The sequence below is a fragment of the Seriola lalandi genome, unplaced genomic scaffold (assembly GCF_002814215.2).
Source record: "Seriola lalandi dorsalis isolate HSWRI2012SDOR001 ecotype SW California unplaced genomic scaffold, Sedor1 jcf7180002054872, whole genome shotgun sequence".
NCBI lineage: Eukaryota > Metazoa > Chordata > Actinopteri > Carangiformes > Carangidae > Seriola > Seriola lalandi.
This window is the reverse complement of record NW_019525425.1, coordinates 1-72,089: the sequence shown is the minus strand read 5'-3', so window position 1 is coordinate 72,089 and position 72,089 is coordinate 1. Positions and strand designations below refer to the sequence as shown.

The 72,089-nt window shown below is 38.9% G+C and overlaps 3 protein-coding genes across 4 annotated transcripts in view; 1 reads left to right on the top strand and 2 right to left on the bottom strand.

Annotated features, from left to right (window-relative positions):
* The window catches only part of ppm1kb (protein phosphatase, Mg2+/Mn2+ dependent 1Kb), an 8,717-nt gene extending 1,358 nt beyond the window's left edge, over nt 1–7,359 (bottom strand). The window contains exons 1-7 of the mRNA XM_023428228.2: nt 7,230–7,359; nt 5,780–6,305; nt 5,522–5,622; nt 2,849–3,014; nt 2,514–2,658; nt 1,776–1,910; nt 1–917 (exon numbers count right to left, since the gene is read on the bottom strand). The exon at nt 1–917 is cut by the window's left edge and continues 1,358 nt beyond it. Coding sequence (XP_023283996.1) covers nt 786–917; nt 1,776–1,910; nt 2,514–2,658; nt 2,849–3,014; nt 5,522–5,622; nt 5,780–6,249 — 1,149 coding nt within the window. The 5' untranslated portion in view covers nt 6,250–6,305; nt 7,230–7,359 and the 3' untranslated portion in view covers nt 1–785. The remainder of the gene's footprint in view (nt 918–1,775; nt 1,911–2,513; nt 2,659–2,848; nt 3,015–5,521; nt 5,623–5,779; nt 6,306–7,229) is intronic.
* Nucleotides 7,360–8,818: 1,459 nt separating this feature from the next.
* herc3 (HECT and RLD domain containing E3 ubiquitin protein ligase 3) lies at nt 8,819–35,909 on the top strand. Of its 2 annotated transcripts, none has more exons than XM_023428224.2 (25): nt 8,819–8,898; nt 10,464–10,815; nt 12,337–12,496; nt 13,294–13,370; nt 14,009–14,230; nt 14,606–14,697; nt 15,105–15,235; nt 15,959–16,110; nt 16,838–16,911; nt 17,626–17,750; nt 17,950–18,009; nt 20,369–20,480; nt 21,561–21,750; nt 22,699–22,862; nt 23,048–23,161; nt 23,463–23,486; nt 23,605–23,703; nt 24,340–24,510; nt 24,605–24,748; nt 26,698–26,864; nt 28,395–28,461; nt 29,380–29,462; nt 30,953–31,136; nt 32,472–32,574; nt 33,249–35,909. In XM_023428224.2, exons 2-25 carry the CDS (start codon nt 10,593–10,595, stop codon nt 33,455–33,457), a joined length of 3,147 nt encoding a protein of 1,048 aa, XP_023283992.1. In that variant the 5' UTR covers nt 8,819–8,898; nt 10,464–10,592; the 3' UTR covers nt 33,458–35,909. The 2 variants fall into 2 exon arrangements, with proteins under 2 accessions (XP_023283992.1, XP_087035946.1); XM_087179820.1 differs by lacking the exon at nt 8,819–8,898 and adding an exon at nt 9,223–9,243.
* A 2,668-nt stretch (nt 35,910–38,577) lies between these two features.
* fam13a (family with sequence similarity 13 member A) lies at nt 38,578–71,985 on the bottom strand. The gene is made up of 19 exons (XM_023428204.1): nt 71,742–71,985; nt 65,505–65,546; nt 59,544–59,585; nt 59,172–59,366; nt 57,394–57,637; nt 54,516–54,574; nt 54,133–54,175; nt 49,488–49,647; nt 46,971–47,033; nt 44,912–45,128; nt 44,688–44,829; nt 44,291–44,372; nt 43,995–44,200; nt 43,632–43,715; nt 43,070–43,165; nt 41,843–41,926; nt 40,395–40,591; nt 40,033–40,134; nt 38,578–39,907 (listed from the first exon to the last, which is right to left on the bottom strand). The coding sequence occupies exons 1-19, from the start codon at nt 71,963–71,965 to the stop codon at nt 39,784–39,786; spliced, it is 2,406 nt and encodes an 801-aa protein (XP_023283972.1). The 5' UTR covers nt 71,966–71,985; the 3' UTR covers nt 38,578–39,783.
* Between the last annotated feature and the right edge of the window lie 104 nt (nt 71,986–72,089).

Genomic DNA, 72,089 nt, shown 5'->3' with positions numbered 1-72,089 from the left:
AGTTTAATGTAGATGCTTTGACCCAAGAGACAGAAAGGAAGCTCCAAAATTGATAGTCATTAAGTCCTATTCAGACTTATTATATTCCAGTTGCTTCAGAAGTTGTGAGCTTTTACATGTATGTACATTTAAGTACATTTTGTATTCTCATACAAGGGTTCAATGAATTCCAATTGACTTAAAAAAAAATGAATGCAGTTCAATTAGTGTATTTCCCGACTCTGTTCTGCACATGTAGTCCCACTGTTAACACTGAGAAATGATCCAGAAGTAAAGACTGAAGACTTAAAACAATTGTTAAAATCCAAATGCAATGTTGTCAAAATGCAACTAAAGTTAACCTTGAAAATAATGTGCAAACTTGGGCATTATGAACAGCTAAATAGATAAAAATGTATCTGAATGGCAGACAGTCAGGAATATTAGTCTTAAAATCTTAGCTAATGTAGAGCAGCTAACATATCTGCTAAGTGACGACTTGTGATCATGAATTCCTGTCTGCCATTCAAACATTTCTCAACATTTAGCACCTATAGGGTCATTGGCTTGCTAGTAGATAAAACCTTGTATAAAGAGGATGTTTTCAATTTAGTGCACTTCATGAATTCCCCACCTCTTACTTCTCAGAGGACAGTATAGTGCTGCTATAAATAACATGTTGTAAGCCTTAGGTATTATTGTTTGGGCAAATCACACTCTTTATAAAGTTTCCTCAAGGGCACCGATTGTATTGCACACATTAAATAGGTCCACAGACCACACAGTTTCATCTGACATCCTGCTGACTACGCCCAGCGACCACTGGACACAAAACTTCTGCTGAAGGAGAAACTTGTGTCCGAACTCTTGTGCTTTCCCCAAGCACCAAAGGGCACCACAATAATTGTGCTGTTGTCTTCTGAGCCATACTGAAGAGCCTAAGAGAGAAGAAAACCATAACAACATAACATAACCATCTTTCTTAGACTTATGATGACCTAATGCTTCAGGGCCATAATGCATAGATGTCCACGTAGATGTTTTTCTACATTTATGATGGCTTACATCCAAGTGATGATACACTGGAACCACCCAGGTTTTGGCAGGTGTAGCGAATAGTTTTACGCCTTGCAATACATACAGTATTCACATGTTCACACAACATCCTATCCATCCATCAAAGGTAAAATTAAAAAAAAAATCTTTGCCAACAAATCCCCATGAAAGGACAAAAATCAGAAATGCTCCGTCAGCAGTTTGTCTTCCCTACCGAGTCTCTGACACTCGGCCACAAGTTCATTGCTTCCTACCGAAAAAGTGAATCTTTAAAAACAGGTCACAAATAAACTAAGACTAAATGATTCCCAAATCTTGGTCATGTAGAGTTTAGTAAAACACCACTCAAACATTAGTAAATGGTATATTTGCTGAGGATTATTTTGAGCCCCAGATTTGGTGTTTATGTCGCAGGACTATGTCTGCGGGACTGTACTGGACACAGGAAAAAAGAATAACCTGGTAATTCAGAACAGGAGAAGAACTCTGACCAGCCAAGACAAAATAAGGAGCTTGCATCAAAAAGAAAGGCTACTTCTGTTGAATGGTTATGGTTTAGGTATTTTTCATACCTAAACCATAACATGGACCAGAATACTGCACTTTGAAAATTATGAATAAAAAAAAATCCCCTCTATAAACAATAAACAACAATAAATCCACAGCCACTAAAATTACAATCCTCTCCTACTTTGTGTATAGTGGAGACTTACACTATAGACGAATTAAAAGCCAAGTACCTGGTCAGATATTCTCTGAGCTGCCTCTTTGGGGTCGTGGCACTGGTTGATGACATTGCAGATTTCCTGGCTATTCATAATGAAGTTAATGCCATCTGTGGTCAGCGCCAGGAACGCGTCATGGACATGGTGCAACTGAAGGGAGAAAGGGAGGTAATATTTACCTACATTTGAAAACAGTTTTTCCCAAAGTACCATTACAGTAGTTTAAAAGAGAACATTTTAAGAAAGTAGACAACAGTTTAAAAGTAAAATTGGGTCGATACAAATGGTTGTAAGAAAAAAAACAAAAACAAACATAATTATACAATGTCTTTGTGGACATATTTACAGATTGAGGTAGGTGTGAAAATGTGCATTGCTGCTTATTCAGACTAATATATTGACAGACAGGAGAACATTTATACAAAAAAATGTATCCAGGTGTGCAATGTTCATTTAAAACTATTCACTTGATCACATTAAAATGGATTAAAATGGATGTCAAACATGCACAGAAATGGCAACAGATACAGGTGAGCATTGTAAGCATCACAATTAAAAAGGTAAAAAAAATATGTACTGGCTCATATCCGAAAACTAGAGGACGAAGGCCAGAGTGTTTGCTAAATACATTACAAGTCTGTGTTGTCATTGTGCTTTTGTACATCCAGTATTAACATTTAAACACCCAGTAGACAATTGTGAAATATTTGGCTGAAGCTGGGACAAACTCCAAATTTCTTTTTGTAAACCTACCGATATTCTCTTGGTCTCAGGCTCAGCAATGACCCCCATGTTCTTCAGGTCAAAGTCTCCAATGCTGCGTGTCATCGCCAACCTGCCGTTGACATTTGGCTGTCCCAAACTGTTCCAGGTAATAAAACCCCCACTCTTCTTAATCCTTGATGCCAGTGGAGAGGGAGAGAGGAACACAAGCACTGACTACGATAATAAAAAATACAGTTAACAGAAGTAACAATATCGTCTTAGAGTAATTATTGCCAATAAACCACCATCAGCGCTTGTAACAACTTTTAAATGTGTTTTGAAGCTGTAAGTCTCCTTTGTCTTAACCGACAACATCTATGTACCTCTCTTTCTCGTCTTTCCTCTCAGGAGTGTGGTCGACAGTGAGTTTAAGGGCCTTGCCCTTGCGGCACAGCATGGCTCGGCTGTCTCCCACACTGCCCACCACCAACTCAAAGCTGTCCCTCAGCAGGGCCACAGTGGCGGTGGTTCCTGCATTCATCCCGGGTACTACAGAGACATAAAAGGAAACATCAGAGGTGGAAGGAGCCATAAAGGTCCACACAGAAAGTCACTGTTCACATTGTTCACAGCAATCACATGGTGTATCTCACACTCTCACATCCACACACTAACACATGAAGACATGGGTGGGAAGTCATATAGTAGACTTACAGCAAACTAAAGATTACACAGTAAACAATAGAGGAGGCAGTCACACATGCAGGTCGAACTGTTTCAGCACAGAGTTGAGGTCCAGAGCAAATGTTACAGCAGAGTTAGTTTAAGCCTAAAGATCTAAAATAGTAAATGTAAACAACTGACACAACACTTCTCAGTGTCCAGTATTGGGATTGATTTTCAAAAAGCAAGACAAGAACTCATCTAAAAAAGTACACTACTATCCTGATATCTATTGAAAAGCATATTTTGTTTTTCTTCTATGTTTTGCATGTATTTATCTAGAGTTACAAAATTTGAAAAATTCATCACTAATCTGCCATAAGGGAAAGCGATATCAAATGTGATTTTTTTGATGCTTGGTAATGGTAATTTGTAACAATTCTTATTAATGCAGGCAAACAGTAAGACGTTATTACAACATTGAACTCAGCAATATGCTACCTGCCACTTTTATGACTGGCAAAGACTGTTTGAGCGGTGGACATACACTCAATGACCACTTCATTAAGTACACTTGTACAATCTATTGCAATTGAAACAAAACAGCTCTGCCACAAATTCTATCATTTTGAGTTTTCATTGACATTGTTGGACATGTATGAATAATTGATATGTTTATTACTGAGGTCATGGTTAAATGTGGTGTTGTACTGGATTACATTACACTGAGAGGCGTTTCTATTTTTCATCCTCCCTATGTACATATACTATAATGCCATCCAGTACAACATATTACTAACTGAAGTCAATGGAAAAATCATATACAGCTATTGAGTCAACACCTCTCTGACAGTGTCAACAAGAACTCAACATTATAGTCATCATAGAAGTAAACTAGATGACAGAGCAGTTGTATTGGATTGCATCAGTGGCCACTAAGTGCAAGTCTATACATAAACACTAAATTTTAGTTCCTTAAGAGGTGATAAATTTGATAGAACAGAATCAAATGTAATTAAGTGGATTTATCTGCTGACATCTGAATTACACCTCTCTCTCTCTCCAAAGAAATAAGTGAGATAACTTACTGGAGACTTAAAGATACGCATTTTTTTTTTGTTGCCTAATTTGCATATTAAACATGCTGCATCTCATGGACTAAATCTGTCACTGACAACATACATATCATACAACTTGTCAAACTGAAGCACTGTCTCACACGAAGCTTTGCATACACTTGGTGAGAGAAGAAAAGGAAGAGAGGAAGAGAGAGAGAGAGTGAGTGAGAGAGAGAGAGAGAGAGAGAGAGGAGTGAGAGAAAGATAGGGAACCTTCCAGTAGTCCAGGATTTAGGACCCGCTGGACTCTCCTTCAATATCTAGCCTCTCGTCATCCACATTGGTGCCAAGGGCCTCCAGCTCTTAGCTGGGTCAGCAGCTGCCGTAGATAACATGCACACACACACACAGGCATATTGGGACATTTCACACAGCGTGGCCGATGTATGGCCACATTACAGGTATACTAGCTTTTATATCAACAGATTACCTTAATCAGACATAATTCTGTTTGAGAAAAGTTGATATGACTAGGGAAAAATGTAGACCACATGATTTACTAAGATATTGTTTTGCATTCATTTGTTCCAGCGATACTCATATTACCCCAATATAATTTTCAATGCCCATTCTAAACAATATAATTTGCAGATTGATAAAATATCAACAGATGGGTGACAATTAAAGGAAAAAACAACATTAATCGTCTTTGTAAGATGTTTGGTCACCACTAGCCTTGTTGGTATAGACTCCACATGTCTCTCAACCTCGACTGAAAGATGTAGACACCATTCTATCAAAGGCCATTCCTTAATTTAGGGTTTCTGATGGTGGTGGAGAGTGTTGTTTAACACACCAAAATCCCCACAGATGATTAACTGGGTTGAGATCTGGTGACTATAAAGACCATAGAACGTGATTAAGATAATTTTCTTACTCATTAAAACCCTATCAGTGACCCCTCGTGCCCTCTATGTTAAAATCCTCATCTGTTGTGTTTATTCACACATGTATTCAGGTATTTCCTTTAATTTGTCGCCTTTCTGTATGTAAAGATGCAGTACTGGAAGCAGTCAAGCAGTAGTGTTTGCTCTACTTGTAGCTGGTTTATTGTTCATCAGTTACTAAGTAACTTTGGGTTAAATGACAGACCTCTAACCAAAAGTGCTCAGGTTATGTCAGTTGGGAAATCCAAGGCTTCAAAGCCTAAGTAGGATAAGTGAATAAGGTTTTGAAGAGAGAAGAAAAAAGTGTCATTACATATGTGTTCAAGTGTGTATATACAGTATATACATACACAGTATGTCTATGTACATGTAACATGAAAGAACCTACCATTTGGTAAGAAGTGCAAGTGCTTTGCAAGAGCTTTGTCTACTTCAAGGAAGGCCTTCATTAAAACTAATTCCAGATTTGACTCCTCTGCCACAAGGTTCCTGAAACAACAACCAAATGACGATACTGATCAGTGTATCAACTACAATATAGACTTCTTTGTCGTAACAGATCAGATTCAAATTGTTAATCAGTCAACTGATTTCCTGTAATACTGGTAAAGATATGTGATCATAGCATATTCAATGACTTCCTTACTTGATGAATTTCTCCATATTTTTTTCACAGAAGTCAGCTGCTTCTAGTCCGCCATGTCCATCAAAAACAGCAAAATAGAGGATGTTGTCAGTCATTTGGGAGACCTGGAAGCGATCTTCGTTCTCCTTGCGTTGACCAATGAGTGAGGCACAGCCCACCTTCGATAAGCTGACTTTGGGAATGGGCTTGCCGTAGCGAATGCTGGGGGGCAGCAGGATGGGCTCATCAATACGATTGTCCCAAATGCCAAATGAATCCCAAGTGGTGGGCTGGCCACTGCTGTCTGCATCAAAGCGTGTGTTGCTGTGTCGCTGTTCTGAAGGGCTGTAAATTTGTCTCCGAAAGACTGTGAACTGGAGGTGGCTGTCCTGCTGCAATGGGAGTGGGGCTAGGGCCATCTGAAAAAGACCACTGCGACCCACATAAGGACCACTGCACCTTGCCAGGCGCGTGAAACAGGCTGCTGACATCACCCTGACAGCACAAACACTGAAGAAGGCCTGGATGCACAGGAAGCGGGGTGTCCCTACACAGAAGAAAAACTGTTAAGTTACATTTTAATGAACAAAACTTTTTTTTTTTCCCCAGGATGGACCTACAGTACCATAATGTCTAAAATGTTGCAGCTGCTGCCATCGACTTTGTGTTATTTGGCTAAAGGTGTCTTCAAACTAATCATTACACAAATGCGTTGGATTCTTGTCTTCTCAAAGCAGACGAACACGGGTTAATATGATGTAATGCCTTTACTTTATTACAAAAGGTGTATAGAGCAGTGATTAAGTCATGAAGGTATTGGAGAGGTCAAGAAATTAATACACAGTACTTTATGATAAGTCTGTAGTACAGTAGAAACTGTTATGTACATACACACACACATATATATATATATATATATATATATGTGTATATAAAATGAGTCAGTAAAGGTTTTGATAATCAATTAAATATTCCTTATCAAGCAAAAAATGCCATGTATTCACTGGTTCCAACCTCTCTAAAATTAGGATTTGACGTTCATCTTAGTCACTACATATATTCATTACATATAGCAGTAAGTTTACATCAAGATGCACTTTTCATGTCAAGATCAAAATTTAGGTTCCCCGAATGATGCAACTCTCGACGGTCACTAAGATAGCTGCTTACGCTAACAACGACACAGTTTCTCGGTAACATACATATGCTTCGTACCCGCGTTTCAATTGAAGTACTTCAGATATCCTAAATAACATATAGTTATTTCAGTTATGAAAAAACAACGTTAAGCTAGCGTTAATGGCTTTTCGTTCCGGCTGCGTTAGCATTAACTAGCTAGCTACGTAACGATAACAGTCGTTAGCTAAATAGCGAGCTAGGTGGCTACCACTGGCTAGAAATTCACGATTTCTCCAATATCCCCGAGATCGTTCCTTTTACCTTACAATGACGTGTAACTTAAAAACCATACCTTAGATCTTTTATGTGTATTAGTACGCTTTAATCCTCTGCTGGTTTCTTGAAAATCAATCGCTAATAGCTGAATGAAAACAGCAGCCTTAGTAGCGTCTCAGTGTGTTGATTCCTCAGTGTTATCAAACAAGGCCTGTGATGTGACCGCACCAATCGGCGTGCTTGAAACGTATACGCCTCCTTGACGCCCCATGTACCATGCAGATGATTGGTCGACGAAGCGATCAATGACAGTTGGTAGCACTAATCATAAATCGGCTACTTTGGCTCCCGCAGCCAATCATAGAAGCATTGGATGTTGACGTAGCCTGTAGCCAGGAGTGATGAAAATACTCAGATGATGGAAGTAGCAAGTTGGCAGATATTTTCATTAGTCCTTTACAGTAACTGGAACAGCTAACAAGATGAGACTCCGCCATGAAAAATAGTTGTGTTTTTTTTTTTTCTATCTTATTTATTCACTAATTTGCTGTAACTAATTTTTGTTTTGGTTAGTAGCGTAAAGGGAATGATAACCAGTACGTCTCCATATACAACGTTATAGTAAATATCCAGTCAGAGATAGCATAAATAAATAAAGATAAATATTAGCATAGATAATCAATAATAACATTGTTAATGTTTAGACGTTACACTCAGTGTCATATTTCAGAAAAGATGTTTACTCATTAAGAATAAATGAAAATCATCTTGCAAACATGCACTATACAAAAAGACATCACCGTAAATGTACATTTAATGACATTTTACAATTTTCCTGTCAAAACGAGTTATTATGCATGACTACAAGTGTAATATACATTAAACTTCATCCTAGAGAAACTCCCAGGTGGGAAGCACCTGTTAAGAGATGTCTGTTTGACAGATCAATAAGTTAGACATACAGTGCATTTAGAAACTTTTTTTTTTTTTTTACATTTTATTGTTTTGCAGTCTTATGTTGAAATCGTTTAATTCATTCATCAATGTACAATGCCAGCAAGCTAGCTGCTAACTAATGCTAATGCTAATGCAGAAATTGCCCTCAGGGGGTCATGTGCCCAGCCAGCAAGCTAGGCCTGTTTATGCCTAATTCATTCCCCACCTATGACATGTAAATTCAAAATAGTAATAGTAATAGTAATCAAATAAAATCTAATCATTTTTGCTTCTATTTATGTGGCAGTAGTGAAAATTAGTCATTGTCACAATTTGTCATGTTGTGTTTCAGAATGATGGAGACAAAGATCAATTAGATTCAAAATATGATGAAGGCTCTGGATGATTTCTTTCCTGGGCAACTATCATGTTTTCCCCAAATTATGTACAAATGGCTTGATACAGTAAATAGTGCTCTGCCCCTGCCAGGAGGGGTGGTAAGATATCCCAAACAGTATCCCTGGGGCCATATTGTACTTCTAATGAAATCAATTTTTTGATATCTCAAATTATGTAGATCCAAAGGATATGAAGTGAATCTGGAGCTTTTGGGCCCCCTAGGGTGCTGGGGTCCCTATGTGTAAGACCCTCACATGGACCTGTCAACAAGGACAGACTGGAACAAAAACGGACCAATCACACCCCTCCTGCCTGTAACGTTCAGTGACGTAGGCAGTGGTGGCACTTCCGCGTTTGTTTTCTGAGCTGAACCGAAACCAGACGCCCAATTTCAGGATGTACCTATCCAGGTAAACACCCCCTGTTTGCTGTGTTTTTTTTTAAATTGTGAACATACCAGATATATTACAATACCGTTTTACTTACAATCTAGACATCGGTTAAGAAGCGGATTTCTATTTTTTAGTTTTAAGAGTGACAGTCAGCGTTGCTATAGCTTGCTAAGCTTAGTTAGCTAACTATTAACTGTTATGGCTTATGAGGGTCGTCCAGCCGTATGTTGTGGTTCCGTTGCTAAACCGTTTAACCAGATAATGTCAGTGGAAATGTTTAGTTTTGGCAGGGTTTATCCGGTCTAACCATATAACGGAGACTCAGGCCACTCCTCTTCACTTTGTCCCGAACAGCAGGTTAAGGTAATGTTAAATACATGTCGCTACAGATGATGAATCAGGACCATTTACACTTGACACATAAGCTCATCTACTCATCTACTAATTATGATTGCAATGTTGCTACCACTTTCTTATAAGACACTGTTTGCTGTAATAAATTATTTTCTAATGCTTAATATATCAGATAAAAAAATAATAATAACAACTTTTGGGTTACCAGATTGTGTAAAATCCCGTCTTTCAAAGTAGCTCTTATATCCATTTGGGAAACCCACCCAATCACTGGACCAAACAAAGTGGGCAACTGCCTAGAGGCCCCATTAATCCCAAATTTGTCAAAAATTTGCACCACTTGAAGTACAATATCAACAAACTCCTCCATCCTCTTTTTTATAGAGGGACTCTGTATCAAAATCTGGTTTTAAGACCTTTACTATTTTTGTTTATTTTTTTTGCTTATTTGTGTTTTTATCAAATTACTAACATGTCTTCTGTGTGCCAAGTAATTAACACATTTAATTGTCTAATTGTTTGGTCCATAAAATATAAGAAATGGTGAAAATGTGCATCACAATTTCCCAGGGCCAAAGGATATGTATTCAGATGATTGTGTTATCTGACTTACAGTCTAAAACCCAAAGATAATCAGTTTGTTATTATAATTGACAAAGATAAACATCAAATCCTAATATCAGAGAATTTGGAACCAGTGAATATGTGGCATTTTTCGCTTGATAAATGATTGCAACATTTAATTGATCATCAAAATATTCACTGGTTTTCTGTCAATTGACCAATGGAATAATCAACTACATGTTTCATCTCATTATAACCTTCACGAAGGTAGGATTTATTGCAGGATTGTTGTATCAGACTGCATTAGTTTTAGTTCAGTGTACCTAGTAAACTGTCAGTTGAGTGCAGGTAATGTTATACTCAGTGGAGTCTCTGTTTATTACCCATGGTTAACTCTGTTTATAACATGCATGTATTGGATTGACATTAAAGCGGGACTACTCGAAGCTGCTTAAACTGGGATTACACTGACAGGGTTATTTAAACACACTGCCTGTTCTTCTGTCATAGCACTTACATCATTCTCACACTCAGCCACACCTACCTCTAAATCCATCTTTACTTCATTCTTAAAAACATCATCAGGGTTCATACATGGAGCACAGTGATCTGCACGTGTTCCCAATAAAGAAAAATGACATCACTTTGTTTTTTATTATTTCCAGGGTTGGAATTTACATGAAGAGGAGAAAGAGGGGCTGCTCTCAAGCCTGAACATCATTGTCTTCCTCCATCTGGCCATCACTCTCTCTGCCTCCCCCAGATTGGTGCTCATCCCCTCTCCCCTCACCAACATGCTGTGTTGGGGGAATGCAAAGGATGGACAGTTGGGTATTGGTATGGATAGGAACCCCATGTTTGAGCCAAGGAACTGTCTTGTGTTCAGTGGCAGGGGACTGAAAGAAGTCGCCTGTGGAGGGCAACACTCAATGTTCTTGCTGCAGGATGGTAGCGTGTACACATGTGGCGCTAACTGTTGTGGACAGCTGGGCCATGACAAACCAGGGACTTCCCCAGGTAAGCTTTCAGCAGATTAACTGACTCTTCGTTAATTATGACAGATTAAGTTGCACCAACCTGCGGCATTGCTTTCAGTAGGTGTGGGTGGAAAGTTACCAAAGATGTGTGAGAATGTGGGTGAATGTGACATGATTCGTTTTTAAAGGGTGTTTGTATAATTATGGCTTCATTTCTTAACCTTTTTTATTCAAAATATCAATCTTTCTAAGTGATTGAAAAGAGATAATAAACTAAAATAGCTATTATGTAGCAGTTGCACTTCGACTTGCTTATAGTTACACCTTCATGATGACGTGGTTCCAACATACTTGCTGAAACTCTAGATTACCCCGTGTTTGTGTAAGATGCTTCACAAATGTGCAGTGAAATGTCCTTTACAGGCCTGAGTAAGTCCGGTTGCTGTTGGGAGACAGCTGCTGGATATCACATGACCTGGATAACTGAACAACTACAGAATGTAGGCAAAGATACTAAGTAGAAATTTGGCAATATCAAGCTTTACTCCACAACATATGCATTTTATTTAGCCTTCATTTGCAACAGGTAATGAATTTGACAGAAAACTGACAGAAAATGTATTTCCATATTGTAAATGTAAATTGGTGGAAAAAATGTTTTTGTCCAAAGTAGTCTGCAAGTTTTGTTTTGCGAACATCAGATTGCACAACTAACAATATAGCCATTTCTAGGAGATTTGAAACACTTGCATAGCTTGTGAAATGTTTGCAGACAGTGGTAGGTCTGTGTTGGTATCATGTGGGTGGAAGTTTGTGTTGTGTTACTTTGTATACTACTTTGGTCAGTAGGCCTCTATTTTATTTTTATACTGTAATTGTAGCATGTTCAACCCAGTTAATCATCGTTGTTATACCTGCTCCATAGCAGGAAACCACATAAAAAACTAGTACACATGGATGACTGACAGTTTTATTTACACACACACACACACACACACACACACACACACACACACACACACACACACACACACACACACAGGGATACATATAGTATTAGTATAGTAGTTACTAGCATCTGAATCTAGTTATTTTGTTGCTTTTGTTACCTGTTTTATCTTGAGGTAATTTCAAGTATCTAAGTCTGGTTCTGTCTAAAAAATTGTTGGTGAGATAGAGTATCAGTGTTAAATGTCTTGTAGGGGTTGGGTCCATGAGGGCATAAGGAATGCATTATGCTTCAGCTGAGCCTGGAACATAATGAAATACCATTTAGAGGAGAGGCAGCTAACTGGAACAATAAAGTGATAATCAAAATCAAAAGATGGTTGAGTTTGGATGAATGAAGATTAGTTAGAATGATAATTTATGGTCAGAGAGTATTGCTTGCTAAATGAAAACATAGCTTGAAAATGAAAAATCAGTCAAGCAAACTGGTCAAGTCGCTCCTAGTGAAAGGCGAATACCTGCCCTCCCAAATTGAAGTTGTACATATTTCGATCTATTTTTTTCCTTGAATTGCTTCTGCTAAAGTCTGCTAATATTTCCCCCCTTTCCACAGAGCTAGTAGGAGCTCTGGACACTCAGAAGATAACGGTGGTGTCAAGTGGTCGGGCCCATTCTATGGCAGTGAATGAGCAGGGTCAGGTTTTTGCCTGGGGAGCTGGTGAAGGGGGTCAGCTCGGCCTGGGGACTGCAGAGGTGGCTGTTCGAATCCCAAGGTGACTGTGAAGTGCCCCATAGGAGAACTGAAGCTTTTATCTTTATACAGGAGAAAATCATTGCAACAAAAAGGACTTTTGAAAAGGTGGGGGCAGGAGCATTGTACATAAACAGGAGTAGCAAACAAAACTGAAAAAAAGTTAAATGTGTAAGGGTCCATGCATCCCAAACAACAATGAATAAATATGTTTCCATGGAAATTACAACTGAAATTATAAGGATAATATTAATGACTTTTAAGATGCAAAACATTTTGACATTTCACAGGAAAAGCTCAGGTGTAAATAATAAAAGTAATGACGACTGAATTCCATTTAGCTGCTTCAGTTTCAGGGTCCTGGTCTTGCACATGCTGTCACTGTCACACTGTCAGGAACAAAGCCATGATTAATGTTATTATTAATATCTGTGCTTTTCCTACTGTGCCAAGTCAAATGTCTGTCGAGTCTAGATTTTGGCCTGTTTCAAGTTTTCTCTGACACTAGTCTAATATAAAGTTAGACAAAAACTATCACCAACCGATTATAATTAAAAAGAAATTAAGCACCAAACTCATGCACAATATCTGAATTTGAGCTTTGTCTCCATGATAAAATTTAATGATCCTCCTTGACAACCGATAAAACGAGGAAAACATGGGTTGTGTTTGTGATTACTAACAATTCTGTAGAGTGAGCAATGAGTAGCCAAGTCAGGTGTTTTTTTTTTTTTACTTCAGAAAAAGTGTAATTTTATCATGTTTTTTATAACATGCATTTTTGTCTGGATAAACAATTGCTTTTCCTCTTTTGCGTAGGTTGGTCAAAAGATTGTGTGACCATCGCATCTCCCAAGTAATGTGTGGAAATCAGCACTGCATCGCACTTTCTAGAGGTGTGAAAGACACAATCTCTTCATAATGTACTAACACTGTTCAGATCTAGAATCTTGTATCCAGACACCTAGGGTTCATTTTCTCAGCTATTTTTTCATTTAGTTTTACTCTTAGTCCTGTGTCAAACATCCTTGTTAGTTTTTATCATATTTAGTTTTTTTTTTAAGTCAAAATTTAGTTGACCAAAAGTCTGGGCCTTTAGTTTTATCTTAGTGTAGTCTAGTCTATTTTAGTTTAGTTGAGTTTTAGTCAATGAAAACATTTTAGGTTTGTTTTGTCATCAGATTATATTGAACATTTCAGTCAATTCTAGACTAATAATATGTAATTTTAGTCATTTTATCGTATTATCTGATGAAAAGAACAGCTTGAGTGAATAAAGTTTATTTTTTTTGGTATAACCCTTGAGCTAGTTAAAGTTTGGGGAAAAAGTTGGTAATGTTTATGTTTAGGTTAGAGATTAGATTAGAGGGCTGTGTGTCTGTTTTTGTCTATAACTAAGGGAAAAGTGGAGGTTCACAAATCCAGACGGCATCACATTACCAAACAAATGTTGTATATTTGCTTGTACTTTGTGGCAATTATTGGGGTTATGTATAGTAATAACAATAACAACTCTATGTCCTTTGCCTCTCAGATGGCCAGTTGTTCACGTGGGGCCAGAACACCAGCGGTCAGCTGGGCCTGGGAAAAGGAGAGCCCAGCAAGCTGTTCCCTCATCCCCTGAAGTCTCTGGCAGGAATTCCTTTGGCACAGATAACCGCTGGGGGAGACCACAGCTTTGCTCTCTCCTTGTCCGGAGCTGTATTTGGCTGGGGCAAAAACAGAGCGGGACAACTGGGTCTCAATGATAAACAAGGTAAGAATGAGCTGGACAGAAAGAAGCTGCACAAGTTAATAAGGTTTCTAAATTACAGGACTGAATGTTTAACCTGCTTTAATAGAAACAGGAAGTGGGTTATAATATTTTAAAGTGGTTACAAATAGTTATAAGTGGCCATTTTTGAGAAGAAAATAGTATAGAATCACTTCATGCAAACTCTCTTTGGTTTTCGTTTTTATTTTATGACTTGCACAATTTAAAAAATTACCCATTGAAGAGTAAAGATACTGTTTGATTGCCACTATGATGCAAGATTCAAATGCAGAATTTCCCAATGTCTTAAAATATGTCAAACTAGTAGAAATGTAGAACAGTTTGACCTTGCTTGCTTGTTTGTGTTCTCATCCTCAGATCGTGCTGTCCCATGCCACATCAAATTTTTGAGATCTCAAAAAGTTGTTTACATCAGCTGTGGAGATGAACATACAGCAGCACTCACAAAGGTACGAATATTGATAAACCCTTACCAGTGCATTTCACTTAAGAGCTCCACATATTCTGAACACATATTAATATGTTTATTAAATAGTTGCTGTTAATTACCGTAGTTGCTGTTTGATCAGCGACCAGTCATTAGAGGATTCTTTCTGTATAGTGACTCAGTACTTGATGTTTGTAAATTAATCAACCATGATGACCTTTACTACACAGATAAAATCTAAATCTTATTGCAGCCAGACTGTCTAACCCGAACTAATCTTAATCCACCACCTGACACGGTGGCTTTAAATGTGGTCTTTGAGAAAAAAAAACAATATCGTAGATTTACAAACTGTAACTGTATGCTAAGAATTTCTATCTTAGTCAGTAACTAAAAAAATTAATACTGTATTGTCTGTCTGTCTGGTAGGATGGTGGTTTGTTTACGTTTGGAGATGGCTCATGGGGTCAGCTGGGTCACGGCTCCACCAATAATGAACTTTTACCCAGACGAGTGCTGGAGCTCATGGGCACTGAGGTGTCCCAGATCACCTGTGGCAGGTACTGTCTCTTCTAAACCTACACAGTTTAATTATTTATTTATTTTGGTTCATTTGGTACACCTCTACAATCTGATGCAACTTCATACAGTAACTCAGCAGTAACTTCTAACTGTTTCAGAGAGTAACCTATGGTAACCTCTGAAACTCTAGTAAGTGATGATGTTGCATTGTGCTGGTGTTGTACTGGACTGCATTGATACAAATCCATTTTACTACCTGAGGGGGAACAAATATTAGAAACACACCTCAGCAAAATTCAGTAAATTACAACGTCCCTTTGGCACAAAGGGTTAAGATGCAAAACATAAACTGCAATGAGCCCAGTTTGAATCCACCCAAGGACCTTTCCCTCATTTCCTGTCATCTACCACAATCTAATACATGCATAACATGCCTCCCAAAAATATGAATTAAAAAATGAAATATAGTAAAATAATGAAACACATCCACAAACTAAAGCATCAGTTGTAGAGTTCTCAACAATGTCCTGATACAGTATCAACAAAAGCGCAACATTATAACATTTATTTATTTGTGAGCAGATAAAGAAAATGCAAATATTATAATAATAAAAAGTATTTAAATAATTTTAAAAATCACAGTTATCATTTATTGCAGGTTGATTTGCACATGTGCAGCTTATAAACTTTTTATTTTTATCATGGCCTGTTGTGTCTCCTTTGCATCTTAAGTCTTGTTCCTAAAATGTTCCTATTGTCAGGCACCACACACTGGCGTTTGTGCCTTCCTCTGGTTTGGTTTATGCGTTTGGTTGCAACAGCCATGGCCAGCTCGGCACAGGAATACTCGGGGATGCTAGAAGCCCATTTCCTGTTAAGACCAGTTTGCTAACTGGACATTTCCATAGACCAGGTAAGCAGAGGCGCTCGTGCTTAGTCTATAGACAATGATGAAGAGTTTTTCCATGTGGTTAGACATTGTCCATGTTTTCTAAGAGGTAAAAGCTATCGGCTTTTGACAGTGGAAAACAAAGACATGATATGTGTTTGTTGTTGATTATTATTTATTAAATGGATATTTTGGAAGACTAGCTTACAAGGTGAACATTTCATAGTGACTCTATATGCTGATCATTCTTTAAACTTCACATTCAGAGAGCTCAGTATTCAGAAATCCATAAATTGGCATAATTGATTAATAACAACACAGTGAAATAGTTTCTCTAAGATTCACTCAGACAGTAGTGAATTGTGATGTTAGTGGTCAGCTGGGCTCTCAAGGCTGGCCACTGTGGCTGTGGTAGTTCTGATATGGGTGGTTTACAAAGAAGGACGGGCAGACTGTTGACAAAATAACCTGTGATAAAAGCCAGAAGGATAGCTACTGTACAAATGAAACAGCCCTAATATTATATCCACAGCAGTGTGTCGTATTGAAATGATCAGAATTCAGCTTGTGATGTGAAAGTGTTCAGCCTGGAAGATGACTATAAAAACTACAAAATACAAAATCATATTTATAATAAATATAATATTTTCTAAAGATGGTGATATGATATGTTTTTGGTTCACATATGGTTTGGTTCAGTGTTATTAAATGCTGGCAAGCTAACATGTCCCATATTTCCTTTCTTCATTAGAATCAACACAGTACATTGTGACCAAAATCATCTGTGGAGGAGACCATAGTTTCTTATTGTACTCTAATGAACAGGTATGTGATTTTATATTCCCTGTTCTTCAGCTTCTGTTTTAGTTTTTAATATGTTATATTTGTTTTTATCATATGTCCATTTTATGACCAGGAGTTGTCCTGTTAGTCCTGCTGTTTTTTATCACTCCCTTCAGTAGAATAAGGGGTTTGTTTTGAAGTTGAGATACATACGCATACAATTGTATTTCTGTCGTTAAATTTCAGGATCCTCCATTGAATGTATTTGTTCCCTGTCCTCTAACCTTACCATCAGCACTGTTTCCCTTCACTAAACCTTCAACACTTTCCTGAATCAAATTCAATTTCAACCCAAAAAACGTGATTAATACACCAGCAAAACACATTAAAAATTCTTTCTAAAAGTTCACACCCAAAAATATATCCATTTCAACTTCAGCAATAAAACAGTTTCTGTGTTTCGCCACAGGGAGGCATTAATGTCAAAGCTTTTATCAGTTCTTGTATGGGAGCTGTACATGGTGCAAATGTCTGCTACAAATATTGAGCAAATTGCCAGGAATCTTCACAGATAACGACATAACACACACTCTCAAATATTTAGACCTCAGGCGTGGCCTATTTATCTTATCATGGAGGAAAGAGACACAACCCAGACAGTTTCTGTACCGAGCTATGCCACACACAGCGGAAGTGCCATTGCAAACAATCTTCCTGTGTTGTTAATGTTGTCTCTGTTTATCTTCCTCTGTGCAGAGCTCAGCCCCCCAAGAAGACTTCAGAGTGATTAATATCAGTAAAAGCCTCTCCCCAATCACTTATGAAAGGTTAAATTCATGGAGGTTAAAACTGATGTACAGCACAGATTCTAGTGTCACAAAGTAAGTCATGAATAAAAAAATATTATTTGAGATGTATTCTCTTGTTCTTTATTATTATATTATGTTTTTCCTGTAGATTCTTTTTTACTTGGCTACATTTTCACAAGCACAAATTCATTTTGTTAAAATAAATAAATGAATAACTGTGTCTGTAGTTATTGATCAGTTAACACTTATTGTGCTCTATGGTTTTTCTCAGCGACATTATAGTTCAACTCTCTTCTACGGCTTGTTGGAATGCCAGCTTCTTGGACCAAAGGTAAGGTCATTTACACAGGAAGTGATGCCAGGCTTTGTCTCACATCACAGCATGTTTTACATGTATTTATGCAAAGGTTTAAAATGAGATTAAGAAAACAAAAGACTGAGCAAATTACAGCATCAAATGGTCAAAGGACAAAGCACATAAAAATGCACTGCAATTAAGAATTCAATAAATGGCCCCATGGTGATTACGCAAGGTTTAAGTTTAGGACTGCAGTTGAAATACTGTCTGATGTGGATGACCAATGTTGATCAGAATGAGTGTTGCTGTTAGATACTGCAGTTTTTCTGTGTGTATTGGTTGCAGAATGTATTATCAAACTGAAATAGACAATTGCAAAGCATACATAAAAAGGTTTGCCTAATTGTGCAGATGTCTACGTGCACCTGGTCTGTACCTCCACTGTGTGCTCTGCCAAAAATAGCATAGCACATATAGGGTCTTTGGACTTGGTCCAGGCAGGTGACAGACAGTACAAACATGCTTGACATCAAAATCAGAGTGTGCCGCTGGATTGCAAAACCAAACTTGTTCTAGCACTTTGGCACACAGCAGGTCACTACACACAAAATCAAACTGGTGCAAGGGAGGAAAAAATCTCATTACACTTCAGAATCAAAAAAATGTGCTCTAAATCGATCCTTAGGAATTTTATTAGTTTCATTAACATTGCAGTTTCGTCATACATTGACTGGCTTGCCATTTAGACACGTACACCCAAATTAAATAGAAAATAAATACATATTATGTAAATGAGAAAAATCACATGGCTGAATGCACAGACCCATATGTAAGCAAGACTCCTGGGAACTGATTCACCAGGGAACTCACAGGGTCCACTTACTTTGCTTGTCACATACTCGCACTCATGGTATGTCATCTTATCCAACAAAACATGCTGATCCTCAGGGCTGGGAACGCTGCTGTGTGTTCAGTTACTCCAAATTTCTCTGACCATCAGTCTAGGTGTAGGTGTGATGGCTCTGTAGTAAAAACTCATCAGCAGATACTTATCGTGTCGTAGACATCAGGGTGGAAAACAGGCCTCTGGAAACAACAAGAACGACTTCATGCTGTGCTCTCTGCAGAAACAACTGAAACTCACCAATAATTAGGAGTTATTTAAACTATTAACCAGGTATCCCTGGAAAGTAACCAAGTAGATTTACTTCAGTACTGCACTGAAGTACAAATTTGAGGTACTTGTCTTTACCTGAGTAATTCTATTTATTTACCTTATTCTTCTCAACTACATTTCATAGGCAAATATTGTAGCTATTGTATTTTAAACCTTTAGTTACTACAGATTCAGATTATTAATACAAAGTATAATCAACAAATATATATTATAATTATATAATATTATAATTAATAATATTATGATGCATTACTTTAGATTAAACCTGCATACATTAATGTATCAACATGCATACATTGCATAGATTAATGTATGCATCACTTTAATGGTGCAGGTAGTGAAGGTGGGGCTAATTTGAACTACTTCATATACTGCTAGTTTAATCTATACTAATCCATCATAATTTATGCTTTGCATTTGATTAGACTTCATATTAATAATCTGTTTCTGTCAGTCATTTTTCAAATAAATTGAAGGATTAAATATTCCTTTATGAATTGAACTCTGTTCATAGTCACAGTCTAATAAAAGTAACAAAATCAGTTGTGAAGAGAGATTATTATAAACCTCATCAAACCGATCCTTTGGTGTGGATCCATAAACATGAGTCTAAGTCTGCAGTTCTTTATAGCACAAACATGCACAGTAAGTGTCGTCATTTTCATTGTATTAGTGTCTCAGACTTCTCAAAATGAAGGGGTCATTGCTCAAACTCACAGTTCATGGGGATGTATCACGTAGACTGTACTATCTGCATCAGTGTTTTTTGTTTGGCAAACAGTCGCCACAAGATCAGATCAGATGTATTTGTGTAATGACTAAATATAACCTGTGCTGTAAGAATGTAAAGGCTTACACTGTAAATAGTAGCTGTCCTTCACGCTCAGGGTTTTGTTGGTTTTGTGGAGCTGATGCTGTGTGTGTGTGTCTGTTAGTGCTCACTTGGCAGAGCGGGAGATCTGCTTAGGGATTGACTTAAATACCTTGAGGCTGTGTGTACATCTAACTATTGCTCATGTTGTGTTGAGTATAAGCATATCTACCATTGTGACCTGCCACATGACAGGTTGGAATAGACTGGCATTTAATCCAAAGCAATATCGAGGATTTACTACAAAGTCCTTGAATCTGAGCTCTGACCTATTTTTATCCTGTTTCTGATCACTGAGATACCATAGATGGTGCAGGTGATCATATGTTTGTTTGCTCTCTCAGTGATGATACCCACTTCAAAACCAACCCAAAGATCCCAGGCATCGATCTCAATTCTGTCAGACTGCTATTTGAGATACTCAGCAAACCGGCTTTCTCTGGACTTCTGGAGCAGGTACTGGCTAATAGTGTGTTTAAAAACACGTGTGCACGATAATAACAGTTTCATTTTGTCTTTTATCTTGAAAACCCAGTTTCCTGTATTCCAAGGTCATCAACAAGAGTAGTAAAACACACATTCATCACTTTAATATAAATGCATAGTGGTGCTACAGATATGCCCCAGCCTACAAATCATAGTCTCCAGATGTAACCGAACGTGTTTGTTTGGTACAGACCTGAGCAAAAATGATATCGTCATTTTTATATCTTTTTTTTTTTGTGAAAATGAAAACGCAAAAAAGACCATTCCAACTAAAATCATGGCTCGTAATGCAATTGCAACATCTGTCAAAATAATCGCAATATCATTTTTTTTGCATATCATTCAGCCCAGATGTTACTTAGGAGAAATGTATCACTTACTCCAATTCAGAACCTCTTTAATTTGTACCTAAACCACCAACTCACAAATTCATTTGTTTTTGGAGCTACTGTATTTGTTTTCATGAATACCATAGAAAGTGTTTTTTGATTTGATCCTCTAAACCAAAATGTCCATATACCTAAAAAAACATGACTCATGACTCAGATTTTATATTGAAACTCAAATAAGCTTGCTGTCTGGGTTTTTGTCTCCTTAATGAAGCAGTTAAATGTTGAACACTGGGATGTTACACAGCATTGGCTATGTAGCTTATGGTTTAATCTCATATGTGAATATTGTGCTTTCTCTGAAAGAACATCAAGTTCTGCCACAGACCAATGGCACAAAACTCAAGACTGAGTCAAAACCTCTAACATTAGCTCAGTAATGTCAGGTTTGGGATTTGTGTGTCTCAGCCCAACATGAATCATAATCTGTTTGTAGACCAGGGCCACATTCCAAACCACTAAAAGCCTCTCCCAAAATTTAGTGATATTTTACTCCTGCTGCATAGTGGATCCAAGATGTTTTGGAATTGGAAAATATCCCATAAATTTCTCTGGTTTACTTGTAACTTTCAAACATACCATAGTTGTATAACCCCAATTGTCATTCAGTGTTCTTGAGCCATAATTAAAAGAAGAAATATGTGTCCAACCCTCTCTTTAGGCCACCAAGAGTTTTGAGAGTCTGTTGATCCCTCAACTACCGCACTCTCCTCCCGATGTCGAGGCCATGAGGATCTATCTCATCCTTTCCGAGTATCCGGCCCTGCAGGATTCCCGAAACTACATCCGCCTCACTATCCCCCTGGCTATGGCCATCCTCCGGCTAGACGCCAACCCCAGCAAAGTATTGGGTATCATATGTGCATGCACACACTAGAAGTGTTTTAACACCCATCAAGCCACTTGAAATCGCCTCTGGTAGCCCTGGTAACACAGAACATCATGTCATGTAACACAACGCTACACTATGTGATGTCACACAACATAACTCTTAAGTTATAGAGTGCGTCAGCATCCTCATCCATAACCATGTTACCTGTGCTTAGCTTGTTATCCCAAGGAATATTTAAAATACACCATCGAACAAGAAAATATTTACAGAAATGCATGTAACTTCACCAAACAGTAGAGCCTGGCTGATGATGGATTTTAGAGGAAAATCAGAAGTCTTCTTCACAGAGGTAAAGTTCAGCCGGTTGCTGGTGAAGGGCTGTCAGTGTGAGAAGAAACAAAAATAAAGAAAGGGTTTGCCACACACCAAGAAACTCTCCTCTTTATTATTTGTTTAAACGCCACTGTTTAACCTTGCAAAAAATGTTTAAATAAATACTTTTCAAGTTGTTCCAGAACAGAGTTTCTTTAGGTGTCTGGCAAACACCTTCTCAATTGCTGAGATATTCAGAGGTTCAAAGAAATTTGAGTTGATATATTGGACGCCACAATATATCATGCAAATTTTTGATAACATCACTCCTGAAATCTTCATTGTGTTGCACTTGTTGATGCAGATGAAAAGTGACAGAAGTAGTTGTGTGAGGAATGAAAAAAGAGAGCCTGAGTTAGAGAAGTTCAGTCCCTGTTTGTTGCCTCTGCACACCTGGTTCAACTGGGCCTGAATTTTGGTTTGTCACAGACGGAAATACAGCATTGTTATTTTAAGCGTTTCAAAATACTAACAGATCAATGATGAAACTTGCCTTACTACAGTATAACTAGTGGTTACTTAAAATATTATCCTATTTTTTTGGTTGAGGTACTTGCTCAGTAATTTAATTGAACCCTCTTCTCTAACCCTGCAGACAACTGGTGGTGTTTTGTGGACGACAGTGTGTTCACCAGAATGGTTGACATGTACAAGAGCATCGTCGTGTTTATGCTAACGGGAGGAAAGACGCTGCTCGTACCGGTGTTCTACGAGAACTATTTTCTTGCCACGCTAAGGCTGCTGGAAAAACTTCATAAGGTATCCACAAAGCTCACCCCGCTCCTGTAAACAAGCCATACTGTTCCTCCTTCAGTACAGTCTCTGAAGAGGAAATGTGTTTGTCCTGGTCAAATGGTTCGTGGTAGCTGCTGAGGTAATCTGTGGTCTACTGTGCACTGTGACATTTCCTGGAGTTGAGGGAGGCATTTGTCTCATGTTCCCAGGTAAACTTAAAGGCCCACCATGTGGAGTACAACCGCTTTTATATCCCTGACATCACCAGCCTGGTGGACATCCAGGAAGACTACCTCAAATGGTTTTTGAGTAAAGCTGAAATTGTGAGTACTGAAAATCTCTGATGTGACACTTCCTTGTTACTTGACATCTGCTGATTCTGCACACACACAAGCCCACAGCACTTCCTATGGGATACAGCTGTACTGCTCTTAACTCATGTCACTCACAGTTTCTGCAGAGAAAGTGAGGAATTCTTTTCATAACTGCTTGTGGGTGTGTCTCTACTATCCAATGAGTGTTTAAGTTCACAGACAAGCCTCTATAACTCCTCAGACATTTGAGTAAATTTTTATTTTTACAGTGCTGTTCTGACATTACTTGCTCTCTTGTTTTGTTTTCTAGAAAATGGGATCATCTCCTTCACAGGTACTGAAATTTAAGATTGGCCATGAACATCCAAAGTTGCCTATTAGATTCATTTGTTCCTTTTTAATGTTATTGTTGTAATAAGAATATTTTCAGCCACGTCTTATTTTCCCTGCAGAGTGACTTTCCCTCAGTGAACCTATGTGCCTACCCGTTCATACTGAACGCCCAAGCCAAGACAACCATGCTGCAAACAGATGCTGAACTGCAAATGCAGGTACCTGCTGCTAATATTAAAGCAGTTGTGTTTGTGGTTTCATACAGTAATGATTTGGGTTTAATGAAATGGATCTGAATGAATTTGTATTGAATTGTTCTCAATTGATGTGTTTTTATGCTGCTGCACCAGCAACAGCCTGGATTTGGCCGCAGGATGTTTTACGGTTGTTTGTCCGTCCCATTCTCGGGAATAGGATAGCGATAGCTCGATAACGCCTTGAGGGAATTTCTTCAAATTTATCATAAATGTTCACTAGGACTCAAACATGAACCGAGTAGATTTTGGTTGTCAAAGGTCAAAGGTCAAGGTCACTGTGACCTTACAAAACACGTTTTGGCCATAACTCTTAAATTCATACACTAAGTATGACACAATTTAAAAAAAATGTCTACTATGATAAAATGATGAAGTGATGACATTTTGACCAAATGGTCAAAGGTCAACTGTGCTGTGACATCATCACGTTCTGCAACAATACTTCTGGCCATTATTCAATGCTGTAACTCAGGAAGGGGAGATTCCGACCATATTTCCTGACACTTGGCTGTTTGGTGGAGGCATTCAACCACAAGGCTCTCTGAACTATTATGTATTTGTGTTTCTCTCCCACTTCTGTCTGTGACTTATACCAAGATGGCAGTAAGCGGTGCAAACCTACACAATGTCTTCATGCTGCTCACACTGGAACCCCACCTTGCCAGGAATCCTTACCTGGTTCTCCACGTGCGCAGGAACCATTTAGTAAGTGACACTTTGCGTGAGCTCACCATGTACTCTGACGTGGACCTCAAGAAACCACTCAAGGTAAGCTTTTGTAATTTTGGTAAAAGGAAAATCTTTCTTTTCCCCGCAAACCTCTGCACCTTCTGTGATCTTCTCGTCTTCTTCCTCCCTCCAGGTGATCTTTGATGGAGAGGAGGCCGTAGACGCAGGTGGAGTAACTAAAGAGTTCTTCCTGCTGCTGTTAAAGGAGCTGATGGATCCTGTTTATGGGATGTTCACTCATTACAAAGAATCCAACCTGCTGTGGTTCTCAGACAAAGTAAGTTACTGTGCAAAACTAAACATTTAATGAAGTAAAAAAAAAAAAACCTTCAAAGTGCTTTTACTCACTTCCTGAACTTAGTTACTACCAGTACCATTTACTCAACAGTTACACTTACAGTTCTCAGGTACTTAAACTTTACTTGTTTTCAATATGTTCTGCTTCTACTCTGCGAAAATTCAGAAGGAAAATTTACTATTGTTACTTGCAGATTGCATTATTATAGATTACACCACAAACATCAGCATATAAAGTTGAAATTATGTTGACAAGCTACAACGTTAAAATTCTGCTTACACGTTAATGCATCACTAATAATACAGTAATAAAATATATATACATATTTATATAACCATATGACAGAGCCGTTGTTTATTATGGCTATGTTTACTATGATATTTTGCTAATGACATGTCTGTACGTTTACTGAAGTAATACATTACTTGGCGTAGTTTTGTTACACTGTGGTATTGCTACTTTTACTTTAGAAAATGATCTGAGTTCCACTATTGTTTATATATAATAAGAAAGAGTGATTACTAGAAACAGATGAGCTTTGTAAAGCCTGTTTACTATAACGGGTAGTAACAGGTATAACAGGTACTACAGACTTATATGTTGTATCAAAGTTTTATCATTATTAATATTATTAGTTATAAGAAAGTCTTTTTATGACTCTTTATTTATTGTTAGTAGCAGTTATAGTAGTAGTGTTAGTATTGCCACTGCTCAAGAAAATATTAAGTTATAATGAGTATTATAGTTGTAATTGTAGACTGTTTATAGAGCATTAATATAACATTTTATTTTGAATAAATAAAATAGCATTTTAACTTCAACTTGAAACAACAAGAGCCAAACAGACACAAGAGAAACTGAAATATCTCTTCAAGAATCAGTAGATAGTTGTTTTTGTTAAACTTTTTCACTTGCCAAGGTTAAGTATGTCTGTTGATGTATGTTGAACTCCTCCTACACTTGCTTTGGCTGAGAAGCAGTGGCAGTTCGTTGGAGTTTGTCAGCGGCATGAAATCCAGAGTTAGAGATAAGGCACCCGGAAAGTTTTTCACATGACAGCTTTGCCATCTGTTACTGGAAAGATCTGAGACAGTATGTCAGTGATTCAGATGACCTTTTGTTTGGGTGTTTGGTTGGACGCTTTTTTAACATGCTTGATAGCAGTAAGCTTATAATGGCTTTTCAGAATGTTTGCTTTGGCTTTTATTCAACCTGCAGCTGTATTTTCCAGGAAGAGCCGCTGTTTCTGGCATCACACATACTGTCACTGTGTGTCAGTGGGGACATTTTGGTTTACAAAACACTTACCACTATGAGGGAATGTGTCTTTGAACTTTGAGAACCATTTGAATTACTTAAGTGAAATCACAGTCAGCAACCTGTTCAGTGACCTGTAAGTCTGTCTATGCAAGGTCAAATAGCTTTTTTTTTTTTTAAAACCCTTTAATTATTTAGTTAACTTAATTTAATTTACTCAGAGTTTTCCTAGAACAATAAAATATCTTAGACATAGACATTCAAATTTAAAATGTGCGTGTGTACATTTCAGTGTACTAATAATGAAATCCTAACAGCTCTAACCGGGGGCAAGTTGAATTGAATTTTTCACCACACAGTTTTTAAGGCTGCACTACGAACTTTGGATTAAATGTTTTATTAAAATGTTTCAGTCACCAAGCTCCAGCCTTTTGTTGGAGAGTCTGGAATTCAAAAAAAAAATCATGTGAATTTACCTTTTTTCTCATTTATGAATAATAAATGGTGACTATTGAATCTTCTCTAACGTTTTTAAGTTTGAGATGTCATCGGTTATGTTCAGCCACACCACTTGTTTTGTTAGATGTTAGATGAGTAAAGCTGTAACTCTGCAAGAAAGGCAGTAATAATAATAATATTAATAATGCTTTACCTTTTTTGTGTGTCTGCAGTGCTTTGTAGAGCAGAACTGGTTTCATCTTATTGGGATCATCTGCGGTCTGGCCATCTACAACTCCACAGTGGTGGACCTCCACTTCCCCCTGGCTCTCTACAAGAAGCTGCTTGACGTATCACCAATGCTGGAGGACTTCAAGGAGCTCTCCCCCACCGAGGCCAGGTAACTGTGGTGTCAGAGGTCACTGCAAGGCACAATTTGTGTCAGACTCGAACTTGGACAGGACCCAAATGCATGATGTCATGATATTTATTAACAAAGTACAAAAGAAAATCACTCTTATGAGGAAACAATTAAGTAACAATAATAACGTGACTAAGCACAAAGTATGAAAGTAACAAACTAGAGGAGACAAAAAGAAAATCACTCTGAGAGGAACAAATGGCTCTTATGAGGGAAAAACTAAACAAAGTAACAAGGAACAAGACCTGAATCAACAATGTCATGGAGCGTGGGGCCGGGAGGTTCACGGATACAGAACAAGACGAACTGGCACAGAACAAAGGGAAACGCAGACAGATATACACAAGGTAATGGAGAACAGGTGGAAACAATCAGGGCGGGGAAGACAATCAGACCAACGGGAGACACCAGGAGGAAGGGCAAGTTACCTGAAACGAAAGGAGAGTCAAATGTCAAAATAAAACAGGAAGTGACGAGACAACATAGACACAAGACAGAAAACTAAACACAACCAGACACAGATCATGACAATTTGCTCCACTTCCTACTCTTGGATTTTTTTTTTATAGGCATTGCACCTGCTGCAAACAGTTCATTTTGCTCATGTTCAATGGTAAAGCAAGAGTCATAAATCCTGTTGTGCTCAAACACATCATTGTGCAACAGCGTGTCACTCACTTACATAACCAGTGTTTTTTTAAGTATCAGTGAGATTGCCTGTCACTGGGAAATGTCTCTTTATTGAATTAGCAGCAGGAAGGGTCAGCGTTTCCTCAGTGCCTAATTGTCTCCAGCTGACTATTGATTTTTATATTATTCCTTTGGAAGCTACAAGTATTGTGTTGCTATTAGAGACAACACGACCTCAGAGGACATCATCTGGAAAAACATTATAGATGCTACACTTTTATTTTGACTGCCTTAAAGGTCAGAGCAGAGTGCAATAGACTAAATTCAGCACACTGGTGTAAAATGCGCAGGCTTGTCTGAGGTTTACTTCATTTGTGTTGTCTTCGGTATTTTCAAATACTGCACAATGACCTCAGCCCAGTCGATGGGCTCCAGTTGTTAGACAATAATACTTCATCCTCTTTGACTAATTAGCATTTCCTTTGCCAGCCAACTTGTCCTCTTTCAATGTTTCCTGTGATTTGTATGTGTTATGTGCTATTTTGGTAAATATCCAACGTGGTCTTTGCAGGAAAACTAACACAACACTCCCTCTGAGTCATTTCCTATTATTAGTGAATGTGTTACACTAAACCTCAAATCTAATAGACGGTTTTGGTGTTCCCTTTATATTTGATCCCTGGATTTCATTTTAAAGAGATTTAAAACTGGGATGGCTGATGAATGAAATAACCCTCTATCTGACAGGGTAGAATAAAACTGTGACATTACCCCTACGGTATTACTACACTGTCACTTTCATGACCATGTGTTAATTATATTAGTTATATTAGTGCTGGGTCTTTCGCAACATTAATTCCTTTCATTTATTCTCTGCAGGAGTCTACAACAACTTCTAGACTATGAAGGAGGTGATGTGGAGGAGACATTTCTTCTCAACTTTGCCGTGAGTTGAACTTTTCATCTGTTACCCTGATTTAAGCTGCTTTAAAGGATAAGGTTGGTGTTATTCTATATTTTTCTTATTCTCAACAAATCCCATGAAAAGACCAAACCCAACAATGTGTAAGTTTGTCTCTTAATACTTTCTGACTTTTAATACTTTAATACTTTTCTGTCTGTGGCTCTAAGCCTCAAACCCACTAGTTTAGAAGATGTAAATGTTTAAAAACTGGTCACAAACGTTTGGTCTCCTTTTTGAAAAAGGTGAAATAATTTCCTGGAACTGCTTGCCACTTTAGTTTTCAGCAAGTATTGCTCAAACAGGAGTAAAAAGTATTGTATTTGTTTTGATCTTATAACAAGAAATACCAAAGCACATCACTATTGGGCTTATGAATATATTTCTATTGGTTCAGTCCATTTAATGGTCCAATTAATTAATCATATAAATGTTGAAAAAACAAGATATTTTTAATAATTGAATAAGAAAAATGTTTATTGTATTAATTCTTTAAGGTAACGAGCTGATTGCTGAGTGTGTGCAGCAACAGAGGGGAGTATTAGAGGAGTGCTCATGTGCCCAGAACGTGACCGAATGTTATAGACGGCTCCATTTTTTCTTAGGTAATGATCCTGTTAAAGCTAATAACACTGAGTTTTGGTAGAATCCATACAACCATAAATAAACTACAATGACCATGTGTATTGTGATGAAGGAAGTGTGACTCATTGATAGTTTGGACAAAAGCAGAGGTCTATGGCAAAGGGAACCGAAATTGTTAAGAAAGAAAGAAAAATCTATAATGTCCCCAGAGTAATATTTAACTGAAAACTGTTGAATTACAACCTCTACTCTTCACTCCTGCCACATCAAAACCTAGAAAACTTTGATCTGAGCCTCTGCTCTGTGTTTAAATCTCAGATCACCAGGGAGAACTACGGGATGACGGAAGTCAAGGAGCTGATTCCCGGAGGAGAGAGCATCAGTGTGGACAAAAACAACAGGTGAGGCAGCCCCACAGATCAAACATGATTTAAGCCAACATTTCAAAAAATTGGATTTTTGCAGAAATAAATTAATCAACTCTTCCATCGCTTGATGTCCCATTTGAAATGATCTCGCTGCAGGAATAATTCTAATGCTTTACACTCTGTTCTCTCTGGAAGATAAACGGATGACTGTGAGATTTTTTATTTATTTTTTTCAACACTGAGATTATCATGTGCTCACACAGCTGGCAGCTTGTGTCCCATTGTTCCAGCTGAAGGTCATGTTTTGTGTTAAAAAGATTTTGGTATTCGAAGCGTCATTCTGTGTTTCTCCATCGTCCCCACCCTGTTTCTGAAGCTCGTCCTTGTCCCAGTGGCATTGATTACAGTATTGTGTGGAGGAGTTGTGGGGCGGGCGGTGTCAACATGTCTGGCTGCTGGCGCTGAACAGATGGTGAGAGCGGCAGTGACCCATGTTGTTCCTGCAAAATCCCCTCAGCACCCAGATATAAAAGTGTAATAACAGAAATAATAGAGAGCTCTCTGTCCCTGTGGCACAAAACATCATAACATGAGAGAGATGTTGATTTAGACTGAAGGTTCCTGCTTTTGCCTTTTTCTGTGTCAGACTGAGCAGTGGTGTTTGCAGGGCTTTGTGGACTCTTTGAGTGTGATCTATACTGTACTGTGCACTGTGTACTGTGCTGTGTACTGTGCACTGTGTACTGTGTACTGTGTACTGCATTTGTGAGCTTAATGGGGTGGTTAAGGGCAGCACTTGTATTTTATGCTGGTCTGGTATCAAAGGCTAAAGAGCAAGTTTGATGTTTTCTGTTCCCTGCAGCTCAGTTTGCATCTTTAAACTCAGTGAAATACTGTATATCATGCTTATACCAAGTCAAATATTCAAACTGAAAACCCTATTTTTAATGACTGCACCTCTATGTCAAATGGAAATATTTTTCATTATTTTGTGTACATGTCTCATTAGATCAACTTGACATATTTTAAAGATATCTTTCAAAACGTTGTGATCTTTATTAGAATTTGAAATAAACCTCTGTAGGTTTAAACGATGTTCACGTGCACTGCATGTGTCTGTAATAAGGGGCTCACAGGTGGATCTGGCAGGGCTGTAGAGATTATCGATTTAATTTAATCTACCTAAGCGACTTCTGCAGTGAGACTCACAGAGATGTTAACAAAGTCAGGTCAGGCTGAACAAAGAGGTTGTTGATAAAAAAAAAAACATTTAATAGTTCTAAACCACAGTTGATATCAAGTTAGTCATAGCACGCACACACACACACACACACACACACACACACACACACACACACATATAAATATAGACACAATGAGGGAGGAAGTGAGTGCTTACAGTCACACCTTGAAGTCTGAATAAATTCTTTCCTTATAAACTGATTTGCAAGGATGCAGCTGCCGCGCAGAACAAATTAATGATCAGAATGTTTACTTGACTCTGTTGTGTGTGTGTGTTTCAGGAAGGAGTTTGTGGAGGCCTACCTACGGTACGTGTTCTCAGACTCAGTGAGCGAGCAGTACTCTGCCTTCTCCGCTGGTTTCCTGAAGGTGTGTGGAGGGGAGATCCTGTCGCTGTTCCAGCCGTCTGAGCTGATGGCCATGGTCGTCGGCAACAACAACTACAACTGGGAGGAGATGGAGAAGGTCAGGTTTATAAATCTGCATATGTTGTGTCTCTGATTTTCTGGACACATTCAGCAGACTAACCATTTCCTGCTCTTGGTCAGACATGCATTTTTTTCAATTTTGTGAACACATGTAAATCCCATAGCTGGATTGAAACAACTGTGAGTATGAATCCTCATTTCCCAGTGACGCAAGTGTCTGCAAATTGATAGTTGTGGAGGTGCTGATGATGATCACATTTCATTGGACACAGCTGGAAATTTGACTTTTACTTCATCAGTCTCTGGAAAGTTAGTCACAGCACAACAGAGAAAGGGGGAATAGATAACATTACAACACAGCGGTGAACATAAACCACATGACTCAACACACCGCTCACACAGTGGTGCTTTGAGCTAAATGCCAATGTTAGTGGTTATAATGTTTGTGAGGCTGATGGGAGTGAATCAGTTTTGCATTTATTTGGTTAGAAACCAAAGCATTGGACAAACTAAAATGCAGATGTGATGATGACACCAGATGTGAAGTGAATGTATGAATCAAATGTCACCAAACCATCAAAAAGTTGTCAAAATATAAAAAAAACAACTAAAAATGTCAACCTTATGGTGCCAGAGGAAAAATTTGATGATGACCAAAGTCAGTAGAACACATCGCTCGGCACCCATGTATTTTTGGAGCAAGTCCACAGGGCTGATGTGTTGTGATTTCACTGAGTGAGTGAAAACTTTGACCTGTTGGTAATGCCAGAGGAAAAGTTAGAGGGTCACCAAAGTCAGTAAGGTTCATCATCTCGGGATCATGAACGACTGTACAACATTTCATGAGCAAGAATATGATGGGAATAATGAAGGATCAGAAAATATACACTGAGAAGGATAATGTGAGACCATAACAACCAAACCTGCTGTTCCTTGCCAGATGTTGAAGAAGCACCCTAAAATGACACGTCCAACATAACAGTCAGGAACCACAGTTTCAATGAATGATACTGACAGTTTGCTTATTTTGTAGCTCAGGATTTGAACAGGGTTGTTGGTACTTGTCTTCACATATTTTAATGTTGATATTAGCTCTAGTGTTCAGAGTTCTCTGTGGAGCAGATTGCAACATCAGTGGGAAAAGCAAAGATGGATTGTTGTGTAACATGTCACAGAAAGGCAAACTCAAGGAATCTGTCTGAACTTTTTTTATGCATTCGGTGGAGAAAACAAACAGATACATGCATGTCTTTGTTTCACTGATGAATGTGTGAATGTTACTGCCCGAGTGGAAATGGTTTACTGATCATGAACAGGGAAACGCTTTTAATCACCACCTCTGTCTTTGTGTTTTTGTTGTTTTTTTTTGCAGAATGCCGTTTACAAAGGGGAATACACTGCCACTCATCCAACAGTCCGATTGTTCTGGGAGGTTTTCCACGAGTTCCCTCTGGAAAAGAAGAAGCAGTTCTTATGTAAGCATTTAATTGCCTCGCTGCTTGAACTGCTCGATAGTTTAATTTTCACGCTCTCAGCCCCAGACATCTTATAAATACTGTAATAATGTGCAGGTTGTTCTTGCATGAGAATATGCTGTAAAGGCAGCAGTGTAAATCTGCACATGTCGTGCGTTGACTAAAACCTGAACATGTTTCAGGAGCTTTGTTAAATGCATCGCTGCGACTGTGGAGTCAGTCAAGGTGAAAAGTGTAAAAAAGCATAATTCACTTTTGCAAGATGCAGTAAATGTGTCAGGTCTGAGGGAAGAATACAAGACAGCTGCTGCAGGAGGAAAGGGGGGGTGATCCAGGAAAGATTTACCAAACCAGTCCCTCTGAACCAGCAGCATTCCTACATTTTCACTTCATAGTTTCCATGAAGGAATGGACGAACGAAATCATTTCAATGAGATCTGCTGTTATTAGGCCAAAGTCCACAGAGTCGTTAAAACGTTTGTACATGCCGTAAGTTTTGAGATCAGACTTCATGAATGTTGATCATGTTCAGGTTGTATCTACTGTTTTTGAGCAGCAGTGACTGTTCATAATTTCAGAGCTCAGTGGAAATTTAGAGGGATGGAGTTTAGAAACATATTCACTGTGCTTTAGTAGTTGGTTTTAACTCTATCCTCTGTGTCGGCTGTCTGCAGTGTTCCTGACCGGCAGCGACCGCATCCCCATCCACGGCATGGAGAGCCTGCGCATCATCATCCAGTCCACCACGGCCGAGGAGCACTACCTGCCTGTGGCTCACACCTGCTACAACCTGCTGGACATGCCCCGCTACCAGACCAAAGAGATCCTGCGCCGCCGCCTTACTCAGGCCGTGGAGCAGTACGAGGGCTTCAGCCTGGTCTGAGGAGGGGGAGGAGATCTGCGGCAGTTTTAACGCACTTTAACAGCAATACACGTCACAGATGGCGATCTCAAAACAGTGTAAGGGGGGACTCTGTGACACAGGAAGGTCACTCTCTTTACATGTGCTTACAAGCATCTTGAATCTGAAAGGTCTATCTACTGTACGTAAATGCAAAGTATTATCTTTTTCTTCTTTTTTTTTTTTTTTGCTCTGGGCAAAGTTTCTCAACCTTTCAGGACCATTTGCTTAAAATTTATCATAGTCTTAAAAAAACACTGATGTACGCCATATTGAAATTCATACAACAGCCGTGGATCATAAAAATGTGAAGACCTAAAGGCCAGAGAAGGTTGAGAAACGGTTTGCATTGTTTCATTTTTGTCTTTTTTTTTTTTTTTTGCAAAGCTGTGTATTTTATATTCTACACGTTAAATTCTATTTTTCAGCTTTAAAGAATTATGTTATTACCTTGAGACAATATAGTATATCTGCTTTTTGTTTCTTTTAATTTATTAAATAGAGTGGTTATTTTTTTGACAAAATAAAATTAAATATGTGTATATACGTGTGTAAATAGCACTTTGAATATAATATTTAGCCCTGACTTTGGGAGGAGTGCTTAACAAGCTGATCCTTTTAAATCTGGACACCAGCATGTCCTTTCTGCCTGATTTAAAAAAAAAAAAAAAAGGGACAAAATGAAGAGAGTCTCGCAGGCAGAGGGGTGCAGGATGAAACATGGTGAATATTATTTGCAATCCCTTGTTCCTTTTTAGCTGTGATCACGGAGCAGCTGACTTTGTCTTGAACTTGCATTCAACAGTGTTGCCTTCTACAACGAAACCTACTATATGGACATGAGAAACGCTGACTTTTTAAAGTTTATTTTCAGTGGATGTTGTCTGTGTGCATGTTGTTGAGTGAAAGCAAAAACCTGAATGTCATTGAAAAGTTTGGACATTTTGGGAGATGTGCTTATTAGCTTTGTGGTGGAGAGTTAGATGGGTGAAGATTAATGCCACGCCCACCATCTGTCCCAATGCTGCATCCGGGGGTGGTCCGACTCAGGAGCTTTTCATGTGGTCTTCCACGGTGGTTAGCCGCGTATTTGTCGTAGTTCATTACCAAGTGAAACTACATACCAACAGTGCATTGCTTCGATTAAATTAGCTGAATTGTTTATATTAACGTCAATATTGGATTTTATTTTAACTACCATTCTTGCAAGCAGTTTGTCATGTTTGTAGTTCTTCTCACTGAGTGGGGGCTGTCGCCCGTGATGTGAACGGTTTTCCCACTTTTCTGCAGTTTAAATGATAAGACATGAATGCAGCATGAGGGCAGATTTAACTTAGCACAACGACAGGAAACGGAACAGAATCTGACAGGTGACAGAAACCAACCTCTAACCTTCTGACGTGTCAGTTGGTTGCCTGGCAACTGAACTGCCAGTTACAAAATTCTCCCGGTAAAATGACGAAATGTCACTTTTATACCTTGTTATTTCTCTGAATTAAACAAATGACGTATAACATGTTAATCAGTGAGCTATACAGGTGCTGTCAGGTGGATTTTGTTTCCTTTGGACGGAGCCGTGCTGCCTGTTTCCAGTCTTTCTGTTAGGCTAAGCTAACCAGCTACTTTCTAACCGTAAGCTAACCGGCTACTTCGTAACAGGGGTGTGATTCTTCAAATCTAATTCTCCAGCAGAAGGCAAATAAATGCATTTCCCAAAACGTCCATCAAAACTAAATATATGAATCTTTTAAATTAATAATTGTAATTAGCTGTTTCAAAGTTGCAGACATTTGTGGCAGGATGACACAATAAGTGCATAGTTAACAGTGTGGGCAGATAAGCTATTAAATATATTAGATATATAGTCAGCTGACAAACTGTATCTGTCATTGCGCCCTAATACTGTATTTACTCCTACAGTCAAACCTCTTAATCCAAAATGATGTTTAATTAGGTCGTGCAAGTGTGTGAAATGGTCTTGCATAAATATTTTTTATATATTTCATACATGACAGTGGTGTCATAGTGACTTCAGACAGTAAAATGACTTGATGTGTCCTGACTAACAGGTCACACTGACATCCATTTAGCAATAACAACCTGAAACAGCCCAGTAATGTAGTGATGACTCTGGGTCTTTCCTCTAAAGGTCTTAAACTCTGGACTCTTCTGAGATGTTTCTTAGAACAGTTCCTCTTATTGCTTAGTTCTGTACTGCATGTACACACCTGTTCTACATGTTCAGTCAGTATTTGTCTAATTAAAGCTGATTTATCCTGCAGAGTTTAATCCTATGCAACTGTTTGTGCAGCCCTTGACTTTTTTGCACCTTTTAATGTGCTACAAAAAATGTAATTTTTGCATATTTGTCCAGAATACACAAAGCTCTCTGTTCCAGCCAACTTTTTAAATAAAACAATACAGTGTCAAAACATTTCCTGCATGTTTAATCATTGAGTTATTGGGCAAAACGGGTTGAAAGGTGCTTTATACAGTAAATTGAGACTGAAAGTTAATTATTATCTATGAAAACAGAAGTTGAGAGAAACAAGTTCAAGCTTTTGATCGTGTCACATGATATTCTTTAGTAGAGGAAGTTTTCAGGTTGTGGTGTAGTGTTATAATGATTGAGATTGAAAGTTTGTTCTTGACCCATTTTTTTTTTAGATATATATATAAACGTGTGTCTAGGGGATGATACTGGATTCTGTTTTGAATCATGTTTTTTCTTTGGAGCTGAGTTATAAAATGAAAACCAGTGCGAAGGATACACGTCTGCAGGCACATGTGCATCTGCACATATCACTGACAAAATCGCGTCCTTTTCTAAATGATTTGTAGTTCAACAAAACCTGCTGAAGCTGCAGGGTGCAAACAATTTTTTGGCACTGTTAGACATTGTCCAGACTGCAGATGCATTGCATAACATCATTGTTACTTCATCTTTTTTCTGCATGAACATTCGTTACATTTTGCTGATTTCTTAACTCTTGTTGCAATAAGATAGCAAACCAGTCTGATGATCTTAATAGCAGTACTTAGCGGATGTAGTAGCAGTGTATGCAAATTTGGACTCTTTTTCAGCTCATTATTTCGATGACTTCTCTTTTCTCTTTTTATGATTGTCATTATTTTTAGTGACTTAAATTTCACTGATTAAATGCAACACTAATCTCCCCTCATGTTTTTGTTTTCATATTGTTTTTTTATACAATATGAAACTGAAGCCTTTTTTTTTCACTTTTTTCTGCTTGCAATTTTCATAATTGATTAATTGTTTTGTTTTTTGTTTTTTTTAAATTATTTTTCAAGCAAATATGCAAAAGAAAAAAAAGAAAAAACCTTGGTTCCTGATTCTCCAAAATAAGGATTTCCTCTTTTCTATCTTAGCAAACTGAATATTTGTTGTTGTGTTGAATAGAACAAGACATGGAGATGTCACCTTGGACACTGTGAAGGCCAGTTCCCACAGTTTTCTGACATTTTATAGACTAAACCAGAGCCAGCCCAAGCCTTTATAGGGCCCTAAGCAGAATTTGATTTGGCAAATGACATAAGTTTGGTCTCACATTGGTAAGGACGCAACAACCCCGCCACCCCTCCAACTTTTTAATACCGTCAACCAAATGGTTTATTAACATATAAGATCTGAATTTACATTCAGAAATGCCCATAAACAAATATAATATATGTACATGTGTTGAATTTCCATATATGAAATATATGTACATATGAAGTAAAATCATATATGTATATACAATATAGCCTATATATGTAAAAATTACATATGAAAGCTGTTGTAAATTGGAACAATATAAAATGTTGACACATACTGTATGTATATTTTACTATGAGTATTTCATATTTGTTATAAACTTATATCTTTATATATCCAGAGGATGTATATTTGTCATGATAATATATCCTCTGATAGGTGACACACATATGGTAACATCACTCTTGATACAATATGTCTAATATGTCATATATATGTCAAAATGTCAAATGTCATAGCATAGTAAGGCATAACACATTAATAAAACATCATAATGTCGTATGGCATAAGCCGTCATAGTGTAGTAAGGCATAAAAATGTCACAAAACGTCATAGTATTGTGAGGCATAAAAACGTTAAAAAAATGTAAGTAAAGTATGGAATAAAAATGTCATTGTATAGTAAGGCATAAAACATCATAGTAGAGTAAGGCATAAAAAGTCATAAAAATGTCATAGGATAGTAAGGCATAAAAAGTCATAGTATAGTAAGGCATAAAAAGTCATAGTATAGTAAGGCATAAAACGTAATAAAAATGTCATAGTATAACAAAGGGACAAAAATGTCATAATATAGTAAGGCATAAAGAGGTCATAGTATAGGCCTAAAAAGTCATAATATAGTAAGGCATCAAAACATCATAAAAAGTCATAGTACAGTTAGACATAATTAGTCATAAGGTATAAAAAAAGTCATAGTGACATTTTCATGGGATTTTTCGAAAGAAATTCAACTCATACTTTGATATATCCACCATTTTTATATTTACTCCTGCTACCAACCTGACTGCCAGCATACAGAAGACGGAAGCCAGGGTTAGCTTGTCAGTTTAGTTGAATTAGTTGACATTCTTAAGTGATGTTAAATATCACTGTGATATTCTCACATGACATGAGCCTGTTGGATTTCAACACTGTAGCCCAGAGAAAATTGTCCACTTGGACAGAAGATGTGCAGCAGCACTAAATAAATCAATGCATAAATTAATGACAGGGAAAAAACGTTAATTGGCAATTGGATAGTTACCAATCCTTCTCTATACTCTGTGATGTCTTTTTCTTACGTCACTAGGCCTACATTTATCTGATAGTTTTACCCCCTCAAATAAACCTAACCTACCTAACAGCTTCCAAGCCAAGTACAGTAGCACTTATCTATTTTTCTACTGCTTGAGCAGAACTGCTTGAGATCCCAAACAATGTAATTATATATTATATAAAAAAGAAAAAATATATATAAATAAAGACTTTGTGCCCTAAGCAAGAAAATCATTGATGGATCAATCAATGATGAACACACACAAGAGGAACCACGCACAGCCCAGAAATTCAGTAAAAATATGATTTCATTCATGATATATACAAAATACAAATACAATTTATGTACTAAAATGTACACACTCAAAATTCATTAAGCCTCGCCAGTGTTTACATTCAGTAAAAACGAAATTCACACTGATAATCATCCATTTTGGAGAAAGAAAGGAAAAAAATACTCGCTCTCAGAAATGTAAACATACACAGTGATCCATATTTACAAGAGAACAAAACAAGCTCTGGAGCAGACGAGAAAGGAAACACAGACCGCTGGGAAAACTGGGGTGTTCAGCTACCATCTCTGTCCTCCAGTCGTCTCACACATGGCCTCACCAATTCTGATACGTGAGAGCGCAAACATGCCAGTGATTTCAAGACGAAAAATAGCTTATTTGACATGAAGTAAATGGGGAAAAAAGCACGTCAATGCATAAAATACACAGTCAAATGTTTAGGTAAGTACCAGTGATCACAAAAAATAAGCTGTTGTGTTGAATATAATGAACATTTGAGCCATTTTGGTTCATAGTGTGTACTCTGAGTCTCTGTCTTTGGGTTTTATTAAAATTAGAAACCACTTGTTTTAGTGAGCAAATACTCGATTTAACTTCTAGAGAAGCAACATATGATTATGTCAGACATTATATGCTGGTCAGAACTGAAACAGAGAAAGCTATTGGTTTAGTAAATACTGTTCAGCTGATTGAAGTTATACAAATAGTAACATCTCCCTTACAAAAATACACAGAAATCTTGATCGCAAAATCCTTCTTTAAAAATAGCAGTAATTCCATATCTATTATTTTACTTACAAGGTTTTTTTTTTTAAGACTTCTACAATAAAGCGTGAGAAAAATAACTTTTCTGTTCTGATAAAAATGTTCAAAAGAATAGAAATAAATTATTAACAATACAAGTGTGATTCAGGTTATTTGTGTGTCCTGCTTAAGTCTGGAGAAACGTCCTCTTGTGAAGGTGAGGTTTGGTTGGAGATGAACTCCTCAGGTGAAGCAGGTGACTTTGTGTGGCTTTGAATCAGTCGTGGGTTGGTGGCTCTCTGTGGACGTCAGAGATCAACAGAGTAGACTAACAGGCTGTTCCCCGAGTCAGAAACATGAGCAGCACAGATGGCAACGAGAAGGGAAATCGGGGTGAGGTGTGTTTGACTGTATCTCCAGAAACTAAGCAACAGTCCTTTTAGAGTCTTTTTTTTTTCCTCAGATGAACTTAGTTGAGTCTCTTTTGCTGATGAGAACTTCCAGCAGCCGCAGTTTGGCTTTAATGTGCTTGTATTCGTTGTACTCCACTGCCAACGGGGAGCGGTCCTCCTTCTGCACATTTCTATGGGAACAAGACGTGGGTGGAAGACAACAAACATTAAGAAATGGAGAAGGTTCAGCTGTGGAAAACCCATTATGCATTATGCCTCTGTTATATAACCTGAACAAATTCTTCTTTTCTTTTACCTTCCGTTTTGTCTAAAGAACTGGTCCTCAAACTCTTTCAGGTTTTTGCGGATTCTCTTCTTCTCCTCTCTGGTCTCTTGAAGCTGCTCCAGAAGTTCCTGTCTGCGAGAGAAATGGCAGAAATATTTAAATATCTTGCATTAAAATATTTAAATATGTTGAACAAGTGGTGGACAAAGTACTCAAATCCTTTGCTTGAGTAAAAGTACTAATACAGAGAAGTAAAAATACTCCATGACAAGTCAAAATCCTACTTAGTAGTATAAATATTTTAAGTAAAATATACTACTATATGCTACATGAATATACTACTATATGCTACGTGAATACTTGGTTTGTGTTGTCTCTTTTCAGTAACTTACATGGTGGCAGAGTGAAGGTTAGACAGCCTCATATCCGTTGTGTTTTTAGACGGTGAGAGTTCATCCACTGGTGAAATGAAACCGTCCACTTCCTCGTCTATGTGGTCCAGGAAGCTGAGCACGCTGAGGTCGGGCCGGACGGTCACAGTGAACTGAGTCTTTGAGTCTCCGTCGTCCTCAGAGCCGTCCTCCTCCTCCTGCAGGAGCACAGAGAGGTCAAACGGTGGCCGAGGCTCAAAGCGCCACATCGTGCAGTGAGTGGTGTTACTGAGATAAACCCGGGGCTGTTGGCCGGGCCTCCAGGCTCAAACACTGCAGTGCATGAGGGTCGTGCAGTGTTAGTCATCAATGGTTATAAATCATCACGGTACAGCAGCAAAATGTCCTTCGATGCTTGTGATTCACGTCTATACTCAAAACTATGTATGCAAGGATTTAAAGAGCGCAGTGGACTAGAAGACGCACAGTCCCCTGAAAACCAGCTTGATGCTTCTGAAAGTCCTGAACCAGATATAAACAACCTTCAATACACAGAGCAGAGATTTAGTTCTACTGAGATTTGATTACAGTTGGTATTAAAACACACCTAAAGTATCATTCTGCGTCACTGCAACATGGGTCTTATTTTTGTAGCTTTGGCTGTCATATCTATTGTAAAGTAATTACTAATATCCATTTTAAACTGGATGTTATTTAACCCTGTGAGTAATATAAAAGTGGATACTAGGTCAGTATTTCTTTGGATGATTGAGTTGTCATTGGTTATGTAGCAGAAGCTTTTACATTTCAATAATTTGTCCATCACTTTTAGATACTTACTGTCAAGTTTTTAATGCACTGTCAATACACCTGGTGTTCAGGTTGGTAGAAGGTGTATGTGCAGGGAGCCTATGGTAGCTGGTAGCTTATTGGTTATTTTAACAATGAATGCAATGAATGCAATACAAACTCAAAGTTCATATTATGTAATTACACTGGAAAACTGACCTGTAACAGTTTAGATCATAATTATAAAGTTTGTGTCTATCTAAAACTATGACTGCTTGTATTTTTTGCCCCTTTGGTCTTCAATCTCACCACATCACACGTCTCACATCTCAGCAATCAACTGAGTGGGCACAATGTAAAACGAAAATGACAAAATGATGATAAAATAAAACCCAAGTTCATTATCCTTAATAACAGAGCATTTACTGTTTCTATATTTGAATCAAAATCACATGATTCAAACATCACGTCCAGGCAGCTACTGATTCAACATGTCTACAGATGCTTGACTACAGATACTGGTGGCAGAAAACAGGCAACTGCCCAATCAACAGGCAGCAATCAGGCTCATTAGAGGGGTGGATGGTAGTAAATAAGGGGGAGGTGGGGTTGGGGGGTAGTAGGGCGGGGCGAGGAAGGAGAACTGGCGTCTGATTATTGAAGCAGCAGCAGCTCTTCACCTTGATATCATCGAAGAAGAGCGCGGTTTCGCCCTCGATAATTGGCTGAAGGAGGGGACCTCGGCGCTTGCTGGAGGGAGAGCCCTGTGGTGACGGTCAAGAAGGAGGAGTTAACCACGCTGAGACACTCACTTTGGTGTTTGCAACGAGGAAACGCCAAACACTTCCTCCCAGTTTTCACTGAGTTCTGCGTCTGAACTTTTAAAGTAAAGGGTTTTCCTTCTTTACTTTCTATTCTTCTATTTGTCCACGATAACAAGCTTTTTTCCACAAAAGATTCAAATGACAATAATGTTGAAAATTTTCCTAATCAGCAACTTGAAAAATTGACTGAAATTTAGATTGCAACCTGAAGCCTCACATAGATCCCGATATCACAACATATTTGCTTATTTTGTAAAGGGAGTGTACAAAACAGAACAATAAAGTAGGAAAAAAAACATACAAATAAAGGTGTCTAAATTTAGTTCAGTTAGCTAATTCTGACTTTTTGAGCGTAAACTCTCAGTTAACTTTCGTAAGAGACCAACATCATCTGACTTGACCTCTCATGGATAATAAAACTGCTGCACCATAACTTCTATTGTACAGAATAATCTATAGCAGTGGTCCCAATTTGCATGATGGGGATTAGAGGTAGTGCATTATATAATGGATATACTGTTGGTACATAATGCAAATCATATCTTACATAATAAAATGGTTATTTAATAGTTAAGTACATGAATAATAGGGAAAAGAAAGCGTATACACTACTCTTATAGGCAGAGTTACATATATGTTAACTTACATATATGCAATGAAAACAATATTCAAAGTAGCATTAATAATGCTGCCTGTTTTTCTGTTTCTTATCTTCAATTGAGACTAAAAAGAAATCCTCCTATTATAGGAGTTGATCATTTTTACAGTTTCTGACCCTCACCTGCAGTTATCATGCTGTCACTTGCTGTGAACTCTCCTGTCTGCTACCTATAAGCTACTTTACGACCAGAGGATCCACTGAGCCACTAAAGCTGAGCTTAAAGCCTGGAGAGAAGGATAACACGTCTGCCACCAGTTCCAAGCGCGTGTTGGCACTAAAAGCCAATGCGAGCTGGGATTAAGTGTCTGCAGACGTATGGACAGTGCGACGATGATTTGCTGCTCGCTTCTCAGAGAGTGGCAGGACAAACAAGCAGCTGCGAATGAAAAAAAATAAAAGGGAGGTTAAGATGTGATACTTACAATGACAGGGATGGTGGAGGCTCTGCACAGGATCTGCTTGACCAGGCGATATCTGTCATACAGGGGTTTCATGATTTGCCTCTCGCTTTTGGTGACCTGAAGCAGCAAAAAAGAGAAACAAAGACACCTCGTTAGCTCAGTATTAGTTTCTTTCTGTCGTCCTCTGTCTCCCTGCAGACTAACTCTCTGCAGCACTAACCGTAAAACAAAATGACAGCTAACCCAGATTGGCAAACAACAGCGCTGCAGCCGTTCTTCAGAGCGTGAAGGTCATTAAACACAAACCACCAGGGCTACCCAGTGTGAGGAGGGAGGGTGGTGACAGAAAGTTCAACTGCACTTCCTGATATACAACAATAATAGCTGGGATTAGATGACACAATTATCGCAATTGGATTCAAACAAAGAGCGTGTCAGTTTGGTTATTCTGGGTCACAATCAAGCGGTAAACAAGATTTTCTCTGTTGAGGCCGACACTGCTGGCAGCAGATCAGGCCTGTGGAGTTTGCTGTATCTATCTGAGTGGAGGTGTATGAGGTGTAGGAGGAGGAGGATGACTTACTGGTCGGCCATGTATGCTCTCGTAGTAGAGGAGAGCTTTCTGCAGGGCTACTTTCTCTGCTCCGATCTGCTCCCGTGTCATATCCTGTGAGCAGGGGACAGGAAGTGGGTCAACACATTGTAGAAATGACCGGAGTTCACTCTCTGTTGCAACACGCATTCATCCTCATTTGGTTTTACACACACACTCACACACACACACACACACACACACACACACACTTACTTCAGCACCATAATAAATTCAAACCCTGCTGCCTGCTTTAAAGCGTCACCGTTTATCTTACATGTAACATTAGTTTGCTATAGACGTTTTATTTATTTATCCATCCCCTGTCAGTGTGTAACCTGGACATGGTTGTACCTTGATGTCCTCGGGGCGGTTCACCTCCTCCCTCTTCTCCTGTAGCTTCTTTAAAATGGTCTCCAGGGTGCTCTCCACTGGCGGCTTGGGCACTTTCTCCTGCTGAGGTTTCTTCTCCAGTTGAGAGCCGAAGCTTTTGGGCAGCGTGTTGCTGCGCTGACGGGTCAGAGGAGGCAGGTCCTCTTCAGACTTCAGGAGCTTGTGTTCTGGTTAGGGAGAAAACTACATGTGAGCTTTATTGATTTTAATTTGAATCATCTCATTACAGATGAGTGATGTTCATTTCTATGTCTTACCTTTAAGATCTTTACGAAGCTTGGCCAGTTCGTTTACCCATCTCATCACCTCTGAGTTTTCAGCTTTGTCACTGTGGGAAGGCTGCATGGAAAAAAAAAGCAATGATACAGATGAAAACAGATTCTCCTTTCAAAATAAGACAGCAGCACCTATCATTACAGCTCACATGAACATAACTGTGTTGGCCATAAATCTGAATTGGAGCTCTGGAAATTGGCCTTGGAAAGAAACAAGCGCAGAGCTCTGTTTCCTATTTAAAATTCATTGTAATGAGTCATCAGAGTCTCCTCAGCTAGTAAATAACCTTGTTTATAGTGTGGAAAAAAGTTTTTAAAGTCAGATTTATTGTGGCAGGGGATTATTTTGATTTATTTCTGATGAGAAATGACTTCTTACCCTGTATTTCCGCTCCTCTTCAAACTTCTCCTCAAATCTGTGGATCTTTTTCTTCAGGACATGAATCCTCTTCGTGAGCTGAGCTGATGTCAACTCCTCTTTCTCATTGTCACAGGAGCCGAGAGATGAACTCCGCCTGCGACTGAAGAGATAAATGATGTTGTTAATATCACTGTCAGCTCCTTCCAATTGCCTCTAGGTACTAGACCATGCCAAGTGCCTACCTGACAAACGAGTGTGCATTTGGCGGTGAGGGAGGCACTTCAGTGTCGTCCAGGTACTGCTGGCACTGTCCGTAGGCGTAGAAACGAGGGGACAGCATCGGGTCGCTGTCTTCCTCCAGCAACTGGCGGATCAGTCGTCCTCCGGCGTGAGGGGACAGTCGAGCTTCCTCGCGGTCCATGCTCTCCCTCTGCAGAGATGAGTATGCTGGGACTGGCTCTGAGTGACACACAAACACGTACACGCTTTGTGTTAAAACGAGATACTTTGCTTACACTGTTGTCAAACAGAAGATGCACACACACCAAAGCAAACAAAGGACAGGTTAGGCAGGGAATCTTGTTTGGAAATGTTGTGCATGCTGGTCGGCGGACAACAACATGTATTCCCCATTTTCCCAAACAGCTCTGTAGCTGCAGAAGAAAAGGATACAACAGATACTCCTGCAGAGCTGAACATACTTTAACTCCAGTATTAAATCTACTTTTTGAATCAGAATACTTTCAAATCTTTTATAAAGTCTAACTGGGATTAAAATCTTTAACCAAAGTTACAAATACCATGGAAGAATTTTTAAATGACTGATTAAATAAATGGATAAAAGGGGAATATAGCTACAACTGGGAAATTTTTCCATTTATTGATTAATCTGCAGATTATGTTCTCAAAAAAATCTGTTTTATTTTATGTTAATCTTCAACAAACTGATTTTTTAGATTTAGATCTATGCTCTATGCTAATAAAAAGAGAAATCCTTTCAATAACTAATAGGAGTTTGTCTTTTTTTAAATCTAATACTGAATTTATACTTCTCTGTTTTGTAAAGTCTAAGAGCAACATAAAAGATGTGTCAAACAGGATTGCTTGTTTTCAGCACCAGTTCTCATCATATGGACATCTTGTATTCTCTCTGGTGTTGTGAAAGTCACTGGACATGATGAGGCTCCCTTCCTCTGGGGCTGGACAGTCACAGATGTTGTCCTGAAAATATGGGTAAGACCTGCCCACCCTCCCTCTCTCTGTTCATCCCCTGGTTACAGTCTCTACTCTGGCAATAATTATGTCTGGTGAGAATAGTCATGCAGATACTCCTGACAATCCCTGGGCTATTAATAAAGCTGGGCTCTCTGTGGGATAATGTCAGGGCGCGACCCCTGTTGAGAGGTACAGTGACGAGTTTGTATTTTAGTTTCCACTCTGCATGGTGAGGGATAAACCATGCTGATGTGTCTGTTCCAGCACGTGTGCAAGAGAATAGTACACTGTTATAACAAGGAAGGAAAATTCTATTGAAACTGCCAATACATGAGACTCAGCACTAGACATAATGTACATTTCATGGAAAACGAGAGACATGTAACCTCAGGTGTCAGTGGACTCTAGAAATATACTGAGGAGTAGCTACACAGGGAGAAGAGATGGAAGGAGTGAAAACAAACTCTGAAGGAAACCAACCGTCAGTGTAAACATTCATGGTGTCAGAAAGCACCCGTGAAAATATGCACACCCAGTCTAAAACTGCACATGCATGTTTTGTTTAGCTGGGGTGACTTGGGGCGTACGAGAAGTGACTTAGCTCAAATTCCAGGTTAAGAGTCCCGGGGGTCCTCCTGTGCTTCTAGGTACGTGCAGTTTATCAAGTAGTGACTCCCTGGCATGTTTAAGCTTGCTCACAACAGCAGGTGAAACTCTCAATCACACCAAATGTCTTCCTTTGAGGTCTATTATCTACCTCAGAGTACAGGGCAGTGTAGCCGGCCAGTAAGGCTCCATGGCATTTGAAATTAATCCTTTAAATCAACTGCTCGCTGATGGTTCAGGATTAACTAGACTAATGAAACAAAAAACATGCCAGTTTGCCTTTTCACTAAAGGTTGTTGTGTGTGTATGTGTGTGTGTGTGTGTGTGTGTGTGTGTGTGAGAGAGACGTGTGTGTCAGCCACAATGTTCCAGACCATTCAAGCATGTTGCCATGCAGAGGAAAAGGTCATTTCTTTCTTTTTGACATGTTATTTACAGCGAAGCAAGTCAGCACTGACAGTGATGTAGCACAACACTTACCATCACAACTTGGATGGAAAATGCTTTTGAAATCAAGGAAAGGGGTGTTAAAAAACGGAGAATCTGGAGGAATAAGACAAGAAAAAGGGGAGAAGACAAGGAAAAGAACAAGATGAAGTGATGTAAAAGGAACAGAAGTAAAACAAAGGACCAGCATGCATCCTTCTTATAGCAATGAATGTGGTTTATCATCTCCCTAATCAACTCATCAGAGTTATGAGCTTAAGATATGTGTATCTTCCTGTTCAAATGTCCATTAATGTCTTTCCAACATCACTGGCAGACAGGCAAGGACAGAGCAGCAGCGGATATCAGGTCACCATGACAGGCGTTGGCACAAAGTGTACTGGGACAAAGGTCTCACACCGCTGCCTAATGCCCTCATCCCCCCAGCATACTCATTTACACAGTCTAACACGTTCTCTACAGTATTCACACATCCCCTAACCGTATTTACAACCATTGTACCGATTTATTAACTGCTGATTCAGGTTGGCTCATTTTGCGAGAATATAAATCCCTCTTTGGTTCTCCTTACTGAAGAATAAACGTGCCAACTTCACAGAAAAAAGAAACCTCACAAGTTCAACTTTGCATGATACATTTACACAATTGAAGTTCGTGCTATGGCAAGCCCTGCTTGTTTTCATGCTTGAAAGGCACCCAGAGGAGATACTGTATGTCTGAATGGCCTGTCACAGCCAATGATGCAGGCTCCCCGTGGTGTCCTCACTGCCATGAACTCAGTTATGTATTCAGGACAGAATGTACAGGGAGGAGGTTGAAGAAAAGCCGAAAAGCCAAGGGAAGAAAAAAAATAACAAGAAGCAAGTGATCTTAGTCTTGATGTCAGTGTGAAACAGCCACCTACACCTGAATTGTAGATTCCCCGAACAAACAGCTTACCTCCTCCATATCCTCGCTCAATGCAAATTACATTTTAATTACAAGCAAACACAATCAGAGACACCATGTTCTGAACTGACACACATAAAACACGCCACACCTTTATGCAGATTAAAGTAACTATTTTTTTTAGCTCAGGGGTAGGCAATCAGCAAATGTTGCACAGCAACAACAATAACCTCTCAAAGACTGTTTTTTCTATATCATATTTGGCCACTAGAGAGCTCCACAAAACATGTAATTACGTGCCAATGCTCCAAATATGAAGCTGGTAGAAGTTGAGAGATTTATTGCATGGAACAATTTTGCTCTGACTACCAGATCAAACAGGAAACAGTGGTGGTGGAGGGAGTGAAGACCAACATTTGCAGCGCACAGAGTTCAACACGCGCTGCAACATGCCCCAACACTGTCTTTTACTGTAGCAATGAACCTGTTGGTTATCATTCCAGTACACTTCAGCAAAATGCATAGCTCTCACTGCTCAGTACAAAAACCTCCACCCTTCCCCACTGTGTCGCAATGTCCTGACAAAACAATCACAGTCTTCGTGCATGGCGATTGTGCATGATTTCCTTTCTGCACAAACCCCAACACTGAATAAACAAACACATTGATAGCAAACTCTAAAGACGTCTGACAGCAAAACAGAGTTGGAACAGACGTATGAATAATGCAATGCTCGTGGCTATTTCTGCAAACTCTGCATTAGTAATGACACTTGATAAGCCAGCATCAATAAATTAAATGGACCTACTTCATTAGTTGCATTTAAATTTGATCTCGTGCAAAGTTGCTATTAAATGCACATGCACAGATATCACCATCACTATTCCTGGAGTGACATAGCAAACACGAGCTGCTCAGAAAAATTTAACCCCACTTTTTAAATGGAGCACAAGTCTGAAATTTTCAACCAGGCTCAATAACCTCTCCAAACACAAGCCAAGTTTCTACAGCTGGTTGACTGGTACACTGTTATCACCATTCGACCCCCCTTTAATGATTGATTTTGACTGGGAATTACAGCAGCAGCTGAATCTGGAAGCTATTCAGTCACATAAATCGCCAAGTAAGTGATACATCCTGGTAAAAACCCGGTGTTTACTCTTTAAATAAAACCGCAGGAGGAGTTCTAACTTTAGCTGCACCGTCATATTTTCTCTACTGGGATGAATAAAAGACTCAAGGTTCCCATGTGGTCTGTAATAAAACAAACTGTCTGCAGTGCTGCCTTATCTTGCCAACCGAGCAAACAAGTATGTCTCCAGTGAGTGTTTTCTCCTCCAGATATAGGTGGCTAGAGAACTTAAGAGGATCTTTTACTATTAAATCCTGCAGGAGAGACAGAGGGAGCTGCATCAGGAGGAGGAGGAGGAGGAGGAGGAGGAGGAGGAGGAGGAGGAAGAGAGGCAGCAGAAGGTGTGCAGCTGCTACCCAAACACCCATGTGCAGAGCTGGGTGGAGGGGACAGTGGGTGGGTTGTCTGGGCATGTGTGTGTTTGTATAAAAAGGCGTGTGTTCCAGATAGGTATTAGACCTATTTAAAAATGAAGTGTTGCATGTAAGAGAAACGCATGAAAACAACATTAATATGGCTTCCTGCCTCACCTCCCCAGTTGTTATCCTCGGTCAGTGCTGTCAGGTCCAGCCGGGGAACATCCTCGCAGCTTGTCTTCTCACAGTCCGGGTCTGAGCCTCGCACCTCTCCACTGCTGACCCTCCCCATGTCACAAGTGACGGGCGACTCCTGGATCTTCATCCTCAACGTCTGCACAACCATGAGAGAAAAGACGAGAGCCCTCAACAACGATGACCAGCCTGTGAACACACTCTTTAAGTTGAGCCACACACTCCCTCAGACTGGCCCTGCCCTAACGGAGGGGGCTGCTCCCTGCTCGCGATTGGCTGCCTCAGCTGGCCAAAACATCCGCCCATCTGTCTTTAACTGTGTGTGAGACAGCAGGAGTGGATTGGCTCCGCCTCCTCTTTCACCCACTGGAATCCCTCACCCCTCCCTCCCTCTCTTATTTTCTTTCTCTTCTCCCTACAGTAGCCCTTGTTGCTTTCTCTCTTGCCTGCCATGCATATATTCCCCACCCGAGCGCCGCTCTGGACTTGTTTGTTCCACAGCAGAAAGAGCAGAAGGGAGGGGTGGTGGGGTGTTAGGGAGGGAGGGAGGGAGGGAGGGAGAGAAAGGGAGGGAGCTGAGGACAAAAAAAAATAGCAGCCAGATTGTGAGCTAGCACACGTAGGCTGACTGGGTGATTTTTCTCTCTCTCTATCGGTCTCTCTCTGCAGACACTCAGAGCAGAAATACTACATGCAAACCTCCCCATCCAGCACCTCATTACTTCCTCCATTTTTACCTATTATTCACCAGCTTCTCTTGCCTCTCCTTTTTATGTCCTTCTCCTTTTTTTATCAGTCCACTTTGCTTATCCACAATCAAAGCTGTGTAATCAAATTCTAGCATAATGTAAATAATTTGGTAAAGCTACATACTCCACTGATCATGTATTTAGAACGTGTCCATGGATCACTTAGCACTAAGCCCATGGGGTCCCATTTCCTCTGTCCGGGCGTGGGACCAGGCTATTTTTAGGAAAAAACAGATCAAGACACACTGCTACTAGAACTCATAAATGCCACAGATGGCCTACAGGAAGGCGTGTAGTTGAATCTGGTTACAACAGCCCTTGATTTGTGTTTTTATTCATGATACTTAGTTGTTGTTGTTGTTGGCAGGTTTATGTAAATTAGTCTCAGGTGTTTGTGTTCTTGTGCTGAAGTGGAGGCCAAAAACAGGGAGTTATCAAGCCTACTCATCTGTTACATGGGAAATAACTGATGTGATCTCAATCATGGAGGCTACAAAGTGGCATTAGTGCCCAGAGAGAACATGCGGACTGTGAGCCACTAATAGCAGAAATTTCCCCTAAGCTGCGCTTACCGTCACTGTTTTCAAGTCAAGAAACCCCCACCCATAACCCCCCATGAACAAGTACATAATGCTCCAGCTCACTCAATCAACAATTGAAAGCTCCTTCACATCCACACACACATTCAGTTGCATCAGCCTCTAGACTCAGTGTGTAAGTAAGTAATAAGTAATTACAACTGGTTCAAACAATAAGTAATAATGTTTTTTGTCTATTTTGTCTACAGTCATTGGTTTTGTGTCTAGTAGTTAATCAAGAATAATTCCTGTTGAAAGAGTTAAGTGTGTAGAGTGTAAGAGTGCAGATTTACAGAATTAAATTATTAACATAAAAGCAATCTCTTCTCTAATGACATATTTTGACCATAAAAATTTTCATTCAGGAAGAATTTGATAATTGTTTGTTAATTAGGGGTTAGTTTTTCATTTGTTCTATACTCTCTTAACTACTGTACTTCCTGTGTCTTTTTGTCCAGTCATGGTAATCATGCAATTAAAGTACGGACTCATTAGGCTTTAAAACACAAGAGTCTACTGGGTGAATGTTATGTAATAATATGAGTCTCAGAGGTAAGAGCTGCTGAAAGAGGAGCAACATCTAGTCCAGGTAATAGACCCTAAAGGGATGTAAAGGTTTCCTCATCAAGCAGCACTTTTGTCGTCAAACTGTTTTATATGCAAATGATTCATTAAAGGTGATTTGATAAAAGACCCCGCATCTGTGTCATGACTTTTACTTCACAGACATAAACATCTAATGAAAGTTTGCTGTCAGGCATCAGTGTAGAGAGGACAATGTGACATTAGTTCAAGATGCTCCGAATAAAATCACAGTGGATTAACAGCAGCACAGATGTAACAGCTCACCGTGGTCTTGTTGTGTTTGGATGTAGGTCCACACACTGCACAGTGTTCCCTGGAACATCATCCACTGTGTTCACTCTAACACACTTGAGCCATGATTACATCATCACGAGAGGTCCAGCTGGTGCAAAGGACGGGTGAGATAGAGCTACTGCTTTTGCGTGCGTGCGTGCGTGTGCGTGTGTGTGTGTGTGTGTGTGTGTGTGTGTGTGTGAGTGGCGGGGGATGCATTAGACAATAATTAAGCTGTGTTGGGGGGTGGGGGTTTACATACACAGTGTACAAACAAACACATGGTGGAATTTAAAGGGCATTTTGCTGAGATGGCACACAGACAAGCACAAAACCTTGGACACACACACATGCACACACGCGCGCACACACACACGCGCGCACACACACACACGCGCGCGCGCACACGCACACACACACACACACACACAATGTGGAGGATTTGGCCTGACATAAGCTTCCTGTCTGATAGCTTTGTTTCCCTTTGCACTCTCACACCATTTATGTGTGGTGGAGCTCTCCACACCTCCTTTCAAAACACACGCACACATAAAGCACATGTGCCTGCACACGATGTCAATGCACTGCCAGGTTCTGCAGAAAATGGAGACAAATACAGTGTGTGCTCGCAATTCCAGAGTTTTCCTGGTGCTCAGTGTCACTCTGAGCGACCTGAAGAGCAACTTATTGTGAGAAGATGTGCTGCAAACAATTCCCCTATAAGTGACATGTTAGTTTTGCAGTCACCTTCACCTGCACACCATGAGCTGGTCCAAAACACTGCAGCTCTATCGCAGATTGAGACACACTACACCAACACACTAACGTTAAAGGTTTGGACTCAGAACACAGGTACAGCTGCAAGTCATGCTTATCCTTATTATCTATTAATCTCCTAATTATTTTTTTGCAAATAACTGATTAATTGTTTAGTCTATAAAAGGTGAGAGCACAGTGAAAAATGTGTCCATTGAGTCCAAGGTGATGTCTTATTATATCTGGTCAATACCAATTCTGTGCAGCTTGCACTAAAATAAAAAAGGGATAAGCACAAAAAAAAAAATTGGGAAAATAAAAATAAATGATTCATCAGTAATATTTTTCTGTTGTTCTGCTGATTGGTTAAGCAGTATAGGCCTCAATTTCTGCCAGGTCACCAAAATACTGTGTTTGTAAACCAAACTAATAGCAGAGTACACAGAGTCATACTGTATGTATCAATATTTGAAAGATCAGCTGCAGGGGATGAGGTCACCATACAGACAGATCAGTTTATTAATTAATCTAACTAACTGCTGCTCAGAGGAAGACAAAGAGGGCCTGATGGTAACAATCATGTCTGTGTGATGCTCATGTTGTACCCCGGGCATTAATGACCAGCTGAGAGCCTGCTGCACCAGCCTCCACTCAGAGCGGCGCCACACCGGCTCCAGATGGCTGCTCAGTGGCACAGTGTGGTGGCGGCAGAGCTGCGACCTGAGCTGCTACTAAAATCCATCTGGACTGCTTCGAAAAAGATTCACCATATTGGTTCAGTGCTGCATGATTCTGTTCAGTGGAGCTGGTCCAGATTTAATGTGGAGACGAGCAGATGGGGAAGGTGACTTGTTTCCTTCTGCTCACATCCACTGCAGCACTTACTACAAAAAGTTCAGGGATTTCACAATGTTTGTGACAGGTGACTCAAGAACGTCTGTAAGTTTGTGTCAGAATAATGGTAGGACGATCCCTTTTCTCAAGAATGCTAAAAAAAGTTAAATTTTATATTTCTGTGGAAGTGCAGAGGACTTTCTGTTCAGCAAAATCAGCAATGTGGTGGTGTCACAAAACCATGACGTACAAACACACTGGTCAAAGCATTAACATCAACATCAGTGTTTAAAGCTCTTCCAAGTGCCTGTCCTTTTATTCTTGCCACTGTTTGTTATTGAGGTTTTTATTCATATCTCTCACTTCTGTTTTTTCTGTTTTTTTCCAGTTAAGTTTTTCTATTTTATACAATTTTCAATTGTATCTCTTTTTACTTCCCTTGTTTCTTTTATATCCAGCCTTGATGTATTTTTGTGACTCATTTGGAGCATTATGAACCACCTTGCATATTAAATGTTGACTTAAAAAAAAAAGAAACTGCAAGCACAAGAATTTGGTAAATTAAATGAAAAACTGCCTGATAAAAATAACTAAAGAAAAGCATGAATCTGTGCAAGCATTCAATGAATTTTGCACTTGGCAGTTGTTGACACATTTCAGTCATGAGGTTCAATAATTAGCCCTTCCCTTTCTTTCACATCCATCTTCCTACAATTTGAGACTCCATTTTTCTCTGGTGACACATGCATAACAGTTCAGATAAATTTCATGAGAATAGGAAGAAAGCGAATTGAAATAAAAGGCACCGCCTAACAGAGAGAGACTCAGGGGAAAGGAACTTGAACCTACCTGTGGTGGAGAAGGAAGGCCATGATTTCTTGAAATGTCATTCCTGAAAAATCAGACAGTTTAGTAAATAAGCTTGAACTGATTTACACCAGCTTCTGTCAAACCAAACACAAGACAGATGTTTATCTTACAGAAGCCTCTGGAAACCCTGCACAGCTTATGCACATATAGTACTGTATATATCCTGCTACCAGTCTTTATCAGCTTAAGTGTATGTTATAAAATCTCAGTATGACATACAGATCTAACAGCGTAGAGAGAGCATCCAGCAGCTTATCAACTTGTGTGTCCATGGGAAATGGTCAATGTGGTGAGAAAAAGCGATTCAACGGGTGTAATGTCATTTTTAAAAGTTCCTCAACTTCAGATTTTGAAGAGCTTACCCTTTCTGAAATGTATCCATGTGGTTTTCTCCAGATCTCTCAGCAACACATTCCTTCACCTGGGAAAAGACATGTACGTTTTGAATGTTAAGTATCCATAGAGATGATTTTAGATTTTTTTTAAAAACCAAAAAGGGACAAGCTACATTGTATCAGCATATCAAAGGGGAAAAGCGTTAATACTCTTGAATCTTTTTGGACAATTGTCGTTTAACTTTTCATTTTTGTGTATTTTGGAGCTGTTAGTGTGATAAAATTTATTTGTAACAATTTTTATTTGTATTGAACTTTTCAAAAGCAGAGGTTTACAAAGTACTTAAAAATATGAAAAGATCATTTATAATTCTTGCTTGTATTATATGAAATATGATATGAGCAGCAGTTATTGAAAAATAACACAAAATATGCTGAACATTATTAATATCTAAAGAAATTAAATAATAAAAAATAGGAGTCAGTGTCACCAAGAGCATACAGCTTAGTTAGTGTTTTAGTTTAGCTTTGACCTGATGAAAAAGTCAGGATATTGTCAAAGTTATTAGAGTTCATTCTGTGGGGAACATGAATTTCTGCACCAGATTTAATGGCTCTCCATCCAATAGTATGTTTCATTCTAGACTAAAGTGGTGGACTTACCAACAGACATTCACATCGCTGCTAGCATGGCAAAAAACATCAAGCCAAAGACATTTAGAGGCTGCAGATCAGTATGCAATGGTGAAATTTAAGCATTAATTGTATTAACTGTATTAGCTTCGCAAATAAAAATGCATCTTTGACATAGTTTATAAACAATTTCACACAAAAAGGTGATTTGATGGCTGAACTTTGTCAAAAAGGTTACCCATAACAAACAACACTGTACATAAACATATTGTATGACTCTGTGCTAGTTTACAATGAACAGCACCAGAAACAACAGTCCAGAGGCTTTCAGAGCTCCCGATTACCATTAGTGGCTCTCAACATAATAAGCTCACACTCACAGAGACGACTGTTCACACCAGCACAGACTCAGACCTTTACTTACATCAAACCTCTGCTATCAGCCACCCAGCACAACACTGGCCCAGCCATTCAGCGACGCTGTAGCAGCTATAACATTCAGTTTACTGCATGTGTGTCAAGGCATAATGTGTCATCTGTACTGTTACATAAGGGGCTGGCATGAGGAGTTAAAAGAATAAAAACAGCGTGGCAGTCTAAGATTGAGTTCCTTGAGTGTCAGAGTGTAAACTGAACAAATCTATTTCCATCAGTTGGTTGGTGGGACAGCACACCATGCAGCTGATCATTACATTAGCATACATCAATTAGGAACCAAGTGTGAATAATAATCCATCTTGCTTACATGCAGCTATAGTGGAAGAAGTGTCTGTACAGACTGGATCATGTTACTACAGCTACATGCTTCACACCATGTCCTCGTCGTGACTTTGACGGCTTTCACACACTCCTCATATACAGCTGTCACTGTGCCACAGCACTTTTGGGTATGACTCATTTTAATATGCTTGGTAGGTTGAAGATAGCTGACCAAATATTCTATTATGTGGCTGAACTTGTTCACTGGGGATAAGCGGTATGGATGTAATTTTGTATCATATCGTGAAATCTTAAGGCTTGATTGGTTTGAAATTTTTGTTTGGTTTGGTCAAAAATAAAGTGAAAAGCAGTGCAAAGTGACATCTTCAGATTGCTTGTTTTGTCTGAACAACAGTGCTAAACCTAAAGATATTTCATTTATAATGTTATAACAAAGCAAAACACAGAAGAGTCTCAAATTTGTGAAGTTGGAACCAGGGAGTATTTAGTATTTTTGCATGAAAATGTTCATTAAGGTTAATTGGATATATTAAAAAGTTTATAATTTATTCTCTGTATATGAACTCATTAATCTATGTATGTAAAGATATAATTCAGCACCAGTCCAGAGTGTCAGTGCTATGGACACATTTCAGTTGGTACTGAAAATCCAATATTGCCATAAAGCACCCATGCTTGTAGATTTGTACGATTGTGTGCAATCCTTACTGGAAACAGCATTGCAAAGTCTCTACCTCTTGCCTCCATGCTATCCTATTAGGTGCTACTCATAAACTATAAAATATAGGTGCTACTATCAAACCTCTAAGTAACGTTCTACATTAAAGAAATTACTTTATTGTATCTGCTTAATCTGATTACTCAATAAAAGCAGCGCTTGGAACATTGTAGTCTCGCACATGACAACAGCTGAAAGGACAAGCTGCACTCTGGCGGATCTTCTTCTTCAGTGGATAAAAGCTGCAGCTACTTGTGCGCTCATAGCTGGCCCTTACATCTGCACTGCTTCTGGAAAAAGTGGTTAACAATTACTGTGGTATGCTGCATATTACAACCCACTGTACAATGAGAATAGCAGGGAGCCATTAGGCAGCTGCACAGCTTCCTGTCATTTTCCAAGTTGCCTCCATTTAGTTAGTCTTGTTAACTGCAACAGACTATTATTTGCATTGAGGCAGAAACGAAGATGATGGGGGGTTGAGCGGAGTGCTTTACCAATCTATCTGCATCACAGGTGCATTGCAGGAGATGCTCTGTGAATATGGTGATCCTGTTTCTAATGTCAGCCCCTATTTTCCTGTATGTAAAACTGGCAGCAATTTCAGAATTCAAAAAATTCTAAAATATTATACATATTGCTACAAGCAACTGAAAGAAAAGCCGTTATCTGTTGACCTGGACCTCAGATGGACATGTGACAGTGAGTGAAAAGTCACACACAAAAGAAAACAGAGGAAGAGAGCAGTAAAAAACAATAACAGAAGAGAAACTGCCAGGATGGTGACAAAGCACAAAAATAAAGCAGATGAAGAGAAAAGATGTGATGACTCACTGCATGTGCGTCCTGGTTGTCGGTGAGCTGCACCAGTGTAGGGCTGTGTTTTGACTTCCTGGGTTTGGGGGTTTTTTCAGTGTGACCACTCTGGCCTCCCTGTGAGTCCACACTGCTGCTGCCTGTGTCCTCCCCCACGCTGCCTGAGCTGCTTCCACTGCTTCCACTGCTTCCACTGCTTCCACTGCTTCCACCGCTCAACGGGATGTTCTCCTTGTTGGTGTCTGCCCTGACGGATGCAGCTCTGTTGTCAGTCGGAAAAGAAAAGGGCGAGGAAATGAGACATCTGCCCTCCACCTCACTCTCTCTGCTGCACAGTTTGGTCTGTCTTTATCAGCTTGACATTGGGTGAAATGCTTCCGGAAACTACATGACAAGGTCACCCTGATACCTCATTTACTTATACCTTCTCCAGCAACTAATGTGCGGTTTAATTTTTGTGCTAATTCTATTTACTGTCTATTTACTGTCCACGCTCTTATTGACATTTTCTGCTGTCTTTGGACTAATGCACTCCTCTAATCCACGTGTGACTGATCTCTCAGACTCCACCAGGTCTCCATCAACAAAGATTAGCTTCTTACTGTGATGACTCCAGTTGTTATGACTGTACTATGTCTCAGTGGACGAGCTTACCATGCAGAGTGAAACCTTACAAATGTAAACTAGAAGCAGAAGCATTACACTGAAGTCAGTCTTTATTAATGAAAGGAATCTCATTGTGCTTAACGAGCATGAAATGTATAAAAAAACATTAATTATATCTAGTGTTTCTGTCAATTTTTTAATTGTTAAAATTTTATGTACAATATGTGAAAAAAAAAACCAATGAGAATATTTCAAGTTACGGTAATTCAAGAATTTTCAAGTGCCCACCCTCTGCCTCTTTTAGGATTTGTCCTCCCTACTTTAAAAAAAAGTAAATACAGTTCCCCTGATAATTTCTGTAAGAGATGGTATCCTAATTGCTTACACATACCTCCCTGAACTAATCTACTGAGTGGAGTACTGTGTAACAACTAAGCAATATTAAACTATCTTCTTACAAGATTACTATTTAATGTCCTTATTCTGTATTCATCTAGTTTATGTTATTTTTTCTTCTTCTGTTGTATACTGCACCAATTTAGCATTGCACTCCTCTACCATTGTCTCACTACGAAAGACTCACAATGGAAAGGTAAAAGAAGATATCGTCTTTTTTATTTCCACACTTTCTTCTTACAAACCAAAATCTGGTGCCTACATTATCCACAATGCCACTGAACTGCTGAAAGTTCAGGCAGAGGTATGTTTTTCTATTCGCAGCTCGCATTACGCACTAACCTCAAGCAGAGACGAGGAGCGAGCAATGGAGGTTTAGTCGAGCCCCAAGACCTGTAAACAGACTTGTGTGTTATGTGTAACCTGTGTTAATCTATTTATTTGTCATGTGAGGAGGTCACCCACTTGAGGGGTGAAAAAGGAAAAAAATGAAGCAAACGTGTTTATACAGCAGCATTTAACATTTAACATCTAATATGACGACGACAATGAAGTGAAATTAAACTTGGCCTTGATTTACAACAGGAAAAAGTAAAATAATTAATCTTATACAAGAACATCTCTTCACCTTAATTGTCGGAAAATGATCCACAATCACAGACAAAAAAAATAAAAAAAATAGATATTTTTCAAAAAGATTTTTGCAGTGCACTTTAGTGCTGCTACACAGTGCCACTGATCTTATCCTGGTACCATCAACTGCCAACTTCATGACGACGCCAGACCTATCATACCTGTTTCTTTCTCGGTGCCTCAGACCGTCCTCCTGCTGCTCTCTGTGGTGTCGACGTCTCTGTCGCGCAGTTGGTGTCACCTTTGCAGACAGCAGACACGGGGTCAGCTCACAGTCCTCTGAACTTTGATCCCCTAAAGGGTTCATATCAAAGAGGTGCTGCTCCACGGATGAACGTATCGTCCTGTCCAGAATACTGCAGGAAGTAGGAAATAAAATGAGAGAGAGACAAGGTTAAGACATTTACCACTCTAAGCTCCAATAATGCTTTCATATGAGGTAGAATTGAATTTTTCTCTACATAAAAAGTGTAAATTGATTAATTTCAAGCAAAATACAATAGGATTATATGACAATAGGAAAGTCCACTTACTTCACCACATCTGGTCTGCAGTGGACAGGGGAGAGGTGGTTACTGAAAGAAAAACAAGAGGGGAAAGTGAGTTAATGCTACAGAAACAGGTGGTCACAACAGGTCACTGAGCAACGCTGAAAATCCCCCGGGCTCTGGTTCTGGCCCTAGGTGATCAAGGCATCTAGTGTGCATGAGTGATGTGTTCAGAGCAGAAGTAGGTCCTCTGAGAACTACCAGTAAAGTGGAGTTAGTGGTTAATACTTTCTATATTCAATACTCCTCTTTCTTATTCTCTCCTGATATCAAAATACACACAGGCCTGTATTGAGTAATGAGCTTTAGGTTGGTGATTATATTATGTGTGCACAGCTGTGTCTAAAGCTATATCTATATCTAGATATAGTTGTAGATTATTGAATTTTTATTACACACAGAATTAGATGACAAGAAGTAAAATGTTAACTAAACTGTTTGGTTTATTATTGTCAGATCAAGAGTGCTTGGATTTTAACTGAAGGCCTTCCTCCTGCTGTCACATACAGTTCACTTCTTTAATTAATAAAAAGTCCAGGTACCAATTTAGCTTCTCTCAATTTATAATGTTTGTTTCATTAAACACTCTTGAACTCTTAGAAATTGTGAGAAGGATTTCATTTTACAGAAAACACAATAAATAAATTTAGTGTTTCAATGATAAATCAATTACTTGATTAGCCAACTGACAGAGAATTTAACAGTTTTGATAACTGATTAATCAGTTCAGCAATTTTATTTTTGAGCAAAACAATTGTGATGTTGCTTAAAATTTTAGGATTCACTGCATTTACATTGTATCAATGTAAATTAAACATCTTTAAGCTGTGGCGCTGTCACTGACACTGTCTGGAAAATTGTGATGGTCATTTTGTATTATTTTCTAATTTATTATTAATGCTATTATTGAATATGTTAATTATTAAACAATTTAGTTAGTTACAGCTATATGCCAACAACCGATAATTTTTTAATCTTGGCTAAAAGATGAATTTCCCCTAGGGGATAGATAAAGTATCTATCTAAAAGACGGGGTGCTGAAATTTTAGTATTTCTGTGAAAAGACATAACATTTTGACACAAAGGGTACAACAATTATATGCACCTCAGAAAGTCCCTTTTGCCTTAACCACCTGGTGCCCGTCATGTGTGCTTTTCCTGGACTATAGCTTCATCAACGTGTATAGGGATGACCTCAAAGAATCTTCCTAAACAGTGGTGTTGACAGTAACAGCAGAAGTTGGCAGAGGCCCCATATGGAGTACTGATACAGGGAGAGATAGTAATGGAGTGATTGTACACTGTGAAGGTGAATGTGGTAAACCTGTGTAAAATGGCAGGGACGTGTATCGACATTATCAAAGCTGAAAACAAAGATAGTGAATCAGATGAAAAGGGAGTGCCCTATTGTGTAATACCCATATGATCATTTTGATAAGTGTAAACAACTCAAATCATAAACATTGAGCTGTGAATATCCAGTGTTTTGGTTATTTTTCTGTGCTCATGACTGTAAGAGTTGTAAAGTAAAGAGAAGTGAAAGTGATGTCAGCTTGGGCTCACAGGTGCTCCAGAGGCAGCAGACTAATCTGATCGATTATCTCTGGGCACAGCAGGAAAAATATTAGCCAGCTACCTAAAATTAGACCTGGCACTGAATGCAGGAGGTTAAAGCAACAGAAAATGGTTTAATGGCTTACCAATGTTGACTTAACCTCAGACCTTAATGCCTGTAAATGTCACAGGCATTCATTCATCAAGCGCAGTGAACACATTACACATGGAAATATGACAGAACTTTCCAGATATGACTTTGGTGCTAGGACTGTTCCCCATGCTGCAGGCTGCACTTGATATAAAGGTGATAAGAGGGTCAATTATACAGTATAACTACAATAAGTGCCAGAGGAAGAAATCTTTGAGAAATGTTCATTGATAGCACCCTGCCAAAAAAATGAAGCTTATGGTGCTCTATGTTGCAGTTTAACCCCGATACTATGACGATTTCAGACAGTAATTCTCAACCTTTTTGGCTGGTAACCCCTTAAAGAAAAATATGATCCACTGTGCCTGTGATTCCTCATCCCAAACTATGGGTGTGGACTGTTTGAGCAACTGAAGAGTGATATTTAGGACTGTCCTTCTCAACACTGATGAAAAGACTTTTAGATTTTTTGGTTGAAAGTTGTGAATGTATTATATTTGATGAGAAAGGCACAGAAATTGGAGAGAATTCTTAAACATGAACAGAATTTTATGTAAAATGTGTTTCTGTCTTTCTTATACCTTTAAATTATCTTGTAACCTTGTATAAGAGAACCAGATTTATATTGTGAGCTTATTACAGCCAAAGTCAAATTATCTATATATGTCCACATTATGGGTTTACACATTTGATACTGATGAATCAAAATCAAATGGATCCTTTGGATCATTTTTGTGCATGTCAACCATTTTTCTATATTAAAAACTAGATTTAAAAGTTATCAGAAAGTCTTTTTTACAAAAACAATATATAGTTTACTATGTTGAAGTTCATGTTCATGACATCCTGAAATACACAGCCAATCTTTATTTGGTCCATGATGTTAAATCAGTTTTCTTACATGTGTGCTTTTGCCACATTAAGGCTGTTGATGAAATAAACAGCTGAGCATTGCTGCCTGTAAGTGTCAAGTGTAAAATATTGGTAATGAAATATCTTCTGGCAGCTATCATCGTCCCAAATAGTGCTCGCGTTGGCACAGTATAGAAGAAGTGTGGCAGTTTGGTAAATCACCAAAGGATGCGACATCACTGAGGGAACTTTGTGCCACTGACTTAATTATAACAAAAGATGTAACAGTGTGAAACCACTCAGGGACATTGTTGCCTGGTGTGTAGCAGTGTCTGAGTCATGAACTAACTGACAAAGGAGACCAATGGGAAAGAGGGATGAGTCACTGCATCAGAAACGTAACGGGAACATCACCACCTGAATATGAGTGAGCCAAGCCTGCAATCCTTTCCTAAACACACACATTCTAAATATATAAAATTATACCACCAGCTCCAGTCCAGTGTTTGATCAGGAACAGATCAGCTGGTGACTTTGTAACACAATGTGTAATTTCACTCCCCAGTTGTAAAAACTTTATGTGAGCTATAAAGTCTTAGAAACTGAAAGCCTCCTGAGTCACCTCACGCCTTTCTATCAGGTTCAGGTTCATGTTACTTTATTTGTACCTGTAGATACATTTGTTTTGCAGCAAGAAGAGAACATCCAGTTTGTAATGTTATTCTCATTGTTCAACCATAACATGAGTGTTTGATCTTAGAGAGGACCAACAGTCTTACTATTGTTAAAGACATAGTTTGACATTTTGGGAAATTAACTTTCTTATCAAGAGTGAGAGGAGAACACTGATACCCTCTCAGTACGTCCAAAAAATATGAAGCTATAGTCAGCAGCAGGTTAGCTTAGCTTAGCTTAGCTTAGCACTAAGACCGGAAAATGGCAGATACAGCTGAGCTGGTTGTGTTCAAAGGTAATGAAATCCAAATTTCAATCCAACTCAGTTTAGCTTTTGGCTTTGCAAGACAACCATCGGAAACTCCAGGAAGTCACAGCAGCTGTTCAAGAAAAAGTCCAGTACCCAATTCCCCGTAAAACCACAAAATATAGTTTAAAATATATCATTTTAGTTGGTGAGCTTTAGAGGTACTGGTAGTCCATCAACCTTTATGCTGTAGCTGTAGCTTCATATTTAACGGACATATATAAGAGTGCTCATCCAACTATTGGCAAGAGAACAATTTCCTAAAATACTGAACAACTCCTTTAAGAAATATAATGAATCTGGTTTGTTTGAAAATACAATTTTTCAATTTACCTTGTCCGCTAACAAGTCAGCAGTGCCTGCTGTTTTTTTGTTTGTTTCCATTTTGATGATGCCTGTAAGATTTGCTGAACTGTTCTGTTCAGGTCTATAATGAGAATGACATTTTAATTGTGTTATTGTGATATTTTTGTCCTGCTGAATGTGATTTTAAAAAAGCCAGCAGTGCAAGTCTTTGTGTTACAGGAGCTTAAAGTTTGCTTAATATAGTTGCTTTATTCAGGACCTACTAACTAAGAAAACTGCCTTGGAAATGAAAGAACAAAATAATATGTTTCTGTAGTTAGTGTCTGTGTATTTAAAGTCAAGTGGTCTTTAAGGCACAAAAAGTGCAGAGGAAACAACTGCAAAGCTTACACAGCAGATGCTTATACCAGTTAAATCCCCCGCACTGTGTACCTAGTGGCGTTCATTCAGGTAATCCAGTATTACACCACAGTCAGAAATTAGCCAGGACCTTTAGAGTCTTTGGTCAACACACACCCAAGAAAATTATGTTGATCTACAATCCATTTTGACTGGACTGAGGTTAAGCTCCCTTGTGGCAGCCTGAGATTCTCTGTATGTGAAGGAATGCAAGTAGACCTCAGCAGAGAGAGAGAGAAAGTCTGCATGGTGAGTTTGTGTGTGTGTGTGTGTGTGTGTGTGTGTGTGTGTGTGTGTGTGTGTGTGTGTATGTGACAAAGGGCAAGTAGGCCACGGAGTTAGTCAACGATGAACGTGAGCAAGAGAAGTGAATGAGAGAGAGGTTAAGGGAGAGAGGAAGCATTGATAGGTATTGGTCTTAGTCATTAAGTGATGTCAGAGAGAGAAGCAGACTAGGGCTGCAACTAAAGATTGGTTTCAATATCAGTTATTTTTCAATACTTTATAATTTGATTAATTGCGGTGTATATAAAATGTCAAATGTTTAACAGTATTTTAATAGCCTTATTTTAAACGAACAATTGTTTAAAACCCACAGCTATTAACTTTATAAAACTAAGGAAAAACATTTGAAAAGACTGAACAATGATTGTTCGTCTACTGACAAATTGATTAATTGACTCATTGTTTCAGCACTTGGATTAGCACATTACGGCAGCATGTGTTCTCATGCTTTTGTCCTTTCCCTGTCCTGTCTCCCCTGTAGCTCCACCCAGGCTGTTCCTGAATACTCCATCAGATCCACCTGGCCTGGGAAGAAGGGGTTAAAGCCCTGGTGCCAGCATCAGAAGGGCAGAGGTTTCTAGCATGGGAGTGCTGGTGTCGCTGCCTCTCAGCCTGGGGTTTTTGTTGTGTTCTGATTTTTGTGTCTTTTGTTGTCTTAATTTAGCGTCCTGGTCATTTTGCATATTTATGTTAAATAAGCCCCTTCACTTTAGAGGTGTCTTGTGAGTCTGATTTGGGTCATTGGTGTAGTTTTGTCGATTCATTATCGATTAATCTACCAGTTATTTTTTTGATGAATCACTTGATTCTTAAGCGTTAAAAAGTAAAAAAAAAAAAATGCTCAAAAATGGCACATTACATGTTGAAATATCTTGTTTTGTTTGACCAACATTGCAAAACCAAATATATTTAGTTTATGACGATACAAGAAAAACCCAGAAAATTAATTGAGAGGCTGGAACTAAACAAACAACTCCTTTGATTTTTATTATTTTCGATTGAAAAACTATTGAATTGCATAATCAATTAACAAAATTGTTGCAAATACAGTAGAAAATTATTTAGTCGATCAATTTATTCATTAATTCTCTAATCTCCAGATATCATTGCTCCCACACTGCTCAATAATCTTAAACATTACATAATTTTGAAACAGTGTCTTCACCCAGACCCTGCCATTTTGTTTAGGTGGTGTGTCTGAAACGTGCCCTCTGGCTGCCTCCGCCAGAATAATCAAACTGCGGAGAACAAACTGTTGCATGTGCACGCTGCCCTGCTTTCCCTCTAACTGGTGGTTCCATTGTTTCCGATGATAATGCAGTGAGGCAGCACACAGCCACTTCCCCCACACCTCTAGTCCAAAACAACATACTCTTATCCAGTTCTGCCAGTGTTATAACAGAGACATGAAGCCTACCTCATGTAGAAAGGAGATATTGGCCGCTCTTCTTCTTGGGAACTGAAATATGAAAACAGACATAATTAATTAGCTTCCACAATGTGTGTATTGCCTATGGCATAAAAACATTAACACTCCCCCCAAACCCCACCCACCCATCACTACATGTTACTTGGGATGAAAATAGGAGCATAAGGCTGGCTTTTGTCTGCAGAATAATAGCCATGCAGTGCTACAGATCAGTGCCTTTGTGCAACTTGTCTCGGGTAATTATTATGATCCAACAGAGAAATGGCTGCTGCTCTAGAATATAGGCTGGTTACTGCCACTGGATGTATGCCAGTGACACATGATAAAATTATGCAACAATAAGAGGAACTCAGTGTTTGGCCCTGAATGTTGAGGTTGCTTAACATTTTCATATCCTGGCACTTGCAGGCTGAAAATTTCATAATCACCAAGTCTTGTTTGCCTGAGCAGAGCTGAATACTGTATTATCTCCTCTAAAATCAAAGCAGGAAGAAAAACACTGCAACCAAAACCTAAAATGTTATACACTATTTAACAAATAAGTAAGTGCTGAATGACCTCAACAAGGCTAACTTTATACATGTTTATTTAATTTAACATGAGATATTCTTAGACAATGAAATTCCATACAGTGTTACTACAACGGCTGACTGTGATAGCTAAACTTTATTAGCTATTAGATTCTTTAATTTTAAATGAACGTGAAAGACACAAGGAGGAATATTTTCACTATAGCTAAACCTTTAATTACTTTTTACTCCACGTGGGATTTTATATGGATGTTTACCTGTGAGAAGGGAACACTTCTCGGGACAACATGAACTCCACCAATGTTCTTAATTTACAAATTCACAACAGAAAGGATTTGGACAAAATTTCAGGTTAAAGAAAATGTTGTCAAACCAGGTACAGCAGATGCACACAGACATTTTTTTTTACATTTCTCAACTGCTCATCTGACTATCTATCATTCAGTGAATGACATAATTGGTTCAATACAAGTATGTCATATTTAGTTGACAGAAGAATAATCTGTCAATTAACTATTAACTATTTTGTAACTAGTTTGATACTTGATGGATCATTTAAGTAATTTTTTTTTACCCAAAAATGAAAAAAAAAAAAAAAAATCCTAGTTCCACTTTCTTAATTGTGAGCATCTTTGTTTATTGTCATTACAAATTTAAAACTTGTGGTCAATTTGAAAACATCACCATTCTATAGAACAGTCTATAGAACAAACAATTAACTGAATAATTGAGAAAATAATTGGCAGCTTAATTGATAACAAAAAGTTATATTGATTGCAGCCCTACTTATTAATTTCTGAATGGTTTACAGAAAATCCTCTAAATAATGACTGATTGAATCATGAATATCTTCAGCAGGAGTTGGTGTTGTTTTAGACCTTTCTGATCCTTTGTACTATTTACAGCTCCACTGATGCCACAAGGAGAAAACACACTATATTACTGACGTCCAGTGAATGGTCTAAATATTCTGGCTTGCTGGTTTTGTTAAAAATAGATGACATCAAATTGAAATAATCCAAACCCACAATCAGTCATGATTGTAAGCTGTAAACATGTTGAGTCTGAGATGTTCTAAAGCACAGAAGAAAGAGTTGTTATTGAGCAAATTGTTTGGTACTCTGGTGTGTTTTGGTACGTGACATGCCTTCATGTGGTTTACTGTAAGGGGCAGGCGTACCGAGAGGAGGGGAAACCACTTTCACCATCCAGGCTGCACCTCAACAAATTCAAAACAAAGGATTTAGGTTTCACGTCAGGCAGGAATCAAAATGGGTCAAAGTTTGTTGTACTTCAAAAGTCTTCTCTAATGACACAATGTACAGGAAATATGCATGTGTTCCTCCAGCCTTTGAGGTGCAGGTGTAGTTCACTGCACAACATTTAAATGCTTTTTTTCCCCCACACCCATGTTCTTAACTAGTGTTACACAGTCTGGCAGGCGTATTAAAATAATGTGTGCCGTCACAGCCGCCGTGAATTGCAAAAGCGGAAATCCTGCTTACCCACTACCTTACTGAGGGGATAACAAAAAGCTTTGTAGGGATACTCGGAAGGGGCCTGATCCCTCCGGGGCAAACGGAAAACTACCAATGACAAGTTGGTCAATCTGGACACACTCCACTTTTTCAACATTTATAAAAAATGAGTAGACAAAGGTAGTCTGGCTTAGCGGATGCTGGTCACTTGATTCTTGGCAGGGTCTTTTTCCTTCCGCCCTGCCCTGTCGTACCTTTTCCAAAATCCCTCGACAACACGTAACAAAAACACTTGCTGTTTAGCTAGCAGCAGTGAGGGATTGATGTGGAGAACAATGGCAGATCCCAAATGCCTCAACCCCATGGAGAGGTTATTTTTGCATTTTGTTAATAAGAGGCAAAGAGTCCCACGTATGAGTCTCTTCAGTCTCCAGTCCGTTCAGGACCCCCAGACCATCAGCTTTTAGACCGGTGATGGACATTCTCAGAATACCTCCAAGCACAAACTGTGTGGTGGTCAAGATCCAGAGTGTTTGTTGGATAAGCCTGGCTAAGCTATACTAAGGTATATGCTCATTCCATCAGGAAAAGGTGTTAAAGCAAAACAGAAGCCATCACGCTTTAGGTTTTAAACTGAGGCACAGAAGACCTGCAGATATATGTAACAATTTAAAGATGGAAAATTTTTGTCTTCAGTGCTTACATCCATCTGGTTCTCGAGTCTCTTTATTATGACCATTACCTTGGCTAAACAGTATTGACAATGAAAGCAAAATGACACAGTAAAACACCAGATTTGTGTTTTATTAGCGGAATACCAGTGAGAATAGTCTAAACACCTAATTTGGATCTGTAAATATGACAAAGCAGCTTACTGCATGAGAAAGGGTAGACTCTTTCACATAGATATTAGCGGTGGCTGAAATAACTCAACATACTTGTTGAAACTATAGGGCTGGATAATGATTACGTGAATTAATCTATTTCACATCCACACGTGCTCCGGAAAAAGCAGCAAATCCTCACACACAGACGCTGATAGATATGAACGTTTGGCATGCTTGAAGAGTTAGTCGACGATCAATATCACTGACGATTACATTTCTGATAATCGTCCAATCAATTAATCGACAGTCTTTTCAGTACAGACTGATATACATAAATGATTTTGACTATTGACTTGGGAGCACCTGCAGTCATCCTTTCACCTCAGTATCAAGCCAGGCATCTGTCACTGAACTTGAACATCAAACGTAGTATCTATATGTTCAAAATCAATTGCATCTGGCTTGGGTTTTTGGTTCCTTGAGGCTTCAGCTGTCCTGACTTGACAATGAAGAAGCCTCTTGGATGAATTACCAATATCTTCTAAAAAATCCAGTTGGTTTTGATGTCCTACTTATTCATATCCTATGACTTGAATGACTGAGAATCTTTATTGACATTAAATCTTAGTACATTTAAGGGCCACAGACCTGTGTGTGATTTGGAAAAAAAGTGCTTCAAAACCAGTCTGTTCCAGCCAGGTTCCTGCTGTAAATATGAGCTGTCAGGCTTTCAGGCTGATGGATGAGACTTCCTGACAGGCAGCCAACAATACTGTTAAACCCACAGGGAACCTGCACTCACACCACACTGCAACGTTCCTCACTCCCACCTATTTCCAGTGCTCTTCTAAGAAACCCAATAGTTACATCACAAGATTCAGTGAACCATGGCAACTTCACACAAAAGCCAGCATGCATCCCTTATGTGCAACTACGCAATGCTAAGAACAAAATATGTTCACATGATTCTGCTATGTTGGCTATGTGGTGAATGAGGCTGGTGTCATATTTCAACTACAGGTGAGAGCAATGTGCCATACAAAATTACTGCATTAATGTATTTGATAAGGAGGAGCCAGAGTGTTATGTTAAAGATGAAAGACTTGTTCTCTAATACAGTACAGAGGGTACATCTACACATCTAAAAGTGAAGCCACAAATAGGAAATCGAGAGGATGATGATTTTCAAAGAGCGAACAGGGTGACTCCGGATAGTGAGTGCTCCCTGTAATGAAGGGTGCTGGTGTCAAATCTAACACACATGTCAATATACAAATAAAAATAGATTCTTTACCACCAACAAGGTGTAAACATACTTCATGAATTCTTGACTTCATATTTCACACCCTATAAAATTAAAGATTGTGAATAAAATGTAGGAAAAAAAGGAAAACACAACAAATGCTGCACAAAAGCAGTTCCTTGACTTTGTCACTTTTTTTTTTTTTTAAGTATATTTTTTTGGACTTTTTATGCCTTTATGATAGCACAGTAGAGAGAGACAGGAAATGGGGAGGCAGAGAGAGAGGGGGAATGACATGCAGTAAAGGGCTGTCCGATGCAGGATTCGAACCGGGGCCGACTGCAGCGAGGACTGCACTCGACGCCCCACTCTGGATATGTTTAATTCAGTTGTAACCCATTGTGCTGTGCTACTGGATGTGCTGCACTATGCTGACACAGATTTGACTGACACATACCTATGGAAAGTGAGAGCGAGCTGACAAGTAGGCATGAGAGGAGCTACAGATATGAAAATCCAGATTTCAATTGATAGAAAATTATCATATATTGGTGTATGCTATTGGTTCATGTGTAAAAATCACGGCTACTAAATAATTTTTATAGAAACTCATAAAAACTTTCTCTATTTTCAACTATTTCCACATAAAAATCTCGTCTTTGAATGTTTGAAAATCAGCTGTCAGTGTCTAATTTGTCAGACACTAGTGAGCATTGAAAGCTTTCTTACAGTAAAGATAGTGAACTCCTTTTAGTCTTTTGCCCGCTGCATGTGTCTATTAGTAAATACCAGTGAGTTCAGACTGGTGACGCACATTATTGGGGTATCCCGTCACAATGTCTGTAGATCAGTCACCCAATATGACCTGGCAAGGAGAATTACGTGTGTGGGAAGGGAATCCACCAGAAGATTTACTGGTATCATGACATAGTGAGGACAGCTCTTGCCACCTTTAAAGTATTATATTTGTCACTTCATGTAGACAGGAACATCTTTTCCATTAACAGGCAATGGTCGGCCTTGTTGATTTAACAAATTTTATGCCACACAAGCAATACTGTTTATTGCCTTGGGGACACAGAACTTAAAAAATATTTGATATTTGATTAGTAATATATTATACTATACTGTGATAAAAAAAAACAAAAAAAACAAACATTACATTTATATGATTTTTTAAAAATATGTATAAGCTGGAGCGAGATTTGTAATACAGTATAGAAGTATGCCTGACAGCAAACCACGGTGTGTCATACTAATGTGTTAATGGATCTGGTGCTGACACGGTTTTAAGCACTGATTAATGTCATACTAAAGGTCACAGGTGTGGTCTACAACTGTAGTAGAAGCCAAAACAGCGTCATCATTTCTCATCTTGGTGTTTCAACATCACACACACAGCATTTATTGTTTTGCTCCTGATTATATTTTGTAGTTTTTCCACTGTCTTCTACATATAGTCTATCATCAGGAAGACCTATATATTAATCTTGTTATTTGTGATTGAAGATAAACTGGATTTGGTGCAAGTTAAAACAGCAAGAGCCCCAACAACAGACACAACTGTAGGCTGGCTATTCCAGAACTGGGGACACTTGACACCAAGTGGTTCCAGTTTCAGCTTCTTATAATAGGCTTGTTTGCATGCCAAAGGCACATTGCCACAGGGCCTTGGCTTTAGATCCCTGATTGCTGTCAGACACTCAAGATTCTTCACCCTTACCCTCGGCTGCTAGCACATCACCTATGCAAACAGTGGTCATAACCTATTTACCACTGCTAGAATCCCCCCTTGAACTCCAAATTGGAACTGGAAAGACTGAGAGCAAGACGACATCACAAAATGAAAGTAGAAATTGGATAACATTTAATGTTAGGTATGTGGCAATGAAGTTTTGTTTTGTATTATATGACCTTAGGTTTTATTAGCAGCCATAAAGGATCATGCTTACAGATAAAAGTGTAATCGTAATAAACTCATAAAACTGTGGGGGGTAGCTGGCTACATTACAGTGTAAGTAAATTTCATTTTTGACTGTGAACTTTATTTTTGCACGGGTGGTAGGTTTCAATTACTTATTTAAAAATTATGGTTGGTAAATAATAATCAGTATTCATTTCATTCATTCCTTTCATCACACACTGACCTGCTGAGGGCCTCCATGCTGCCAGGGGGGCTGACATCGAGATGGCCCTGGTGCGAGGCAGTGTCTGGGGTGTCTTGGCGAGCCAGAGGTATGGGAGTCGTTTCCATCACCTCTGGACTGGGACTCCTCAGCTCAGTGGTCAGGGGCAAAACTATTGGTATGGAGAGAGGCCGTGCATGGGGTAACCGAGAGGAGCGGTTGGGCTGAGGGGCGTCCTCAGGCATGCCGTCACTCTTCCCTTTCCTCACCTGTTTTAAAGAGAGCGAGAGAGAGAGAGAGAGAGATCGAGAGAGAGAGAGAGAGAGAGAGAGAGAGAGAGAGAGAGAGAGAGAGAGAGAGAGAGAGAGA

What these genes read in the sequence shown, in the direction of transcription:
- herc3 (XM_023428224.2), top strand. Translation starts at nt 10,593, where the DNA reads ATGCTGTGTTGGGGGAATGCAAAGGATGGACAGTTGGGTATTGGTATG. An exon ending in CAAACCAGGGACTTCCCCAG is followed by an intron (nt 10,816 to 12,336) that starts GTAAGCTTTCAG and finishes CCCTTTCCACAG; the next exon opens with AGCTAGTAGGAGCTCTGGAC. An exon ending in ACCTCAAGAAACCACTCAAG is followed by an intron (nt 24,511 to 24,604) that starts GTAAGCTTTTGT and finishes TCCTCCCTCCAG; the next exon opens with GTGATCTTTGATGGAGAGGA.
- fam13a (XM_023428204.1), bottom strand. Translation starts at nt 71,965, where the DNA reads ATGCCTGAGGACGCCCCTCAGCCCAACCGCTCCTCTCGGTTACCCCAT. An exon ending in ATGGATACATTTCAGAAAGG is followed by an intron (nt 54,176 to 54,515) that starts GTAAGCTCTTCA and finishes CTGATTTTTCAG; the next exon opens with GAATGACATTTCAAGAAATC. An exon ending in TTTCCATCCAAGTTGTGATG is followed by an intron (nt 45,129 to 46,970) that starts GTAAGTGTTGTG and finishes TGTGTCACTCAG; the next exon opens with AGCCAGTCCCAGCATACTCA.